The 60948-nt window shown below is 39.7% G+C and overlaps 2 protein-coding genes across 13 annotated transcripts; one reads left to right on the top strand and one right to left on the bottom strand.

The window, feature by feature from the left end:
* Window positions 1-6829: 6829 nt before the first annotated feature.
* On the bottom strand, window positions 6830-30401 carry LOC118250868 (uncharacterized). Of its 6 annotated transcripts, none has more exons than XR_004779604.2 (7): window positions 30296-30401; window positions 22936-23061; window positions 21166-21436; window positions 18121-18263; window positions 14605-14718; window positions 14226-14302; window positions 6830-10915 (listed from the first exon to the last, which is right to left on the bottom strand). XR_004779604.2 is itself a non-coding variant. In XM_035552398.2 (7 exons), exons 3-7 carry the CDS (start codon window positions 21416-21418, stop codon window positions 10881-10883), a joined length of 630 nt encoding a protein of 209 aa, XP_035408291.1. In that variant the 5' UTR covers window positions 21419-21436; window positions 22936-23061; window positions 30296-30401; the 3' UTR covers window positions 6830-10880. The 6 variants fall into 6 exon arrangements, 2 of the variants coding, with proteins under 2 accessions (XP_035408291.1, XP_050564636.1); XR_004779602.2 differs by having other exon boundaries at window positions 14226-14310; window positions 18125-18263; XR_004779603.2 differs by having other exon boundaries at window positions 18125-18263.
* Window positions 30402-34374: 3973 nt separating this feature from the next.
* On the top strand, window positions 34375-54687 carry HERPUD2 (HERPUD family member 2). 7 transcript variants are annotated; one of them, XM_035552401.2, is made up of 9 exons: window positions 34863-34877; window positions 36221-36274; window positions 40049-40126; window positions 43440-43553; window positions 45471-45628; window positions 51196-51321; window positions 51650-51973; window positions 53153-53267; window positions 53680-54687. In XM_035552401.2, exons 2-9 carry the CDS (start codon window positions 36242-36244, stop codon window positions 53839-53841), a joined length of 1110 nt encoding a protein of 369 aa, XP_035408294.1. In that variant the 5' UTR covers window positions 34863-34877; window positions 36221-36241; the 3' UTR covers window positions 53842-54687. The 7 variants fall into 7 exon arrangements, with proteins under 7 accessions (XP_035408292.1, XP_050564633.1, XP_035408295.1 ...); XM_050708675.1 differs by lacking the exon at window positions 34863-34877 and adding an exon at window positions 35937-35956; XM_035552399.1 differs by lacking the exons at window positions 34863-34877; window positions 36221-36274 and adding an exon at window positions 34375-34758.
* Window positions 54688-60948: the final 6261 nt, after the last annotated feature.

The following is a 60948-nucleotide window of genomic DNA, read 5'->3' as shown; positions in this document are numbered from 1 at the left end:
AAATAAGTACTTTTCACAGCAACAGTGAAAAATGCATCATTTTTTCAGAAAGATATGCAGCCCTGCACAATGTGGTTCAGCGCCGTTTAAGAACTGGAAGTGTTACAATATACTGTGGTTCTTGGATGCCCAAGGGAAAGAGATTTTTATTATCATTGGTCACAGAACTGCCAAATGTTATCTCATAAATCTGTGTCTTTCACAATGGATGAGGTAAGAAATAACCTTTTTTTTATTCTGGTTGGTTTAGGTGGTAATGTCCATGGCAATGAGATACAGCTGCATTGCTTTCGTGGTTATCTGAATACCAAAAAGAGACATTTTACATCACAGAAGTTGTTCACTGAATACAGAATATGGTCCCCACAGCTCTCCCATAAAAATACATTGTGGGAAAACAAACAATATGAATAATACTTGTTTTCTTCTTGTAGTAAGGGCTTCAAATTCCTCAAAAAATGTATTTTGGTCTTTAGATATGCTGAGAAAATGGCCAAGGTATGTAACTGTTGGGGATCTCCTTAAAAAGTGAACAGTACTTTTTAAGTAATTTTCTTTTACTTCATGGATTGATCATTGGAAAAGAAAAAACAACAACAGCGAGCTTGCACCTTTGAAATCTACTGCAAAACTGGCACAGACTTAATAAGGAAGCAAGATGCAAGCCAGTGGGTTTTATGTGAGGTTAATGTCCCATTTTTCTGTGTTGTGAATAGTGGGGGGGGTCTCTTTTCATACGGTAATTTACCGGGGTTAGGAAGCTTCTGCAAAATTGTGTGCATTTTGAGAAGAAATAAAACAAATGCAAATGGGTCCCTGAGGTTTAAAGAATACTGTGTTCAGTGTAAGATATAACAAATTCAACCTTTTACATTCCTGCGGTGATCTGCTGTTCTGCCTTCAAAAAGAACAGGCTTCCCTAAATCATCACCAAACTTTATAAAAATGAACTCAGCAAGTAAATTTCAAGACTCTTCAGATTCTACATAAGTTGATTTTTGAAAGAAGATACAATTTTAGGACTTTTTTTTGGTGAAATTAGTAAAACACTTTGCAAAGTTAAATACAGAGCGCTACCTGCCATAATGCAGAACCAGTTTGTGTCCTTCTTGTCCTCAGATACAGAAACAAAACCCACTCACCTTATTTACAAAATGTACTAACTAGGGTTGCCGCCAGGTTGGTTCCCAGCCAGCCTAGCCAGTTTTCATGTCTTCTTGCCAATGAGACATATGAAGACTATTTGTTATGTTTTGTTTTGTTTTTTAATGCAAGCAGATGTGGCTCATTAGGTGAACTAGATCCAGCATGGGATGTATTGGAATTATGGCGCATGTACCCTGCTGACTTGCTCCTGCATGGCAACTGCAGTGCCTCCTGGGTTTGTACGGTACAAACAGTGCATCTCCAGACTGAATCGTGCTTGCTCAGTTGGTGTAATGTGTGCAGCACCCTTCTGAGCTCCTGTGCAACTCTAGCAGGCCTTTGCACACCAAGCTATCGTTTGCCAAAACAACCAGTATCGTTATACAAAGTGGGTGAAGTCCTAAACTCCCATTCCCAAAAACAATCTAGCTCTTTCAAGACATGAGGCTGAGGATGCTCAACAGTAAATAATAAGCACAGTATCCTTCCTCAAACTCATCCTTAAATCTCAGCTTCGTGGTGATGCCTATCAAAATCTCGGTTGCTCTTTGACCACTGCTTGTCACACTGACCAGTAATGTCTTCTGTCTTTACACTCTGTTCCCTCTTAGACATCTGTTCCCCTTTACATTGGATGATTTCTGTGTAAATACTCTCATTCTGCTTTGTTCCCTAGCACAAGAAACAGACCAATACAATGGTAATACAAAGAGTAACAATAGTATGAGGCATCTGGTGTCACATCTGATTGGGCCCTGATGTCTCATCTATCAGCCCTTTCCTATTTTGAGATGTGCAAACTCTGTAGGACCACTTGTGTGAGTAAACGTTTCCAGAATCAGGCCCACAGCTGCTCTGTGTTCAGAGAAGGGCTCTCATCAAACAGAAACTCCTTGCTAACTCTCAAGCCACACAATAACCTGCTATCCCAACTATTCCCGTTGCTGCCACCATAGCTGTTGTCTTCGGCTGCTACCTATAACATTATTTTAGGAACATGCAAATGAAACAACGTCAAACGTGCATCTCTTGGCCCCCTCCTTAAGTCCCACCGTTTGCTGTTTAAAAAATGCTCTGCAGCACTAAGAAAGAGCTACGTTCATCAGCAAGTGCTTATACAATGCTGTAGAAGTTACACACACAGGCTTCTATTAAACAATTGCTATGGGAAAAATAACAGCATCTCTTGTTTTGTAGTGTGTTTACTGTATCGTCCTGGTATACATCCATTACTTCAATTATCTAAAGAAAGAGGCTTTGATAGATTATGACCCAGTGATGTGATCCTTGTGAGAGGCACACACATGCACTGATTGTTGAAGGTATAAAATGGTTGCTTTGTGCAGTGATGGTTGTGTAGCGGAGAATATAGATCAGTAGAAGCACGAAGGCAGCCTAGTCAGTAGTCATGTATTCATACCAATTAGGATTGCTTCATTAAGTGAGGTGAGAGCCAACCTTCGTGGAAGTTTGTCCAGTGCTCTACACCATTTTGATCCTTGAGAAGGACTCATGGCTTGGGAAATACAGAAGACTTCCAGTAATGTTAAACTATTTGAAAAATGCACCGTCTACTATGTTTGCACAACATTCACAGAAGGCAAGTCAGTGAACTGGCAGATCATGAGATAGATTTCCTACTCCAGAGAGTCGGAGCCCGAAGCAAACACCCCTCTCTCCTTTCCATCCCTCCACTGGCAGGCAGGACCGACTGCTCGGGAGGACAAGAAGCAAAGCGTGCAGCATGTGGCTGGTAATTCCAGTTCTCTGTTTGTTTATTTGTTAATAAGTAAGCCCCACTCAGGTTGGGCAGGTCTTGGTAAATCCTTAAGAGACTTTCTGCATACCCAGATGTGTAATCATTAATACCCAGTGCTGCAGCCGAACACACACACCAGCGAACTGTTGTGCCTGAGCAGAGTCCTGAGGGCATAGAGGGTCTGCACACACCGACACTGCTGCAAGAGCGAGAGCGGGAGTGGGACCTTGGGAAAGCCCCGGCTGCCTGCCTGTTTACATTAGCAAATGCTCTCTACTTTGGTAGAAGGTACTGCTGTCATACTTTGCGTATTAGATTAGGGAAAAAATACTTAAGACACTTAATGCAATGTGGCACTTAATTATATTTTTCTTTTTCAAGGAAAGAAGTTATGCTCTTCAAAAGAAAATTTTTTTTTAGCTTAGAATGGATGTCCTGTGCAAATGCTAGACAGATTTATTTCCCCCCCCCCACATTCTGGAAGTAAAATAGAAGAAAAACAAATTAATTTTCTGTATACAGTAGTCATCTCTTTATTTTATTCTCCTTACTTACATCTGAACGTTGATTCTACAAAAGTAAATGACTGGTGCTGATAAGCAAGTAGTACTGCGTACTTTGTGCGGCCGCTGTGCTTTGTATTTCCCAGTTGTACCCTTTTGATTAAAGGACATCACACTAGGAATATTGAATCAGGCTTTGTCCTTGCAAACAGCAGAGCCGTTTGCAGTATGTCAGTACTATGTCAGTACTGACATAACAGTATGTCCAGTACTTGAAATTGGACTTGAGGTAGCAGTATGCCAAAGCAAGGCCTTAGGTGCAAACGTTGCAAAGTTGCAGCAAAGTGTTACCAATTGTACCATTTTCTGGCATTTTAATCACTTTGTCACTTTGTTCCTTTTCATTTACCTGGAAAAATGCAGCTCTGGCTTCTGGGGTCCTCTCTGACCCCACTCCCAAGGTGATGGGCCTCTTCCTTCGCACCCGCAGGCTGGAGCCTCGAGCAGGAGCAGCCTGGCCCCTGCACCCCGGAGCTCAGGGACGCCCAGCCCCCTCCGTGCAGGCAGGCTTGGGCTCCATGGCTACGCTCGCTCTTCTGACCTGCATGTGACTTGGCTCCCAGATCTGCCATGTGGGGCTGCACCTGGTACTTCAGTGAATGGAATAAGCAGAAGGAATTGCTTATCAGGACCATCAGGAGCGTGCCACTCTGCAGAGAGGAGGACTTGAACCTCTGCAGTTCTCTGATCTACTTTACATGCACATGTAGTTCACCCCATGTGGTCAGACCATCCTTCCTGTTTTTCTGTCCAACTGCTTTGTATGAACAAAATAAGTGGTGCCATGATACCCAGACATCCACCCTGCACTCCCTGAAAGCCATTTTCAGATATTCAATTGTACTGTTCAATTGCAGATATTCAAGGTGCTTTTGATACTTTGGTATCAAAAAAAAAAAACTTTGGTACTTTTAGGTTCCATCCTAAAAACAGGTGTTGGATCCTTTGGTTACAGTCAATGAATACAACCTTTACAGTTTACTGCTTGTCTTTGTCTCCTGCTTTACTCAGAGGATGGCTTATTTGTACCTGTCTTTTGGGCTTTGCTGATAGTTTATCTAGAATTCAGCCATTAAGCTGAACATGCCTATGCATGTCGCTCCAGTTAATCTAATATAGCTAATCTGTCCCTTGCAACAAAAGATGATGATGTCACTTATCAATAAGTAAAAACAAAAACTTTTTTTTTTGAGGCTATCTGTAAAGATTGGTGTCTGTTTACACATGGGACTGACTGAAGCCTACAGTGACTAGTGACAGTAGAAATTTTGCAATTCGTTTTAATGGTTATACCATCTATCATAGTCAAATCTGTTATCAGAGAGCATTTCTCAAATCTGTTTTCTGTGAAAACAGAAAACAGCTGAAATATGTCTGTAAAAATGTAGAAATTCAAAACATTATAGTTCAATCTAGTTAATTAAATTATGAGCACACAATAGGGAAAAATTAAAAACTGAAATGTAGATCAAGGAAAATGCTGAAACTTAATTCAGATTGCTTTTTCTTATTTATATTCTGAATTGCATTATGCTGAACTGCTCTTTTACAGAAGGAGACTAGTACTTAGTGATTTTGCTCTGATGACTGAGCAATACTAGAAATAGAAAATAGTTCTAAAAGAATCAGTTATATGGACATTTGGGATTCATAATGGAAGATAATGGTCTTTTTGATGATGAATCCACTATATAAGCCAAGAGTATTTCAAGAGCTTGTTTCAAAGTAGATCCATTAGCATAACCTGGGACATATCCTTCATCTTCCAGATAAGAAAAGTTCTTGTACTGTTGTAATAACAAAGTTAGAGTGTTGGACAATTTTTGAAGTAATTATGTGCTTTTCCCAGAGCCAGACTTCAGACTTGGTTCCTTTAGTGTATATATTTTCAAGCAAATTACATAATCTGTGTTAGTGTAGAAAAATTGGGGTTGGGGTTATTTGCATAACATCGTAGACATGTTTTAAGAAACAAATGTTTTCTTCCACTTCTGGATCACAGGGTCATTAAATGCCTTTTTGGATTAACTGGCAGCATGGACTGTAGCTATCCAGAATGTTTCTAAACTCCTTGCCAACATTTCTTCTTCTTCTTCTTCTTCTTCTTCTTCTTCTTCTTCTTCTTCTTCTTCTTCTTCTTCTTCTTCTTCTTCTTCTTCTTCTTCTTCTTCTTTTCTTCTTTTCTTCTTTTCTTTTCTTTCTTTCTTTTTTCTTTCTTTCTTTCTTTCTTTCTTTCTTTCTTTCTTTCTTTCTTTTTCTTTCTTTCTTTCTCTTTCTTTTTTTCTTTTTTATTTTTTTTTCTGAAACTGTCTAATGCAATGCCCAGTGACCTGTAAAAACTGTGGCATATATGAAGCACGCACTATTTGGTTATAAACTGATAGCCCTTGGTGATAGTTAATCTTGTGCTCTTCAGAGCACATGGTAACAAATCTGTTACACAATATGCTAAACAAAACCACTTTTTTATATATACCTGCAATACCTCGTAGCAAGATATTATGGTTTATGTGTATACTAATACTTATGATGCCCATGCCCATTTTCAGGTATTGCTTATCTCCACCAAAGACACTGCAATAGAAATAGTCTATTGGATGTGACATTTCCTTACAGACTCATGGCAGTGTGCTTTTTATTTTCTTGAAATATCAATCTGCAGATTTGAATGTTACTGAAAGAGTGTTCAGCTGTGTAGGAAGAAAATCTTTCCCTAGGTTACGTGTCCCTTTCTTTAAAAAGTGTTTTGACTACTTTTCTTGCAAAAAGAATTGCAGTATTGTTCTACCTGCAGTATATTATTATGAAATTTAGGCAGTTACTGTTGTGTTGACTAGCTGGCCCCCAAAATTCGGTGTATGTAATTCAAGTTTACAAGCTGGTGATCTCCCATTTTATATCAGTTTATTTCTTGGTGGTTTTCTAGTTTATTTTATTTATCTCAACTATTTAAAATGTCTGCAAATATCCCCATGGTAATAGAATTCACTTGGCAGCAATATATAGCTATATGAATCATGACTAGAGAGTAAATAAAGGGTTTAAAGCATAACTAAATACCAAATGGAAGTTGATATGTTTGGTAACAGCAGAAGGTGTTTAGTGTGAATATACTTCCACACCATTAATATTCTTTCCTGGAAAACCAGAGTTCTAGAAAAAGTTGTTTCAGGCACATTTGAAAGTTTGGTCCCTGTTTGGGGGATGTCACACAAAACAAACCCTGAGGCTGAATTCTGAGAGCAAAGGTGGCTATTGTAATTCTGTAAGAAAGAATTTGGGATCATTGATTTTTTTGTGATTATAAATCTGTTTGTGCTGTGGGCTATCCACAGTGGATATATGGAGAGGTAATCTTTTAGAAGAGCTCTTAGCTGAAGGCCATGCTTTTGATACACTGCTGGCTAAAGCAGCATTTATGGACTTTCAAAAGATCTACTGTACATACATATATAACTTCCAACAAATAAACAAATCACTGTTTTTCATAATAGTATGTAATGGAATAAGATGGCTGAATATTTGCAGAGCATTTTTTTGCAAGGGAACAGTATTCGATTTTCTTTGGCTACAGTTGGCAAAGGAGCCTTTTTCAGAGTATTCGTAATTACCACAGCTATGAAAAATGTGTCCATTCAACTTAATGTCTTGGATGGACCCATTAGCTACTGATGTCTTTTTGCATAAATGCACAGAGTTGTAAAAGTGACACAGGTTTTTAATGTAGGGCATCTTAATCCATTGTGATAGCTATGGGGCTTCTCCTTCAAGACACAGAGGGGAGACTGTGCAGTCAAGGGTATCTTAATTCCATACCTAAAGTTCAGCAAATGGAAGAGAGAGCATTGAAGGACTTAAATAAACCACAATGTGATAAATCATAACAAAGTACAAAATGAAAACATTCGGTTTATTTAGGGAATGCTCACAAAGAATGGAATACATCAGCCTTGGACCAAGGCATACATTTATCCAGACTGCTGTTAATTCACAGTTTATTTATAAAATGATTCCATTTTTGATAACATCTGTGTATGGCAAGATGCCTAACCTCTGGGGCACAATGGGGAGAAGTTATTAAGCTAGCGTCCTCCTTTCTCTTTATCTACAGAGAAGGAAGTTGGAAGGAACCACAGTGTTACGCTGCTGACGCAACTCCGGCAGCAACACCAGGTGGGTCCGACTGCTTTACACCCATCAGAGGAAAGAGAGAGCTCCTCTAAAATGGAGAGAACAGGAAATCGTGATGGGAGGTTCTCAGAACAGCCAACCAAAGCAAGCTGGTAGACCTATTCTGATACGAGTCAACAATTCGATTTCTGTCATGGAGGAAATCAAACAAAAGTGATTGCATAAAGAGACTAAATCCAACCAGAAACTACCTTGTATGTTTTGTGTCAGTTTGCGATGAAAACTCCAGCTGTCTCCATGCAGTACAAAAATTTATGGTTATTACAATTCTGGTTTTCTGATTGCTGACTGGGAAAACACTAACACATAATTTCTATTTGTGCAAATTTTTGAAAGAGCAGTGTGCGCTAGTGACTAATGCACCTATAAGGCAAAGTACTGATCTGGATTGAAACAAAGTTCTTATAATGCATTTTTGTGTACAGAAATTCCTTTTGCTGTCTATCACCGCCAAATTTATTATGGCTGAAAAAATAAATCGGATTGGCCACAAAATGTTTTTCTCTAATAGTAATGACCTAAAATATATTTTTGATAATGGAAAAAATAACATATTGGTCATTTCATCTGACAGTTTTTACCACTTCCTGCCTGATTATTGAGGAATTCAGAATGCTTTTTGGCCAACAATAAGTATGTCTACACTAGGGAATTTCTTGTTCTTTTTTTCAGGAAACACAGCTACATTAGTGCTATTAATGCAGGCTTTCTCACCACCATTTATCTAATGCTGTCTGGGCTCCGTCACTTTTCTAGATCCCTTTTATCTGCGCCACAGCGGGCCCCTATCCTGCAATTAATTCCTCTTGGTACAGAGGTTGGCAGCACTTGCCGTGGGGCCCCGGCCATTACAGATATCTTTACGTAAATGGGAAGGAGATAGCAGCACCTGAGCTGGCAAACACAAGGCCGGCAGCTTGCATGCAGAGCAGATTGGGCTCGTTGAGATATGTGGCCACAAAGCGACCATTTACCCTTCTGTGCATGTGTTGCTGGGGCAGGAGCTGCATGCTGTGAGGTCCCTGCCCTCCCTGGGGCACTTGATGTCCAGTGCAATCAGTTAGAAAATGAGAATGAGACTGGGTCAATCTGCTTTCCGTTTTATCTCCTCCCAGTGTGAGCCAAGGAGCTATTTCGCTTTGGTATTTCACTTTTCTGGAATTTTCCTGCTCATCTCTTTCCTCCCCTCCTCTTTTTTTTATTAATTTATTTTTAATAAAACTTTAATTTTCTTCAACAGATCAGTTTTATTTAATAAGAACTAACACATCAGCAAACGGAAGGGTGTTTTTCAGACTTCAGCACACTAGCTTTCACTGAACACCACACATGTCCCTGGTAAATAAATTAGGAAATAAAGAGCACTAAACTGATAAAACAATGGCTGTATTTTGCTGACGGCTGGCATCCCTGCAGTACAGCTGCTTCTCCCAGCCCCCTGGGAGCTGAGAAGGGGACAACAACAGCGAGCTATGTGATGTGACTGACATCTCTTCTACTCCACCAACCTAAAGGCGCACACCTACGTGTACCCGCCCTCACCATCAGTCCAGAGGCATTTCTATAGGTTTTGTAGGGTCTTAAAAGATTTTTAAGACACTACGAAAGATTTTTAAGACACTACTTTTTTGGGGGAGTTAATGGCTTCTCTAGAGCATCCCTTTGTGAAAGTCCTGTAGGGATGGTCACGCAGGAGGTCACACGGGATGACATTAATGAACTCTTTTAAACATGCAGTCTGTCACTGAGGAGACCGTGTCCCTCAGAACATGCCTTTTTATTTCATTAAGCATCTAGCCTAACAGGTGCAGCTATGCCTGCAAGCATCCCAAAGCAGCCAGCTGTATTTGTAATGAAATATTAAAATCTGCAGTCATCAGGGGAGGGTAGTCCTCACCAAAGACTGTAAATAAGAGAAGAATGCAGCGGCTTTGGGCTTTCTGCCTGAGCAGATAAACCTTGACTTCTGTTGTGCCTTTGCTTTCTTGAGAAGCCCCGAGTGCTGTTTCTGGTTGGAGGGGAAAGAAGTCTTTTGCTGTGACTGTCGGCACTGGAGGTGGCCGTTCCAAGCTGGAGTTGATGCTGAAGGCCAGCAGTGCCAGGACTGCAGTGTGGCTCCCCACCGCGGGCAATACCCAGCGCTGTTGTCTACATGCGGCCCCTGATTGCTCCAGCCTAGTCCTACACATTTCCTCCTCCGCTGCTGATTTATGATGGCTTTTCCTCAGTCACGCCCTGTTTCCCAGTGTCTGAGTCTTGTGAGGAGCCCTCTGCTTTAAAGTGGGTGTTGAAAAGGTGAGAGGGAACAGGAAGGTAGTAAGTAACTGGGTGATGGTTAATTAAGTTAGCCTTCCAGGAGCTAAAAGACAAGAAATTTCACATGCTGTAAGGAGAAGTCACTCCTCAGGAAATCCTTGTTCCAATGGAGCAGGAAAACGAGCCTCTCACAATAGAAAATATCTTCCCATCAGCAGCATTAGAAAATGATAAAGCAACCAAACCATGGTAGAGTGAATCATCACTCAACAATTTGTCTTCAGTGCTTTCCCAGTGATTGCTTGCAAAGGTTATGGGTTGCTAAGCCAGACTTTGGAGGCTGTAAGATGGGGAAAGCCATCGGAAAGTCCTGATGTAGCAAAGATGCTGACTTCTAAATTTCAGATGAGCTCAGAAGCAGAGTATCAGCAGGAAGATCCATCTTCCTTGTTCTAAATTAAAGACGTGTGTTTTAGCAAATCTGAGGGAAGTGTTGTGGTTGCTATGGATAAAATATATGCAGGGTCCAAAACTCAGAATTCACTCTCTTAGTAGACAGAGAGCAAAGAAGGCAGAAGAAGTTAAAGGAGTCTGGTGCTGTCATATCCTCTGCAGAGATGCAGAGTTGGCTCCAGACTATGTCATGGAAAGTAGCTTTGACTGCAGTGTTCCACTGCCCGCTGTGGTACCTGGCCCTAGCATCCTTCTAGTCCACTGGAGTGACTGAAGTACGGAAGGTCTTCAAGCCATCATTCAGCTCCCTCTTCGTTACCCATTTGGATTGTCCAAGTAATTAATTTACCACTTGTAATTCTGTCATAGTAGGAGGACTTGAGCTTAAAAATGGAAAACCACTGGATCCTGCTGCATTTGTTTTAAAACTGACGTCCTACAGAGGTGTCACATTCTCTTCCTTCCTGCAGATGTAGGCTTGTCTAAAATATCCACCCTCCTTTGCCATTCAGTTATCTCCGGTGTAGCACCGTTGCCTGTAGCAGCACTGAGAACAATTAAGATAAGACATCAGTGTTTTATCACTGTGTGGTCTAACCTTACTTAGAGCAAGTCTGGCTGATGTAATAAATAAATAAAAAAAAATGACGCCTAACAGTACGTTTCCTGCCCTAAAGCTCATGTTATTGCTATCGACAACCCAGCCACAAGGGGTGTCTCAGTGATGGAAAATGTAATGGAGGAAAGGCTGGTGGAGAGCAAGGTTTTGGAGTTACACTGGGGCAGCAGGCATAAGGACAGGAAAAAAATGCAGCGACGTTTTACGTCCATTGTGCTCTTGTAAAGACAAGAGCAGTATTCTTGGGGAAAATGATAGAAAAATGCTTAGGCAGTGTTAATCAACCTAATTGTTAGTGACCTCCTGAGCTCAAGGGAATTTACAGCTTTCATGGAGCTCCCTTCAGTTCTGTTTTTTTCAAGATTGCAGAGATATTGTTTCATTTCTGTGTTTTGTGATGATTTGATTTGCTGTGACTCTCCCCCAAGAGCAATAAGCTTTGCTGTGCCTCTGTCCTGAGAATGTCCAGACATGCTCCATACCCTTAATGGGATTATTTTTACTCCGTCTTAAGGGTATTTCAGGTCTTCAGAGAAACTGGGTTTTAGCTGCATACCTTACAGGCATGTTAGATATATAAAGACTGATGTCAACTGCATACACTGCTGAATAAAGTATGTCAGAAATATGTAATGCATGATAAACAGAAAGATGTGCTTGGGGTTTCCATCATCTTTCTTCTTAGAGAGGTATTTCAGGACTTCAACTAAATGCACATGTGTTACATTAGAGAAGCTTAACAGGCTCAGAATATGTATATCCCCATTTCCCTTCAGCTTGTGAAGCTGCCTTACTACCAAAGCTGAGTAAAGTATCTTTATTGAGTCACTGTAAACAGCTCCTATTCAGCTCTCAACCCTGCAATCACACTACTGAGTTTTTTTTTTTTTTTTCCTGCAGCTTTTTTTCTTTTTCGGAAATAAGAACCTTCTCATGCCCATTGATTTCATCATTCAGGAATTTAATTCAGCAGTCACCTTAAAAGGCCATTCATTTCGAGTTTAGGGAGGAGTGCATTTGCTTCCTTTGCAAAATGTGATGTCAAGGTTTATAGATTTTTTCCCCCTCAATTCATCTTGAAATAGGAAACGCAGAAAGAGCAGGGCCTGTAGTAGAACACAGCACACATTTATATGGGGTCAGCTAAATGAACAAAGCTGAAGGGCTCAAAGGGGACACCTTGAGCACACTGGGTGCTCTTTCTGAGGGTTACAGATACAGAGAAAGGCATGGCCTGTTTCGGCAGGGTGCTGATTCAGGCTTCGTAATTAGCCAGCTAAAGAGATCAAAGAGAGAAAAAAAGTCAGATTAAAGCTAGGTGCTGGTGTGGCTGTAATTCCTCTCTGAAATATCTGGTTCCCAGATTACAGTGATGTCAGACTGTGTCTGTCACAATTCCCGTGGGGAGGAGGAAGATAAAACAAAGGCCTGCAGGCTTCACCAAAGTACTTTTTGTATAGATTTCTCCACATTGGATCAGTGACTGTAGATGAGGCTGGTGGCTCCATGTGTTATTAAAGTTGTCTACACATCTCATTATAAAGCCCTGTGTCCAGCTGGTTGTAACTTTTTTGGAGTTCAGCTTCTGGAGCTGGGCCGTTTTTGGCTGCTCTCACCACCTGAATGTACGCACGGGTATGTGACGGTACCGTGCAGATACAGGATAAAAGTGCAACAGATCTCACTCAGGTCAAAGGCTTCTGGAATGAGTATTTGGCATTTGGTATCAGGAGGTGTGGAGTGTGGAAGTGGGCTTTCTGAAAGGGCTCTGTCTTTTACGGTCCTTGAGCAAATTCATCCAGAGTTAGCTAAGACAGAAGCCTTTCAATGTCTGCAGCTCACACGTGTTCAACAGAAACCTTTAAAATTTTAGCAGCTAACCTCCCTGATGATTTTGCCTGCCTTGTGCACAGTCTGGTCCAAATTTAAGTTTTTTTTTTTCGGGGGGTGTAATAGTTACGAGGCTCTGTGGCAGGCCATGCTTATGTTTAGATCTGAACTCAGTGCTGGGCACTGCCTGATTTCCAGCCAGCATCCCCTGGGCTGGTAATCCTGGGCAATTCCCCTGGGCAAGCTGCTGGGGATAAGGAGCCTCAGAGCGGCACAAGCTGGACCCAGAGGGGGCAGGAGGGAGGGCAGGAGGTTTAAAATGGGAGCAGAAATGGGGCACAATGCTGATTCAAACTGCAAGCCAGAAGCCAGAGGGAACTGGGAAGGGAGCTGTGTGCGCACCAGAGCTGGGGGACCTGGGAAGTCCCCATGAGCAGAACCTGGGGCTGAACCCCATGAGGTGGCACAGGAAGAAGGCAGCATTATCTTGGATTTGCCAGGTCCAAGGATTTGCTAGGGCCGAGGATTTGCTGAGCAAGAAGATGAGGAATGTGTGGGAAGTTTAAGGAGCAGAGGCGAGGACTGGCTAAATCTGAAGTCCAGGACTGAAAGCTGAAGGCAAGAAAATGGGTCAGTGGTGCAGATAAATCACCACTGGTGTTTAAATGCTGCCTTGGATTTGGTCAGGATGCTCCAGAACTTGCACACTGGGCAAACTTTGGATAATGTTACCCAAATGCTCTTCACTTCCTTTGTGATCAATATGATGCCTAACATGAAAAAGTGCTGAGTGCTCAGAGATATAACTAAAGTCTATGAGGGCTAGGTTTTCTGTATATCCAAAAAAATATAATGTGAAGTGTTTGGAAAAATCGGGTTTTAATATTCCAAATTGGATATCAAAACTGAATGCATCTTTCTCCTCATTTTTCATCTGCTCACCTTAGTTTTACAAAGAAATCATCAATATTTGTGAAGTACTTGTGAAGTATTTGTGAAGTATTTTATAATACTGAGTGTCAGTAAAAAGCATACTTTTGGGAACAAATGATTCTTTCTTCAGAGTGAAGTAAAAGAATACAGCCCAGTAAAGTCTCAAGCCACAGTGAACAACCAGGAGAACACCAATCGTGCAATCATGCTCATTATATGGCCACCTCTTGTTCTGTATGCTGGCTGAAGCAGAGCTACTCTGAAAAAAGTTATGTAGCACGTCAATAGGAGCTGAGTCACAGTACATCCATGGAAGTGCTAATTGGAAAAACACCATCCTTTTCCTTTCATGTAATAGTAATTGTGTAAAAGCAGTGTTCTTCCAAACAGTCCCCACTTATATATCCCTATAAACTTTGCAGGAGGGATGCAGACCATTGGATAAGGACAAGATAATGGCTTCTTCCTTAGTTACCTCTTCTGCAGCCCTTGAAAGTCCTCTGTGGATCCCTAGAAGTCTGTAGGCCACATGTTGTAAACCACTGTCGCTGACTGTATAGCTCACAAAGGAAAAAAAAGGTAAATCAAAAGTCATTTTCTTGGTCTTTCTAGTAACATATGCTGCGTAATAAGTAAGTGCATGAAATATCCAACGCCCTTGCTGCTAGCAGCAATCTTGAAAGGAGGAAATGAGTTTGTTCTGACTCTTCCATATCAGATGGTCTGCCTAAAACTTTGTCTCCTTATTTACTTTATTTGTTTTCTCTCCCTCAGTTGCCACTGCCATATTTGCTCTGGTTGACCAACATTATTGCAGCCCCAGCCTGAGTTAGGGTTCCAGTATGCTGGCTTACCTCTGCCCATTTAGTCCAGCTCCTACCGTGCCCCAGCTTGTGCTGCGATCTGGTTGAAGTGCTCACGTACTTGAATGTTTCCATTCCTTTGCAAATTGGGAGCGTTATTTGATTCTGCAAAAACAAACATTATGAAAGTGTTTGGAGTTTGGGAACTTCTGACACCGATGCATAAAGACCTGTAATTACAGCAATGTTCCCCTCCATCCACCACAGCTGTCTCCAGCAATGTTCCCCCTCATTAGAAATCTACCCTATAATTTCAGATTAGAACTGGAACATAAAGCGGTAATTGCCCCTTTCTGTTCGAGTCTTTGAGGAATTTACATTGTCAAGCTGAGACGTTTGCTGTGCTTAAACCTTTCCACCCCTCGGCAATAGGTCTTTACTTGAACTTCACTTCACTTTGCTTCATTTGCATTGGCAGTTCCCCTGGTTCAAATGCTGTGAGACCTGGTTGCAGACAGCATTTGCTTCAGGAAGTGCAAGTCTCTGATTCTCCCTATAATATTACAATCACTGATTTACTTATTTTTTTCTTACCGCTTGACATTCAGCTTTTTGTGTGTGTGTGTGTGTGTGTATGTGTTGATGACCTGTGTCACTCTCCCATTAAGTTATTCTGGCTGTGAAAATCATAGAATTGAAAGTGATGCGAAGTGATAGGCTTATTCAGTCCCCTGTTCTGAATACCTTCTCCTTTATGGAATATAGAACAAGAAATATATATTTTTATTTGTTACCCTTTAAATGACAAATCTTTAAAATTTTTGGTTGTTTGGATGTGTAGGAGAGAAATATGAGAGACTTTCTCAAGCTCAGAATATGTCACTGCTGCCTCAACACTGGTGAGGCCGCACCTGGAGAACTGGGTCCAATTCTGGGACCACCAGTACAAGAGAGACCTGGACATACTGGGGAGAGTCCAATGGAGGCCGTCGAGATGCTCAGTGGACTGGAGCATCTCTCCTAAGAGGAAAGGCTGAGAGAGCTGGGACTGTTCAGTGTGGAGAAGAGAAAACTCAGGGAGATCTCATCAGTGTATGTAAACATCTGATGGGAAGGTGCAAAGAAGGTGGAGCAGGCTCTTTTCAGTGGTGTCCAGTGCCAGGACAAGAGACAATGTCAAAAACTGGAGCACAGGAGGTTCCCTCTGAACACCAGGAAGCTCTTCTGTGCTGTGCAGGTAACGGAGCACTGGCACAGGCTGCCCAGAGAGGTTGTGGAGTCTCCGCCTTGGAGATCTACAAAAGCCACGTGGTTGTGGTCCTGGGCAACCCACTCCAGGTGTCCCTGCTTGAGCAGGGAGCTCAGACTGCATGGCTTCCGGAGATTCCTTCCCACCTCAGCCATTCTGTGATTCTGTATGAAAGTGTTAGTAATTAGATGCTGAGCTGGAGGCATAGGCTGTAGCTCCCTGCTCTCTTATTTCTGCTGCTTTGTTCTTCTAAGCCCTGAGTCTTGGCTGCTCCCCTCTGAAAAACTCTGTGCTTGCTAGCAGAACTATAACAGCACATAGATAATGTAAATTTGCCAGTGAGTTCCTTTTAGCTATTTATTTATTTTGATTTCAATTTGCGAAATATAAAAAAAAATGTTTCTTTTCCCAGCCTCTGAGCACATTTAACAATGGATTAAAAAAGCAGACCAACCCCCTAAGAGCTTTAGCAAACCACTAGCTTTTTCCCATGTGCCAGGACGCATCGTCAGATTTTTCAAAAGTAGCAAAGTAGACAAAAAGGGCTTTGTGTGGGTGGGCTAAAAGAAGTCTAATGTGTGAACAGGGGGCCGGAGCACTTAGGATGCTCTCTTCTCTTGTCTTCCTGCCTTTTGCCTATGATTCTACATAGCAGAGGTACGCACATACATATGCATGTATGTACATATGTACGTGTTGCTCCAGATACATCTATAACATCCATGTATTGGGAATTATGCTTTGACTGGCTGCACACCACATGAGCTGTTCCTGACATTTCCTGTTCCAGCCTTCCCCTCTTGAACCACCAGCACTGAGTTTCTTCTGCTTTATTGCTGCCAGCACACAATACAATGCCAAAGATAAGTTTCTAAGTAAGTTCCACGGGTAATTTGTGATGCTTTCTTTCTTTCTAATTACCCCCAGTTAGTGGGAATAAATTTTTCCTCAGAAGACACAGCACTAAACCAACATTCCAGTATTCACCTTGACTTTCTGGAGAGGCTGACTTTTAAAAAGTGATCTTCTTCCTAGCAGGAAGCAGAAAATTCTGTCCTCAAAAGTGCTTCTGAAAATCAAGCCTTTCTTTCTGGAGAAAAGCATGCAGTTTGCATTTGCTGACTCTCTTCATGTGTTGCCAATGAGTGGGGATGGCCCTAGCCTGACTTCTCCTTCCTCATTATACTTGGTGCGTGTTTGCTTCCCTCATGGGCTGTGTTTTGAATGTGTTTGTTTAGTTTCTCGCTGTTTGCCATACTAACTTCTTTATTCTTTTCCTTAGGAGCTTGCTGCATATTTTATTTCTGTCCTGAATCTGCACACTGCTTTGCTTCGGTTGGCTGGGTTTAGTGTGCTGATTGTATGAGGATGTGCCTTTTTTGTCATTTTAACCTCTTGAGGGTTACTGCTCTGTTGAAGAGAGAGGAATTCCAAAAACTAAAACTCTAAAATAAAGCCCTACTGACAGCAAAAGGAAAATAAAGAGCCAAAAAAGTATATGCATAAGAAAAATTAATAAAACAGGCATGGGATAAAAAAAAACTGCATAATTTCTTCCCACAGACATAATCCAGATGTTACTCAATAAATGAATCACATTTAAATATAAAAGAATCATATTTATTGCATTGTATAATCACTTCATTTTTTTCAGTAAGAAAAAAATATGAAAAATCCAGTTTTAGTAATGCCCCCCCTTCACAAGAATCCAATTTTTTCTTAGCATGGTTTAAGGCCATTGTGGAATATGATCCTGTTATCTCTGGTAAAAGTCTATGAGGTTTATCAGCAGCTTTTGACACAAATGAACTTAGGATATTGCTGCTTTTCGATGGAAGCTCTCTGGGATCAGTGGGGTCATTCTGAAGATGAAAGCTATCTGCACTCCCTGCAGAAATGTCTGAGAGGGCCATAATGGTTATCTGCCTTGCTTCATGTCCCCTCATGGAAAACCAGTTGTCAATACTGGTGTTAGTGGGATGTCACTTGATGAGATACCTCAGACCTCAGAAGTGAACAGCTACATGCACCTCATAATTTGTACTGAACAGCACACTCACCAGACTATAGCCAAGCCTGGGAACAGCGAATGTCAGAAGGAGAGAAAAAGCTAACTCAAAATAAGTTTGAAGAAAAGATGAGTAGCGCTGACAGATGGTACAGCCCTTTTAGGAAATCACGACTTTCCCCTCCTTCCATCAGTTGCTAAGGAGAGATTATGTATGAGAGACTATCAAGGATATCAGCATTCAGGTTGTACTTCATGCTGACCGGTGCTCGGACACACTTAAAGCCATCTGACACAACTTCCATCTTACCAACCTCCTTCTTGGGACCGTGGCATCCATCCACGCAGTTCTTTTTTTCCAAGTGGAAGATAGGAATGCTCTACCTTTTAAACTGGCCAGAAAGCTGCTCAGAAGTGTTACCCAGTCCCCCATGCAGTCGTGCATCTCTGGAGCTGCAAAGGCAAATGGGAACATGTCAGAATATTTCCCCGCAGCTTAGTGACTCCACATGCAGTAGCTGCTCTCAGCCAGAACAATGATCTTTCTCTGTGCAGCCTTCCACGGGACAGGGTTCAGCCCCATTAACGACTGCATTTCCCTCCCTACCACTCCAAGGATACTTGCTGAGAGGGGATGATGTAATGGTCATGACTGAAATGAACCTCAGATGAGGGGAGGAGAATGCGTGTGAAGAACATGCATTTGCGACAGAAATTCATCTGGCAAAGAAATAAAAAGAAAAAAATAGCAGATTACTGCTTGATTAAAAAAAAAAAAATTGCAAAATGCATATTGTTTACTCGAGCCTTCCTTCAACAGAAGCAGTGACATATTGCCTGCTAAACTACCACCCTCATCCCCCACTTTAACTATATTATATCCGCTAATTCCTCTAAAGAGAAGAGCTATAGTAGGTGCATGCCAGCGATACAGTCCTCAGAGCTGTTGGAAGCCATGTTTACAGCAGGCTCCTCTCAAATAACGTATAGCATACTGCAAAGGGGTAACAGGGTGGCCCCAACCTCTCACCTCTCCTGTCTGGGATATAACTGGCCCATGTTTTAGTAAAGTGATGCAGAAAACTCCGTCTTTTATTCGGTGGCCATACACAACAATGACAGTTATGATAGGAAAGCATATGAATTAGCAATGAGCTTACTAAAGAAATCTCTACTTAAGAACTGAGTCCTGCCAACAGAGGTGTTTGCAGGTGCATAGAATGGAGCCCCTCACCATCTCAGAGAAGTTGGATGCAGTTACATGCTGCAAACTAGTATTTCATGAAAGGCCTTCAAGGAAGCTGAAAAAGACCAGGCTTCAAAATTTTTGCAGCAAAAAGCACAAAAGAGAACCCAATGCACCTTTAATGTTACTGAGAGAATCCCTTTGGCTGTGGTGGAGGTATGGTTTAGGTGACTGGCAGCAAAATGTGCTGTAGATTAAACGCATGTGGCTATAACACCCGAGATGGAAGGCACAGAAAAAACAGAAGGCTGGGAGAGCTGACAAGGAAGACAGGACCAGTAGTGGTAGCTAGGGAACATACATAGATGTTATGGCTGGAGAGGAAGATAATGCAAAGCAAAGGCTGTAAAAGTGACTAATACGGTTTTAAGGCCGCTTAAGGCTCCAGAGGGAGCAGACCTGAATGAATGCAGCTGTCACGGTAGGTATGCTTTTGGGTTAGAACACAGCAATAAGGGTGCGGACAAACATCACTCAGGCTTCTTTTCCAGAACTTCCTCAAGACACACTGCCTCCCCTATTCCCAATAACAAAGACTTTCCTTCCTAACATTCCTCTTTTTTTTGGCTTGACTCTGACTTGACTTTCAGTGACAGTCAGTGATCTGACTTTCAGGCTGGCACTATATGGTCTTGGTCTTTCCCTTGTATTTTGCTGCGTGGTCTGTAACTTCCTCAGCCAGGCTGCAAGCTCCATAGCGTGCTCGCTGCTCCATCTGAATTTTTATACCTAGCTCTCTGTACTGTGCTGTGCGGACCAACCATTATAACATGAAGTATAAAGCCCAGAGTATTACAGCACCTACACGGTATCAAAAGCACACCAAGGGTGTTGCATGTATATAACCTACCCAGCTGTAAAAAAGAGTTGCATACATCTATTACAAAAGGGTGTGATGTATAACTTGTATGTGAAGAACAACTCTTGCAACAGGGTTGAAATGCCAGCATAGCAGTCTTCTGGGAAAAAGTAGTGATAAAAGAAAATTTATTTTAATTTTCAGAGGATCTCCTGTGCAACAAGAACACCATGTTGTGAGCATGCAGAGGAGAGTGGTGCCACCAAAAGAATACAGTGACCCAGATGTACTCGAGGTCTGGTCAAATTCAGATGCAGTCAAGAATTTTAAACATCAAGCTACACTTTTTTTTTTTTCCTAAAACATTTGTTAGCACACAGAAAACCTCTTCACTTGGTGAGAAGCTGTGACGTATTTCTAAAGCAAGAAATATCACAGGCAGAGCTGTCACCAGTGAAAAATAATTTGGACTCAAGTGAAAGAAATGGTAAAAAAACTGTAATAGGAAGCCATTATAGGGCACTGGGGGAGGATGAGAAAGCAGAACAGGAAATGTTTATGCAGATAAAGGAAGCCTGCAAAACAACTACAACAGGGATCATAGGAATTTCAATCTGCCTGTCACTGAGTGGAATTGTAATTAGGAAATATCAAATAAGTGTGAAAAGCTGAAGATTTAACATAGCCCTGAATTGCCTTTAGACTGAATGTGCAGCTATAGCTAGAAAAGTAACTGCCCCATAAAGCTCACAGCCTGGAGGTCCCTTCTTTTCCCTCCGACTCCAAAACAGTGCAGGTCCGACAGCATCAGTTCATTGACCTTCTGGGTTATGCTACCGCCTCTGTTTTCTCAGGCCTTCTGCAGATGGCTGGGAGCTGGTATATTCACAGAGGATGTGGTTCATTTAACTTGTGGGGATTGACTCTTGTCATGTTTGTGGAGTGAATGAACTATAAATTGTTGGGAAGATGACTTGGTGAGGTATGAGACGGTTGAGTCTTTATCCTTCTGGAAGGAGAAGTGGGTATGGCTTTTTTACCTCCTGAGTTATTCTTAAACGAAGTTGGAATATATGATGGTGATAACGATCACTTTGGAAACTACAGCATACACTAAAAAAAGTTTAGTTCTATTTGCAGTTAAGAAAAATTAGTGACAAACAAAAAATATTCTGCACCATGTTGGCTTTTGTGAAGAGGAAATTCTCCACTGCAAAAGTGCATTAAAGGACACGAGGCTTTGGCAAAATTTTTATGTGATTCAGTCATAAGCAAGCATAGCTAAGAGAAAATTACTAGATGTTACTCACGTGATGTTAAAGCACCAGGTCTGGCACTATTGGTTTTCTGTCCATCCCTAGCTTTTGTTTCCCTTCTGCTCAGGCTGTGTGTATCCTCTGCACTGCTGCAGGCCTGCCTGTTTCCACCTGGTCCATCCCTTTGCCACTCAAAAGTCCTTGATGCTTGCCTCATCCAAAAAATACATGTTCTACCATTGGGCTGGCATAAATCAGGCAGAAGTCTCCTCTGATGCTGGACTTGAACAGACTCAAGGAACACCATCCCATACTTAAAGGTCTCCTGCCAGGAAATATGAAGAGTTGCAAGAGTAACCACCGAATATTTATGGGCAGTAGTTCAAAGTATGCTCTTCTGAGAAGCTGAAGCTGTAAAATTCACTGTGCTAGACTTCATTTTTGCAAAGATGCATCTGAACAAGCATCTGGTATGTTCCGACCCATAGCACACTTCTGCTAGCGCATCATTCTGCACAGCAGTAATGGCTTTAAGATTCATCCTGACTTTGTTCAATATTCCTACTATCATGCAGATTTTTCCTTGGCATCTGCTAAAATGGATAACACATTTTTATAGTCTTTTATCTTTTCTGGTCTCCATTTGTCCTGGTGAAAGATGATCTAGTCTGATATTTCTCAAGACATAATTGTTGTGTCTGAAGTCATGCTTGTTTGTGTAACAGGGATTGCACTCGAGAGCCTTGCAGTGAATTAGAATGAGCACTGATTTTACAAACAGGCTGGAATTCACTAAGGTTTTGATGAAACAGTGGGAGAAGAGTGCAGATAGTAAATTCCACTTCCCTCTGGTTGCGTGTATACACCGGTTTCCAAAAGCTCTGCAGAAAGGTTTTCAGGAACAAACTTTCTCCTAGGAAACTCTCATTAGCAGTCAGCAGAAATGCCCGCTTTATTTTAATGAGCCTTTTCAGCAGTATCACACAACAGTTTTCATAATCTCAAAGCTCATCTTTAAATAGCTGTGACAATCAAGTCAATTATGCTCCCATGGACCAATTTTAGTTATCTTTGGTTGGCTTCCACTAAAAACATATTTGTGTCCCTTTGCTGTCAGCTGAAACATTTTTTTGGAATTCAGTATTATTTATCTCACTAATTACCCTTTAACTTGTTTTTGCTTATTTTTACAAATTTCCTTTTTTCCTCCTACTAGATTATTTATTTTTTTAAGGCTTACTACTTATTGTTTTACTGACCTTTTGATCCCTGAGCCTATGAGGCTCTGGCATATTTTTCCTATTTAAAATCCAAAAGGAGGCATTTCAGTTTCCTTTTTTTTTTCCCCCACATATTTTCTGCCAGCAATTCTCTTTTGTATGATCACTTAGTTTGTTTTCCCCAACTCATAGAAATTTATGTTAAAATGGGAGTAGAAGAGATTCTTTTGGCAGCCTGCCTGCTGAACTCTAGAAATGCCACTTCACATAGTCCATGCTTTGGATGGTTGAATGACTTCCAGAGGATATTGCTGGGAAGACAAACCTGGTGACTGAAGCCTTTTAATCTGAGGAGAGGGGAAGCCATCACAAATTGCTTCATCCTAACCACCACATCTGCTTTATTCTGAGTGCTTCATCTTGGCAAAGCAATTCATTCCCTTTGCCACTTAATTTGTTGGTCACTGTGATAACTCAGCTAGAAGGTACTAATGGTGCCAGTGGATTTTGGGATACTGACATGCACACTAATAAACATAGTAAGATATGCCATACAGACAACTAGACAGTTATTAGACAGTAATAACTTTAGACCTGTGCTTACCTGGAACTCCTTTAAGATGGGAATCTGGCAGAGAAAGGATGACCCTGTTGTCACTTCGCGATCGTGTCCCAGACAAGATGATCCTAATTAGGCAGCTGAGAAGTCCTGAAAGCATTTTAGTCTTTCCTAGGGGAAAATAAGCTGCAGGTTTACACTCGATTTTTGTATGGAAAATGTTAAAATCCACAGCAGATTTCCAGGCGTCTGCTTCCCAACTGTTTTTAAAATCTAGGTCATTATATATAGGTGGCATCAGATAAGTCTCCATGGAAGTTTCAGAATGTTTTAAACAGCAAAATGGGTCAGCTTTCATTAAGGCTTGTAACTGTCTAACACACGTTTTTCATATGTGTCCAGTCCAAGGAAGGTTTAATAACTCTCTTGACCTCTCATTTAGTGTGAATTTTTAACTTCTCATGCTCTCATAGCTGTGTAAGGTGGCATTTTGTAGGTAAATTCCCATGCTATTTCAATCCGTTTGGCATTTTCTTACCACCCAGTGTGAAACCTACTGTAAACTAAATCCACCTATCTTGTTCCAGTCTTTGGCCATTCACATCCACATGCAGTGCAGTCATTCCTTGATTGTCCGTGAGCTGAAATGTTAGATGGTCCTCACATGCTACTGCTTCTTCGATTTTGTTACTATTATTCTCCTCTACATTGACCCAGCCTGGGTCTGAAAGAGCACTTCCAAAACGCGCTCTGCTCCCTGTGAGCTCTTTTATGCAAATAACTTATTGCACTCACATACCTGCCTGCAAACAATTTTCAGATTAGTGAGCAGGACACATTAATCTAAGCCATGGAAGAGCAGTGGTGCAGGACAGTGCAGTCCTGGAGGGGGTTCTGGCCAGGTGCTGAAGGGGGCTGATGGGGAGGTGTGCTTGTTGAGCCTGCCAGAACCAATGTTAGAGAAGCAGAGAGCCCCCAGACCCAAGTATGCAGGTGATTTCAGTGGCAAGAGAAACGTCTTCATGGGTAAGGCATTGCTGCATGGGGACAGCAGTGGATGCTCTCAATCTTGGACTTTCTACACGTAAAAGTTATTTTACCGGTGGAGGAAAATGTTGGAGGGGGTGCTGCCGTAACTGGCTGCAGACATCATCTTGGGAACCTTTATCCTGCTTCCTTTGGCCCGGATCAGGTCCACTGCTTCTGGGCATAGTGCAGTTACAGGCAGGACTTGATTACCTGCCTCAGGAGCAGAGCCACAGGGCTCTGCTTAGCAGCAGGCTAAGCTTAGCTAAGGCTAAGCTTAGCAGGGCTTAGCAGCCCCAAGACAGCACTACAAGCCCAAAGCCTACCACATTTTCCCACTGCCGAGTGCCTGAGGATCCAGCTCAGAGCCAGGCCAACGTGAGAAGTTCCCTGCTGGCTTCAGTAAAATGTGTGACATTTGGCAGCTCCGTCGCTCCACAGACTATTGAAACCCATAACAAAGTTCCCAGTGCCTTCAGAGGACTGCAGATCTGTCCTGCGGGCTGTTTTCCTTGTGCCATGACAGCACTCCAACAGCACAGATCATGTCACCACCTTCTGAACGTAAATCCACCTGCATCTGAAAATCTGAAACTTTTTCTGTCTTTTCCTGAGCTTTTTACATCTGAGGCTTGTTTGCAAGTACTTGCCCACGATTGCCAAAGAATAAATGTGTCTCTTTTTTCAGTTCTTTCCACTGTGGCCAATACAATCTCCTTGTGCCTGTCGCAAATTCCTCTACCACTGAGCTCTTCTGGCATCATGCTGCCTTGTGTTTTTAGGGCAGAGGGGAGAGTTTTTTGTGTGGCCATTTAATGCATGAGAAAACTCATGAATAGACTTTCTTGGTTACTGAAATGCTGTTTTTTATCTGCAGAATAGAGAGAGCCTAACACTGCAAGCTTCCTCCTGCTGCCCAGGCAGTCACCTACAATTCCAATTTGGCATGGCTGATTTTTTGGGAAGGAAAGAATAGCTACAGCTCTGTGCCTATTCACTCGTTGCTGGGGCTAATCAATGAAACAATTGTATTTTGGTGGTGTGAGCACTGGTGTGTGTTAAACCGTCAGGAAACCACACACACATATTATCGCTAGGCCAGCAGGTGAGAAGTGGAAGGAACCAGGACAGTGACTGTGAATATGGACCAGATCTAAGCTCACAACATTGCTGAAAAACCTCACAGCTCATTTTTAAGCAGTGGAAATACCCAGTTCCTTCACAATGGCATATTTGTGATTTTGCAACCTGTTGCTGTGAAATTAAGTTAGATGTCAAGAGCAGATGGTAATTCCTTCAGCTAAGGCATATAAAACAGCAACAGGTAGACTGCTCAACCAGAGCATTAAAAAGATTTTGTGCAACTAACAAATAACTAGATAAAAATAAATAGAGGAATGATATTGTGTGCAAGTTGAACCATTTTAAAACAACTAAGTGCAGAGGTCTGCAGGCACTGTCGATGGCTCCTTAAATCTCTGGGAAACAGCTCTCTCTTTCCTGGCCGTGGAAGTGGAATTTTCTTCCCTGAAGATGACTAGAAGCAATACAGCCATCTACTGACTGACAAGGTTAACCACAGCATGTTTATGTGCTTGTCATTTAACTCCGTCTCTTATTTCCATCCTAAAATTATGGCCTGTGGAAAACTGGTTTTTGGCAGAAGCTAATTACTGCAGCACACAGTTATTAGCTGATTAGTAACTTGCTGGCTCTCCTTATTACTCATTGCTTTGACATTTGGTTAGGTAGCTGTGTGCATAAACACCTCTATACAAGCTAAGATGGCTTCACATCATGCAGTTGACGTGACACTCCCACTGTCTCTGCTGCTGTGTAGGGACAAGAGAGAATCCTAATCACAACACACATTTCCATGGAAGAATGAGACAAGACTCCCTGATGTCTGTGGCTTTCCTGTTCCACTTTTGACACCGCAGCGTGGTGTTTGATGAACCGTGATCCCATTGTAGGTGTCAGTGTCACTCCGGACACTGGTGACTGAGAAAGGTCAACACAATGCTGATGGAGCAACCTGGCAAAATAAGTGTTTGACTCAGGTATTATGCAGGATATTTAAACTGCACTTATCTGAGAGCTGGTCATAGGTTGGGTGATTGATTCAGTTGCTTGAAAATGGAGGCTGACGTGATACCCTGTATGTTACTTGACTTGGAGCCTTGCAGATCCTAAGACCCTGCAATCTTGCAGGAAGTCCATGTCTTGCCACAGACTATTAAAACAAACAACTAATGAAGAACATTTTGAGTTCATACGACTATAACGAAAGACATGAAAATGGAAATTGAATGTAAGTGAATGAAATAACACTCTCAAAGACAGTTTATATTGCACATAGATCCTGGATGGATGTCAGGACATTCCCCTTCACCAAAAGATTTTTCTAGTCCTTAAGGAAAAACTAAAGTTTTGGTTTATAATCTTGTAAGGCTCAGCAGGAACAGCGTCTGTGTCAGCAATCTGAAAAAAAATACCTGGCATACTTGGGGCACGAGTAGCTGGTTGAGCAGCCCGAAAGGCATTCAAAAAAAACAGGGTGAGACAGCACACTGTGTAAATATAAAAACAGTCTTACATTGCTATGAAATGACTGCAGGGATCAAGACTGACCAGAGTAATCAACTCTGCACAATGAGCCTCACAACAGTTCACAGAACGTAGTTTTCACAAAAGGTGAATAAAGTCCTATAATCCTCCCTACGTTTAGGAGGAGCCGAGCAGCCCGCAGCACGTCTGAGAAAGCTCTAAGCGCTCTCCAGGCAGAAGGCTGGTCACAACTGTTGGAGTTCGCTGACCTACATAGGCACATATGGCTCCTACCCTTGCTGGAACTGGAGCATCCAGATTTATACAACTAACGCTTCTCTTTGATGTGTCACTATGAGGAAATTTTAACTATGTTTAATCCCTATCGCTTACACAACATATAAGCTGAAATCCCCTTTCACAATTTGTAGAACAACCAAAAGCCAAGGCATCAGGAATTACAGCTAAAAGATCACTTCTAGGTTATTTTATTGTGTCTTGCTATTGCATATGATGTGTTACTATAGAATTTCAGAACACAGTATGAAGCTCTATACATATAAGCAACAAGTATTTGAGACTTTAAACTGAGACTTGAGACTCTCCTTATGATACTCATGAACTTGTAAAACTTTCTTTAAATAAGGGCATGATATTTAATGGACAGAGATAAATATCATGCTATTCTAAAACTTTATATAACTACAAGAATAGCATTTCAGGCTGAGAAGGCTGTATTTTCCAGGGGACAGATGTCAGGGTGACACCTAAAAAGACAAACAAGCATAGAGAAGCATTTGGAAACAAAATATTTGGAAGCATTTGGAAGCAAAACCTAAAACAGCTTGTTTCCACTCAAATGAGTGTCATCACAACAGACGAGACAATGGCTCAGAACAAATTATAAATATTCAAAATATATGGATTTCCAGAACAATGGGATCTTGATTCTGTAGATACTTATACACGAGTGGATGCACTGAGTTTCCTGCGATTGTTCATGCATGAAGTTATTTGTTCGAGTCTGTGAGTCCCCAGTCGTGCAGTGACATTTGCACGGACTTGATTTGTAGGACTGGAACTTCAAAAATCATGAATTCTTCTGAAGAGCCATGGTTCCTTTTCTATGGTCTAGATGGCACTTAGCATGCATTTGGTCATTTCTGCTATAAATAATGAGCCATATATGTAAAGCTATAAAGCATAAGCTAAGACATTTCATAATCATGAGAACTGGCAGTTCTCAAAAGTTTTTCCTCTTCACCCTCACTAAGGCACATTCTCCAATTTGCATGCTCTCTCAACAATTAGTGAATTATTTACGGGGCTATTTTCAACCTGTGGAACATTGACGCACGGTGTACAGTAGCACAGGAGACAGAAATGTGAAGGGCAGAGCTAGGAGGGATACTGCCACGAAGCAATGGCTACACCAGAGCTGTGAGCAGTTGCCTTGCTAATTCCAAGCATTTTCACCACTCTATTTCCCCTACCCCATCCCCACCTGGACACTTCTGTAATCCCACACCTAACTCCATCTCCTGTCCTTCATATGCTAGAAGAAGGCTCTCGTGCTGGGCCACACTGAGCATGGATCATGGCAAAGAAAGCTTGGTAGTAGCAATGCTGTTCTGCTCTGCCCTGACCCTTTCCTTCACGCCATGTCTCAGGAGATGGGAAAGCTCCTGAGGACAAATGGTGCTCTGGCAGTTAGTGGAAGAGCTGTTCTGTAATAAAAAGCTGGGTATTTACTTACACATCTTAATTCTTTCCATCCATCCATGTCCTTTCCTGCTCTTACCCCCTAATTTTTGTACAAACTGTAAAATGGGAATTTGGCCTCATGTCTGGGATTTCTGGATAGCTAGCAACCTGACTGGATCGGCAATGGTGCAGATCAAATGATGCCTGTCCTCATAAATGGCAAGCACGCATCTACTGATCATCTACACTTTAAATGAATATAAATCTAAGGTGTCTGGAGCATGTCATGCTTACTGCACAGGTGCTAGCTATCTGACTTTGTGCCACCACATGCCTGTATTTGTGTTTTGGCCTGTGTTGTCCTGAGCTGAAATTAGAGATGCTGGCACAAACTTTATGCAAGATAAGATAAAACAGTTTTAAAATATGTGACAGAGGCCTTGTAATGTACAGCAGCAACCTATCAGGTTGCAGAACTTTTCCTTGGAGCACGGAAAGCTCTGGCCACCAGCAAGCTGCTCGCTTTCCTTCCTAAGTTTTTAAGCCTGAACACAGTCAAAGTTTAGACTATGGAGGGGAGTTGTCTCTCCAATGACAGTAAATGGTATGTTGCTGCTGGTCCAAGTGAGTCCATCACTTCTTCCTGGAGGTGGAAGGGATGATACCCTCATAGGCAATGCCTCAGCTTAGTTTGTTGTATATCATGGAGAATAAAACTGGCATCTTTTCTGCTGGGTACTTCTTAGACAAGGGAGAAGTTGTTTCATTCCCCTGTAAGCCGTGCCCTTCCCTAACCAATTTCTTCCTTTCACTGCCCCCACGATGGGACTTGGCAGTATCTTGAGGTAACAAGCTTCATGGACTAACTACAAGCTATTGTAAAAAGAGCTAAGAAAAAGGGCCCCATTGGTTTTAACTTTATTTCTTTGTTCTCAGTTTATGAGATATCCCTCGGGATTTATTATTTCTGTGGTTATAGGACCCAGAACTCCGGGGCAGCACATGCCATGCCAGGATGTAATGCACAAATGAACGATGAGTCTGCAGGCTGTTCTGCAACTACCTCATTTCATACTTGTCTGTGGAGCACAACGGGCTAGTTACCTGGTCTACAGCTAGGCACTGTGGAGCAGAGTCTCTGCCCCAAAGGGCTTGTAACCTCAAAAGAAAGCCAAGCAAATAACAGAAAACAAGGAAACATTTAGAGAGTAGTATTTGGGAGTAGTATTTCAGGTCTCAGTGTCACTTTATCATAGATTACCCTATCAGTGTCTGTGTAGCAACTGACTGCAATTTCTTTCATGTGGGCAGCCTGCTGGGTCCCTTAATGTTACAGGGACATCACATGAATAAAGAATGCTGTGGATGAAAGGAGCAGTTGGATCAGAGCACTTATCTCCTTAGCAGCCTCTGGTGGGCAGTAAGGTCAAAGGCTTTTTTAAATTTAAAAATCAATTATGTTACTAGATTTTCTTTTATTCACTGCCCTGCAGAAGAGATCACCTTTTGTACCAAGGCTGACTTGTCTCCAGTTTTCTTGGTAGTGACTTAGAATTATTTGAAAATTAAAAAGACATACAATTTGTAAATGGAAGTGGTATTTTTTACAAAGGCAAATGTTCTTTAAAAAAAATGTGACAGTACCTCATTCTGCTACATTTCCTGTGGCCATTGAAGCAAGTTGTTTTAAATTAAATGCTTGAAATGTTTGAAACAATGAAACAATTTATAGACAACTTAATAATGGTTTTGATAATTCTCATGATGTTTAGAATGGATGAGAAATTATTGAAAAGCAGGTTTAATTTGAACCTGTGCAGTAGGAAGAAATAATAGCAAAAAAAAAAAAAATCCAAATAAAACTCCATACTAGATTTGTAAGCAAAAAATCACAACACAACAACACTCCATGTCTGAGATCAAATCAGAGATCTGATCTGAGACGCTGTTACACAATGGTCTAGCTCTTTCATTCTGCAATACTGAGGACACAGAAGGGTCCACTCAAGCTCTGTCTCAGAAAGCTACTGCTCACTTCAATCTTTCCTATCCCTGCAGCTGTTTAAGTAGCATCCTTTTTTTTTTTTGATTTTCCTTGAAACAACAAAATATCAAGACATTTTCTTACCTTGTGTCTTTTGAAGCACCTCACATGCAAGAGCAAGTGAAAATTTACAGATAGCTGCTGTTCCTCTTCAAATCTTGAAGCTATGACCAGGACAAAAATATCCACAGATGAATCACATTTTCATTTAACCGTTTCAAGAAGTTATTCCTTATATGTTTGTCACCAACTGGACCGCCTGTGCTAGTAACATTGCACCCAGTAAGACGTGTTTTCAGGATTAGTCAATGAAAACATCTTCATGTCCCTGCTGGAAACCAGGTACCTGGTCTTGCAGCATTTTCTTCCCTAAGTTAACTGCTGAAACTGTACAGCCCAGCTGAACTCATTGGAAATGCACATCCATGTTGCAGTCCATTGCCAGCCACCTTTTGCAGACTGGTGTCATTGTCTTTGCAGGTGATTTGCAAGTGAAAGTGAGAGTAGCTCCCTATTTCCCCCTCAGCATGCTCCATTTGAATTCTCTGATGGCTAGAATGAAGAAAGCTCATTAGCTTTCTCATCAGCACAGAGCCTGTAAGGTCTCTCTCTCTCTCTCTCTCACTCACTACCCACTGAGTCCTTGAAGCCCTAGTCCTTGAAGTCCTAGTATTTTAATATCTACCACTGCTACCCCTTCTGAAATTTGACAGAAATTGGCCACTGTGCTCAAAGGTTAGTGGGAGGATTGACTGGTCCAAATAGAAAGCATCGCTGTGTAAGTCCTGACAAACAACTGAGAAGCCCATTATCATATTTAAATACATATGCTTTTTGGCTTGTTTATTTACAGAAATATCAGGACTGACAAATTGTATACCACTTGGTGAAAGACTCAAGCATGTAGTCAAACCTGTCTGTCAGTGTTGCTAATATGGCAACGAAAAGAATTCCAGAGACACTTTTGCTCATGGAAATCCATTATGGAAATTCCTACTGTACTGTTGGGAATTAGCAAAATTTCTAGTTCAGAGGGACTGAACACTTACACTTCCAGCGTAAGAAAACCCATGTGAATATGACCTTTCCCTTAGTTTTCTTAAGGAATAAACCTCTCTGGCTTCATGTATACAACTGAAAGGAGTAAACCAGCACAAACACACTTTTTCCTCCTTGTACATCGGGTTTTCCAGATCATTAAACAAAATGTAAATCCTGAGATTTAGAACAGAAAAACCTGGCAGGGTCTGAAATGCTGATTTCCTCAAAGCTGTTTGTTCTGAAGAAAGAATGTGGGAATCCTTGTCATCTTTTCATGGTAAGGCAGACTTTTAAAAAAGTCTTCTTGGAGGAAACTAATGTTTCTGAGCATACAGATTCTCAAGTTCCTTCTGGTTGCGATCCCACTTACAGGTCAGTAATTTCACATGACCCCAACTATTAGTATAAATAGTATAAGAAGCTGAATTTGTTAGTTACAATGCAGCTTGTAACTGCTATGGTTTTGCTTCATGTTACAGCTCCTAGGCTGAACCCTACTGGTTTGTTTAGGGTAGTGAAGGAAAAATGTGGTCCAAAGTTTTTAGATTGCGCACTCATTGCTCTATCAGAAAAAAAAATCAAAAAATGGAGAAGATATTTTACTGGCAATAACCAGAGGTTTTGGTCTATTCCAACTTCATAAATGGATATCAACATAGATTAATGATACAGTCTATCTTCTGTACCTAACTTAGTTTAAGAGCCTACAGATGTAGGATTGTAGATAACTCTGAACTGCTCTTTGGATAGTCTAAAGGCTGCATGAGAAACCTAAACTCTCAAATCAGGTACCTGTTTAAGGCACTTAAAGTCAGAAGATGATCCCTCAGTCTCTCATAACATGTTAATGTATGAATTCATTTAGTTAAAAAAAAAAAAAAAAATGAAGTTTTGGCATTCAGTTTCTGGAAGATGATTTGCTGTAATTTTTTCTCTGAACTACAGAGATTGCAAAGACAACATAAATGCAAAAAGCTTTTTGTGGTTTTGTCATGGTGTGTCAAGTCAGACAAGTAGTAAGAATAATGACATATCTTGTATGTTAAAATACCAAATGCTTTCTTGGTGGGATTCTTTATAACGCCACACAATGTATATTCAAAAAATGTTTTCTGGAATGTAAATTAATGTCAGACTCTTTTTACTTGCTTTAAAGTTTTAGTCCTACAATGAGATCACCACAACTGCATTTCTGACCCCGAGAGCCTGTGCACAGTACAGGGACATGCTCCTAGAACTAGCATATCATGCAGTTTCGAAAATGACACCATGTAAGAGAGCTTATTGTTCTTAGGTTGTGGCTCAGGAGATTTCTTGGTCATCCCAAGACTGGAGTGTTTCACAGTAGGCGATGTGCTATAGAAACACTATCTGTATGTAGAGAAGTGAATTGTCAAGCAATACAATTGCAACCATCCTAAATGCAAAACTTATAATTTGCCTTGATTTTTGTGTATTAATCCTTGCAAGTGCTCACCTAGACGATACATTTTGGTACATCATATGTACAAATATTTGACTAGTGCTTGGAAATTCTATTCTATTTTCGGAAATTCTTGGGAATTCAAGTTGCATGCCCTGGTAATGACAGTATGTTCAGAATTTCAAATGCAAATAATTGTTCTTCTATAACAAGGGAGGGTACTGGGAAACTGATAAGAGTATGTTAAATATTATATCTGAAGGTGTTGTCAAGTACCAGTTGTCCACATTTATGATTTGATAAGCCATCTCAGGAATAACAGCTGCTATAGAAACACAGAGGTCCCATGCTCCATCTCGAACATGATGTTTGCGAAGGAGGGCTTGTAGAGGCAATTAATTACAAGTCAATAAACACAAAGATCAAGACTATTTTCTCTTTCACAAATTCTCTCATTAGCTGTTGTCTGCATCCTGTTTTTATTTAAAATAAAGAATTAGGTCCTGTGTGCTAATGATACTCTTTCAGGCTCTTCTTTTCATCTTTCCCTCCAGACACTGGAGTTCCTTGGGGCCCTCTCTTTATCAGCAACCTTTTCTGTGCCTGTTGTTCATACTGCTGAGATTAAAAAAATGCTTTGATTCCTTGGCATTAAAGGGACACAGTCGACTTGGATTGTTCAGCCTGGAGAAGAGGAGACAGGGGAGACCTCATCCTTGTCTACAGCTTCCTCGTGAGGGGAGTGGAGAGACAGGCTCTGAGCTCTGCTCTCTGGGGACCAGTGATAGGAACCAAAAGAACAGCTTGAAGCTGTGACAGGGGAGGGTCAGGCTGGATATCTGGAAAAGTTTTTTCAGCAAGAGGGTGGTCAGGAAATGGAACAGGCTGTCCAGGGCAGTGGTAACAGCACCGAGCCTGCCAGAATTCAAGAATCATTTGGACAACACTCTCAGACATATGATTTTTTTTTTTTTTCCTTTTTGGGTGGTCCTTTGGGGGGACCAAGGAGTGGGACTCGATGATCCTTGTGGATCCCTACCAATTTGGATATTCTGTGATTCTGTGATTCTTCTTGAAAAATTAAACCTGACAGAAAGTCTTGTGCCTTCAGTAATTACATCTGAAGATTGATAGAAATAGCACAGCTTTGTTTCTTGGTTTAATAGATATTTGAAAGTATTTTTATAAGCAAGTTGTTGTTTAGATCTAGTTAATGAGAACAGCCTTTACTGCAGGGATCACCTGCAGAAATATTAACTTTCCCTTCCTTGTCATTTTGTCTGTCAGATTTGAAGGTTACTCTTTAAAAGATTTTCTTCTCAGAAACTGAAAATCATGTGGGTGATTACAAGTTTACAAAGCTAAACCGGTACTCCAGAAACATGCTTTATGATTTTACACAGGCCTCTTGTGTGACATAAGGCACGCACCCCCTTCCCGTGCCATTCAGGTTTGTAACACGGTTATTTAGCGACCCCGCGAGGATAAACAGGCCGAGGCGTTCCCAGACGGTGGTGACGGAGGCAGGACACACAGATAACAAAGTTTTAATTCCGCTGACAGGGGGCTCGCTGACGACATCACCTCAACCCCCTCCCATTTTCCCCCCCTCCCTCCCTCCAGCCCCCTCGGCCGCCATTTTGTGTCCCCCCCCTTCCGCTGCCCGGCGGCCCCGCGCCTGCGCATTGCGCCCCCCAGCGGCGTGCGGGGGAGCGGCGGCAGCAGGAGGAGGAGGAAGAAGAGGAGGAGGAGGAGGAAGGCCGCGCTTCCGGTCTCCATTTTACGAGAGGGAGGGAGCGCGGCCATGGGCGTCCCCGGCCGTCTTAGGGAGCTGGGCTCCGGCCGCTGAGCCCGCCCTGAGCTCCTGCAGCTTCCAGCGGCTTCGTGTGGCCCCGGGGGGGGGGGGGGGGGGGGGAGAGAGAGGGGCAGGGGCGGCATGGAGCAGGGCGTCGTGGGTCCCCCGGTGACCCTCATCATCAAGGCCCCCAACCAGAAGTACGCCGACCAGACCGTCAGCTGCTTCCTGGACTGGACCGTGGGCAAGCTGAAGTCGCACCTCTCTAAGGTGTACCCCAGCAAGCCGGTGAGCTGTCGGGACAGCTTGTGCGGGGGTGCCGTGGGGCCTGGGCTGTAGGCAAGGGTTTAGGCTGGGCGCTCTGCAGCGTAAACAAGCAAGGGACCTGCTTCCCCAGAGCTGTGTCTGTAAGTACAGTGGCTGGCTCTCTGCTTTCAGCACATGCAAGCTAGCTTCTCTTCTGCGCCGTTAAAAAAAGCAGTATTCTGAAAGGTGGTAGTGCTGAAGTATTTATTAGCTCTCTGCTTGTATAGGAACTGGGATGTAGCTATCTTCTATACCCATTTCTGTAAATATAAGAGCTCTCTCTAAAATGATTCCAGTGGTGTAGCTAAAGTTACCCCCAAGTTCACTAGATGGTGGTGGAACAGGTAGGTGATTATTCATAATATTATTTGAAACATCCAATTGGGCAACCTTTCCAGAATTGTTTCCTTTTTCCTTTGGGATGATGTTTTTTGAGTCAGGGCTGAAAACTGTCTTCTCATTTGTTTACAAACTTGTATGACAGTTGTAACTATTTTGAAACTTTGTGTAAAAATCTATAGCTCTTTAGTCCCCAAGAAAAATGCATTTTATTTTGAAGTTCTGTAAGTTCTAAATCTAGCAGTTATGAAAAACTGTAGTGTTACTAAACGGCAGTTATACAAAACAGTGCATTTGACTTTTATGAAGATTTGTTCCAGAAAACCATATAAAGGCAGTGCTGACTCTCCCTCTACCTTGCAGCAGCATGTAGGGCCTAGACCTTGCTGTACAAAACATCAGACAAAGCTTCCATTTATATTGTAAATGATTCTTTTATTGAATGAGGTGAATACTAACTAGTGGCATTGTTAGTTTCTTTTTTGGGGGTGGGGAGGAGGGTGGAAGTGGAAGTAAACAATATCTTTGTGTCTGAGAAGGATTTCTTCCTTCTGGAGAAAGCAGGAGAACAGCAGTCAACAATTTTTAGGCAGTATCACTGGTAGATTGAGTTCTGTTAAGTGATATTTAAGAATTTGTGGATTTAGTTGTTATTGCTCATTAATTCTCCTCTAAGAGAGCAGATCCACTGTAAAAGAAACAAATACGTGACTTCAGTTGACTGCTGCTTCCTTGCCAGAATGTCCTTCTGTGACGTATTTGTGTTTAAACACTACTTTTCTGACTCATCCAGTGATCTTGCTGAATTGGGCTTCTAGGAAGAATCCTTAACGAACAAATGGTTTTTATGTTGCATTGTTTTAACCAGTGTTACAATGTTAAATTTTGGTTGCTTGAAATGTCTTTTTTTCTGTTGGCAATGGATTCCTCAACGTGCCTCTCTTTATTAAAATTCACAAGAGTAGTTCATAATACTCCCCAAACTATTATGGATTAAAGAACGGAAGAGTTTCTTTAATGAAAGCTATCTCTAATTCAATTTAATTTGGATTTATTGTGCTTACTAGCTTTACTTGTAACTAAACACAATATTATTATTTCATAGATCCGTTCAAATTAATCTAATATGGGAGGTGAAGAAAGTTGTCTTCTCCGTATGGTAAAATTGAAAAATTTATCTTTGTCTTGATATGTTTTTTGACATAATCTTACTACTTTTTCAGATTTATTTAAAACTGCTTTTAGGAGTGTTTTTCTTTCCTTTTTTTTTTTTTTTTTTTAAGCAGAGCAGTGTCAGAAGCTTGTCAGTCAGATTTCTATGTTCCATGAATGTGGTAGATACTGGAAACAACTTACATTACTGCGCTATTTTAAAGTGTTAGAGTACATCAGAACACAGATGCTTCATACAAGTATTGCAGTGTTCTTGAAATTAAGGGTGCAAAATAGAAATCAGCTGTTACTGCTGGTGTACAGTCTCATGTGTGGCTTGTACCTTATTCTCCTATACACATAGGTAAAATAGTGTCTTTTCTAATTGGAAAACTAATGGCAACTGGTAAATACTTTTACTGAATTTAGTATCTATTAAGAGTATATTATTATCAAATGAGATGGTTGACATAGGCAAGTGAGAAGTTAGGCTTTGGGGCAGTGTTGTTTGAGATTTTATTAGATTAATTTGTGTGGATGACTTAAGTACATACAAATGCCAAGTATAGGCAGATTTAAATTGGGTTAGTCATTGTTAAAGTTGGCATACTTAACTTAGTAAGTCACTGAATAGGCTAGATGGGTTTAAATCAGTGTTAAATTAGCCTGCAGGCCTATACTAAAGTTGATATTTGTAAATAACTTGTTATAACTTCCCTAAAAGAAATCTTTATTTAAGAAAACTTGGAAAGCCAACCTGTATGTCTCAGATCTGGCAGATCTTGCATTCAGCACATTAACAACTGTATTGATTATGCCCAGAAACATTGATTTAAGCCTGCTGTTTCTTGTCCCCTGTACCTGTCAGCTAGCATGTATTTTGCCCACAGTTCTAACCAGATGTGGTTCTTTGTATTTTTATTCCCTGTGGCAGAGGGGCTGGGTGACCAAGTAGCAGATGTTTTGTAACTGAAAGTGGAGATAGATTAGAGACTATGCTAAAGGAAGTTGTTGCATCATTTTAGGCTTGGTTGTTTTGATAATGTTCTTGGCATATTTAACTTGGACCAAACACTGCAGAAGGAATCCTGCTTGAAAAATGGAAGGGGAAAAAAAAAAACACTGAGTTGTTGATTTTAAATTCATAACTTTGGGATTGTGATCAGGAAACCATCTTTTTCCATCCATCTCAGGTATGAGCCTTTAGCCTTTAGGTTCTAGAATCGTTTCATCTGATGTTCTGAATTTGCTTCTGAAAATGGGGCCACTATTATTATTATTTTTGAAGTCTTTTTCTGTCATGGTTCATCATTTGGTCTAGCAGTGAGCATGTTTTTCTTCGAAGCAGGAGCTGTGTTAGCGAATCTCCTCTGGCAGAGGATGAGTTGAATGCCTATTCCATTTGCTTTGGCATATATGTGAACTGCTGTGTTTTCTTGTTTATCACAAGAATTATTTATTCTATTACTAAACAATTATTGTTTATTTTTCTTCCATCTGCATTAAAAACAAACAAACCCACGCTTCAGAATTCCAGGATGGCTTTAACCATGAGAATTGCAAGTGGTAATTCCTGTGATGCATGGTTAGGTATTTAAGTTAAGTGGGGAGGAGCATGGGGTTTAAGACCTCTTCTTCCTGCGTTAGTGTCCCTGGCTTAATGTGTTTATCAGTATTCAACATAAGTAAGCTTTTTTGTTTTTAAGGGAGATGAAATGAATTGCTCAGGATTATGTAGTAGATATGCAGGGTCATTCTAACCTGGTTAGGAAGCTGCATTATCAGTGGGACAGGCAAAAATAGTGTGGCCCCATCCTTATTGGATGATGATACAGAGTATTTGGGTTAGGCCTTCTTATTTGTTTTAACTGCTTACTTGTTCTAATTAATCTCCAGAGTACCTCTCTCAGGATCCAGAAATGGGGTTTCTGAGACTTTTCTTCTGGTTCTACTGATCAAAGCAGCAAGCTTCTAACTTAGGAAATCAAAGTTTTCTGTGTTCTTGATACATGCAGCAAATTCTAGTTTATCTAAGAAGGCCTTTCCCCGATACAAAATGCAAGTAAACTTGTATCCTGTTAGCAGCCTGTTCTTGCTTGAAAGGAGCAGCCAACAAGATGGTGTAGTTCAAAAGAACTTAGTTTGGTATGAGAGAGTGGCTTCTTTGTTGATTTTTTTTTTTAAATATAAATAGTGCAGTGATGACTTTCAATTTGTTGCGCTATTTATCCATTGGAGCTGCAAATTAAGTTCTGTGTTGTGAGACTTATAAAAATGGTTTATTATGTCACTAATTAGAGAGAAATACAGAATGAAGAAAATGATTCTTCAGTATAAGTGATGGCAGCTAACTTGCCACATATAGTATTGAACCATTTCTGCCTATTTAAAGGCATGTATTTAGTCATGGACATCTAATGTGAATTTGGATTTTTTTAAAAGCAAAAACTTCTCATCCAATGTATCCTTACAGTTTTTGCTTAGAGCATCTATAAATCTTGTGATATGACTAGAATATTTAGGGGGGAAATCACGTTCTGTAACTCTTCTGTTTTCTGCTGGACTAGGTTACAGCAAGAAAAAATATCAGGACTTCTTGGAAAGCTTTTCTTTTATTTTATAGGTCTGATTTTCAGCAATTTGGGTCGTAGTATTAGCACGCCTATGACTGCAGAATCGGTAACAGAAGGATGCAGGAGAAAGGGGAGAGGTGTTGAAAGACTAGCTGTATGTGTGGTGGGGAAATTCTTCAAATATTTCATGCTGATAACGCATATCTGTTCCACTGATGGTAGGCCAGATTTCTTCATCTAGCATTTGGTTAGGTTAGTACTTCTTCAAGTGATAAAAAGCTGTTGGATTGATTCTTAATGCAAGAAAGTAGTTGAAATGAACTTATGTTGGTAATAGTTGGATTTTCTTTAAAGTTCTTTTAATTTTTTTTTAAACTAACTGTTCATTCACAAAGTTACAGTGTGTTACTTAGATGCTTGACTGTACTGGACACCTTTCTGTAGATAGGTACCCCACATGCAGTTTCAATGTAACAAGAATTTTGTTATGATCTCCTCAGCTGAGAGTAATTAAATGTTACTGCCTTACAAATAGCATACCATTTAAAAAAAAAAAACTTTTTACTGAGCAATATTGAAGTGTGGAAGTGTAAGACCAGGCAAAAAAAGCTTACCAAAACTTGAAGACTCCCTTTAAAAAAACAAGTCCTTTTGCTTCTTAGGGATTTTTAATGCCTTGCTGCTTGTTTCTTCTTGTTTTTTCCTTTTTTTTGGTGGGTGGGGTAGGTGTGGGAGAAGGGGTTTGGGAATGGACAGAAATTCCATACAGAAAGAGATTGAAACTTATGCTCTTCTCCTGCACGTTTTAATTATCATTCTGTCATTCTACTAACTATTTTTGTTTTTATTTTCCTTGCCTGAGCAATATTTCCATCTACTTTCCCAAGAAGTGTATGGGAATGAGAGCAGGGTGAAGAGCAAATCTTACTGAAAAGAAAGGAATTTTCAAATATACTTAATAGTTTTCTTGAGGAGCATTTGCCAGTTAAGTGATGTTAAGTGTTACAGCACTCTTGCTGAGTGCATAATAGGAGAGCTTTTTCAGATGTAATTTGTTAGTTGGAGTTGCAAGGCCTCTGAAGTGTTTTAAAGGCTGTCCATTGGTGGTTGGAATTATAAGGAATTTTACTCATTTGCAAATATTATCTCCAGCTGTATATCTGTACAGCTGGAAAAAGCTAAATTCCTTTCTTTGTCCCATCTCCTAGTCTACAAAGGATCAGAGACTGGTGTATTCTGGCAGACTGCTTCCTGATCACCTGCAGCTGAAAGATGTTCTCAGAAAAGTAAGCTTTATATCAACACCATATGATTTTTTTGAGCAAAAACACTTTTTGGGAAATAGTTTAGATTTGTATTGTTTGACTTCAATTTTTTATTGGTAAGATAGAATGTGATGAAACATATAATGCTGATATGTTCTGGAAAATGTATTTTCAAGTATCCCTTGTTTGTAGGATTGTGATACTTGTGGATTGAGGGATGTTTCCAAATGGTGAGAGTGATTAGCCTATCCAAGTACCAAACAGGTAATATGCAATGTAGAATGACTCTTTTTGGACAGTTACTGCTTTGACCCAAGTGGGATCATTTAACAGAATTCTGTTAGGTTGGGGCATTGTTTCATTTCCTGTACATTCTTAAATCCAAGAACTTGCATTTAAAACACAAAAAACAAACAGGACTTGTGTAAGCAAAATAAGGATAAAGCATCTATATGCAAGAAAAGACTTCTAAATTGAATGGTTTTGTTGGGAAATCTGTTTATTGTCCTGGCTTTATTTGTCAGGTATTAGCTGTTCCTGCTAACGTTTACAAACTTGTAGGTTCTTGCTTTTTTTTCTTTTTGTAACTTTTCCTTTATTCTGCTGGCTTATCATGGAAACCAATAGTTTTAGTAGTCTGACTTTGGATTCTTTAGGTAACATGCTAATTAAATCCAAGTCCTGAGTACACGTGGAATCTTACATAGGAAATGTTGAAATACATGCACTTGGCTCTCTGATTGGGTTAAATAGCTTGGTTGGATGCTACAAAATAATAGGGACATTAAGTTAAAGTTCTTAATGTATAAAATGATATTTAAGTCAATATGATATTTAAGATTATCAAGAACTTTGTGTGTTTTGATTTTGATGGTAACAGAAAACATAGTGCAATGTTGACTATTCTTTAAATTTCCTGTAAACAGACCAGGATCAATAGCTCTATTTAGAGAATATATTAATTCATTAAACTGTTATTACAATTTTTAATATTAAATATATAAGCTTTGTAGTACAGTACCTGAGTGTTGGTAATAATACTTCTTTTGGCAAACTTCTAAAGTTAAAATCAGTGTGCAAACTGCAGAGTTAGTTACATTTTTATGTTAATACGGAGGAAGGTCTCCAAAAGAGAGTAAAGCTTTAGTAAAAGTGGGGAACTGAATTTCTATGTTATATGTAAAGAAAAAGATGCAGAGGAATATTGAGTGTTGCTTGAACAGGCTAAAGCTGTTGTTCCTTCACAGTCTGGATTGTGAAAGAAACTTTACATAGTTTGTGTTTACCCCAAAAGATTAAAATTTACTCTCTGTAGTTTTATTACAGAACTGCACCTGAAATATTGCCATCCAGTATATATCCAGTAATGCTTAAACATTCATGAAAATGGTTATCTAACATAGCTCACAGCATAGCTATGCTTACGAAGGGCAAAATGCAGTCAGTCTGAATCCCTTAAATTCACTTGGCCTGCCTACAGCAGACTGATTTTAGAAAACACAAACAACTTCGAGCCTTGTTTTATGTGCTAGAGAAGAGATTTCTGACTAACTAATGTCTGTGTTTAATATTCAGGGGATGTGTTTGATTTTAAAGGCACTTGAGTAGGTACAGGCCTTGGGTTTAGTTACAGAAACTTACTAATTAGTCATAAGTACAAAGTTAAAAACTTTTGTTGGAAGAAATGTTCTTTCTGCTTGAGTTTTTGTAAAAAAAAAAAAAAAAAAAGTATGATTGCTCTGAATTTAAACTTAATTCTCTGCTGTATTCTTCCTAATTGTCTAGATCTAAGTTCCTGATATTATCAGAGGATTTACTAAGTCTCTCAAATTAGTTTTATGATACTTGCTTTTAGATACTGAGTGGTGTCATTTTGCTGATATAAAACACGTGGAGGCTGGATGTTGTGGGACTCCTTAAGCATAGTGATATCAGACATGTTGTATATGGAATAAAAACATATTACAATAAATTGTCCCATTTAATAAAGCTGTACACTGTAAGCTTGTCAGTATTTCTGCCTTCCATTACTTCTCCAAGTGGCATAAGGCCTTCTGTAGAAAGAAGGTAAGTAGTTAGGTGAAAGGCTTTTGGCTTGGTCACAATGCTGATGGCTGGTGTTCAGTGCTCTCTGATCACTGTGTGCTGTCACCGGCTTGTAGGAAGTGGCTGTGTGAAAGCAAGGCCATGCTTGCCACTAGGAACTGCTATGTGCAGAGGGGTTGAAAAGTCTGGGTATGGATAGGCTGTGCTAGCTGGGCTGCACTATGGTGTACAAAAGCAGTTATCTAGTTTTTTGTTCCTAAAGATTAAAACTTTAAAAATGTGGAAAGCACACTTATTTTTTTTTAGTTGAAAACAAGCAGTATTTCTAAATGCCATCACATTAAATACTGCAGCTTGACTGCACCATGCTGATTTCAGAAGGGAATATTTTTTCTAGTATTTTTGTACATAAAATTTGGTTACTAGGAAGCTATAGCGTGCAACTTAAATACAGTCATAGCTGTTCTTGTTGCTATGGCCATATGAGCTTCAGGCATGCTGATATAATGGGCTGTTTTCATTTGACATAGTAGAATAGCCTCAGATTGAAGCTGTTATAGCATCCATATTTGATGGGGGAGCATATTCATGAAGAATTGGTGTAGGCTGATAACTTGCATTGCTGGCGTGGCTTTGAGTGGTGCCACTTGTTCCCTTCCTTGCTGTCAAGCATTTAGAAATACTGAAGCCCTGTTTAGCACTTTGAATAGTGTTCCCTGGGCGTGGAATATCTGCAGGGACTTTTTGAATGGGTGGTGCCTGAAGGATAGGCTTGGGTTGAGCTTAGACTGCAGTGAGGTGCAGGCAATAGCTGGTATTTTTTTCTTATCTTGGACTAATCATAGAATTCCAGCTCCTACATTTTTCATTTACCATGATTTTTATTGAATAATGCTTCTCATTAAATCTCAACGCAAATGTAGGCATTCTTAACTTTGAGCACTGCAAAGAGTGAGGTTTTCCCAAAATAAAAGTCAAAGCATCATCTGTGCTTTCTCACGTTTCTCCTTGTGGTTTTCTGTTGGTTCTGCTATACTGCAATTTTAGGGGAAACTAGGGGTAAGTGAATGCTTAGTATGTGATTGTGGACAGCTACTATGAAAACTTTTAGTTGAGAAACAGGAGGCTTCTCTTGTTCTAGGCTCAACTTTTGCTTTGTGGTGTCCATTTTGTTTAATGTATGTATACTGAATACGAGGGAAACTTTGAAGGGGGATATTTAAACACAGTTTTTGCTTGTTTTTTGCAAATATTGTTACTTTAGCTCTTCAATCTCTTTGATTTTTAGCAAGATGAATATCATATGGTTCATCTGGTATGTACTTCCCGGACACCCCCAAGTTCTCCAAAACCCAGCACCAGTAGAGGTGGTCACGGAGCTTCAACCTCCAGCAGTAGCTCAGTGAGTTTTTTCATACACAGGACATGAATTTCTTCTACAGCAAGGAAGCTTTCCAGCAAGTTCTTTTCATTCCTAAAATCTGACTGTAAAAACGTGTGGTGAAAGTAGAGTATGTCATATGAATTTCTAGAATTAGACTTGATTATTTAAGGATGTCATTTTAAATAAATGTGAACTTTCAAATAGTAACGCCATCATGTTTATTAGATGATAAAGCACTACTTTTTCTAAGCTATTCTTTCTTTTCCACGTTTCCTTTATGGAACAGGAACACGGAGAGAGAGAAAAATGTGCTGTATCTTTGCCAGAAACTGACTAGTGTATTTAGACTTTAAACTGAGTTCTGATTAGTTCTGCAAATATCTCCTCTACTGAAGAGAGACCAGTCAATTTAGTGCCCTTGTTTTGAGAGAGGTGGTACTTGGCCAGTGTTCATTCTGCTTGACAAGAATTGGACAGTACTTACTCAGTTTCAAGGTAGTCATAGTGTTGATAGTCTGTAAGGTGATGAGGAGTAGAAAGTTGTCATTTAATTTTTTTTAGTTAATTGTTCAAAGAACCCTTTTTTGGTGTGCTTGCAGTTCTTCCATTCACCCTTCACATCGTTCTGTTCGGAACTGGGAAATGGTGGTGTTCTTTAGTTGTACTCATTTTTAATAGAAGTGAAGGTAATATTTCTGTTGATGACTTGCTCGTCATCACTGTAATTCTCCTGGCTTTCTTCAGAGCTGGTAGTATCAGTAAGTGATTTGTGAAGGTTAGTCAGAAAGGAGAGCGTACAAAATTGTTAGTCTTCATCAGTGGTGGGTAGATTACCCTTTCAATAATAAGCTTGGTTCTTCTATTGATAGGGTACTGTTTCTGATTGCTGTTCAACAGACAGATAAAGTAGCACTTTAAACAGTTGAAGAGAGTGGATAGTATTTACGTTGTTCATGCTTGCAAACAGCAATAGAAATACAGAGAGGGCTTCCCTTATTTTATTGCTACATTGCTGTAAATAATGAATTTAAATACCTATTAATGACTGCTTAAAGCAGTCAGTGTGCACGGCGTCAAATTTGTAATACTTTGAAAGTCAACCTAATCCCAAAGCTTGAATGGCCTTTATTCTTGCATTTGCTTTTTTCCCCCTGTCTAGTGGTAAATTTTTCTTGTTTTCCTTTGTAGGGCAAATGTGATACGGATGTCTTTACATAATTGCAGCTCCTCACTTCCTGAGTTGTCAAAGTTGAAGAGGATTTTTTACTGAGTAAACATTAAAATAATGCTTAGCAGTAGGGTTTGGGGATATAATAAAACTAAAATAATGCATCTCTATGGCCAAATTACAGTCTTATTCTGGTGACATGTAACCTAGGAGAGCCAGCTGTTTGTTCTTCTAGGATTAAGTATTTATCTTGGAAAACATTGAAGTCCTGACAGTCTATTTAGATGGGTTTCTTGGAGCCTAAGTAGTTCCCAGCTACTTTTCTGTTATTCGCTTTTCCAGCCCAAGCAGTTGGCACGGTAATTTGGATTGTGCAGCTGGTACAGTGAAGAGGTTAATTAGAAAAATAGAAGAGGAAACTGAAAACAAGGACAGAGGGAGGGGTATTTTATTTTACAGCAGGAACTTGTCTCTGATATTCATAACCTGAGCTTGTAGTTACTTTTGTTAACAATAGCCTCTAGAATTTGTTGCTGCTAAGTACTTTTTTCTGAATTAAGCTTTAGTTCAGTGCAGCTTTTTGAAACTTCACTTTTTTATATGTGCACCTGAGTGCATTTTTTTTACTAAAAGCTTGCCAGATTCAATAAAACCCCAGTGGACTTGTCTGTTTATATACACAATAAAACCGTTTTCTTAAGACACGGTTGTAAACTCTTGTTACTGTAGTGAAAATATCCCCAATGTCAATTTTATTTATTTTAAAGAATATGAACTATTCTGGATCAACTGCTGCCTCATCCACAAACCAAGAAGATTCATCTACATCTTTGAACACTAGTGCAGATGGAGTGAGGCATCGTAATCTTCCACAAGCACAAAGCAATCCCATACCAAGCCACCAGTTCCCTTATTTAATGCAAGGGTAAGTGAAATTAAAACAATCCTCATCTTTTCCATACTCTTTTTAAATGTTCTGTTACAATTGATTCTTGCACACTCTGCAAAATGATTTGGCTACTTCATCTTGAAGCATAAGTCACGTTTAGAAATTTCTATGAACATTAATGTTTTAAGACAGGAGTCATTCAAAGAGTAAGTGTTCTTGGTGCTCCCCTTCAAACTGTTCTCTTTCACTTTATGCTTTCTGCTTTTAACTTTCTGTTGATGAGGGCAGTTTCAATGTTTATCTAGTGGATGTAGTTAGCAGTGTAAGTGATCAAATGATTGTCTGGTTGCTCTTTCTAGTCCTCTATTGTAATAATCAAGACTAAAATGTTACCAAATGTGATGGTTCTTAATTTTTGACTTTTTAATGGGATGCAACTCTTCACTTGTCCATATTGGATTCAGTTATAGAAATAATGAGGTATTCTGAGTACCCGTAAGTGCTTGTGAATGTACAAAGTTAAAATATTTTCATATATAACCAGTGTGTTTACTTCTTGATTACATCTGGTATTTAACTTTCAAAATTGTCTTTTTTCCCCCACTTAAAAAGCATCTTTAAGAATTTTTTTAGCCTGCATGACCCATGACCTTTACAACTTTATAAACCCCTTTAAAAATTTCTTCCAAGGGAGGATAGTGCATTCTGATATGATAATTGTCATTTCCTCAGGGAACACTTTTCAAGACTTCTTTCTCACAAGGTGTTCTAGTATAGTGCTGTTTATTTTCCAGGGATTTTGAAGAATGTGGTGGGGGACACCCACAAAAACAATCTATGAATCTACTAACAGTAGCAATTGTTTCTGTCACTGGGAAGAATGTGTTAAGAACTGTTAAATTAACCAAAGTTAAATGCATTTTCAGTTACTCTCCTGTTAGAATTTGTGTAGACTTTACTAGTCTTACTAGTTTTCATGTATTCTGCTGGGAAGAGAGTTCTTTTGCAATGGGTGGAGTACTCTGTTATTCTGACCACATTAATCTTTGCGGAAGTGGTTATGCTCGCCTTTGTGACAAACCTAGGTGATGCTAAGTTGACTGCAGTTCAGTGTACTGTAAGTTAATTCTGGAAGCAATTTTTTTGCATGTTGCATTATTCATCTCTAAGGTGGTTTATTTTTTTTAATTAGCTTTTCACAAGTATGTACCCTGAGCATGAGTTTTTTTCTATCAGTATGCGTGACGAGCTGGATAGCCTTTGGACTTGAGAAAGACAACAGAACTGTTGTTCAGCCTTTTAGCTGAAGAAATTCAGTTAAAAAAAAATACAGGAGGAATCAGTTTAGAAGACATGACTGTTTAAAAGAGCATATTTTTTTATTAAGTTATTCTAAGGCTGTCTGTCTATTGGCAAGTGATGTGGACTGAGAGGTGTGGTTCTGTAGACTGAAGGAGGTGCTGAGAACCTGACATCAGCACTGCATGTATTTCAGGACTTTGTCTTATTTGGACTAGGTCTAATTTGATCAGCTGGCACAGTTGCATATTTGTTGCTGAAGTGCATTAGCAATGTGTCTGAATCATATCTTTCAACTTAGTGTAATTCAAAAGGAATCCAGGTGGTGATCCAAGAGCATTCTGTGGTGCAACCAAAAAAAACTAGTGAGAGGAAATGACTGGAGACTAGTTTCAAGAGCACAGACCTGATCTGAACAGAAATCACAAATGCTAGAATAGATGCACCCTAAATAATCTTAGTGTGTGTGGTGGTTGTTTCTTTTTTGTAAAAGCAATTTAGTTGTATAGTATCAGAGCCTTAGGTATATCCTTGCTTTGGACTACTAGGCACTGGCTCTACCCTAAATAGTAAGTCTGGGCTAGCACCTGTTGTAGTCCACTGTCTTCTTGAAATGCCCTTTTTAGTGCTGTCAGTAGCCTTCTCAGATAGATGCATCTGTTTTTGCTTCAGCACTCTGCTACCTGTATTCTAGCAAAAAGAAATGCCTTCTATTTTTTCAGCTACTCTTAAACATCATCTGGGGCAATGAAATTCAGTATTAATGTAATTTATACATGGACTGAGGCTTGTTAAGAACAATGAAGATCTGTAGCTGAAACTTCCATTGTCTTATGGATTTTTCTTGGTTTCATGACCAAACGCAGTTTTATTCTAGCTGTATGATGAACTATAGACTCTACTGATGGGGAATTGTCTCTAGACACTTGAAAATACATGAGTCCAATTCCTTGGGCGTCTTGCAACATTTTCATTAGTAAAGTAGTTAGTACAAATAAGAAATATGAATTTTGGGCAGTTAAGTGATGGTTTTGATGTTTCTTAGTTTCTGGTGCAAGACTTCAGTGTCCAGGTTGAATACCCTATGAGAAAACAGCTAAATCAGATTTTTAAAATGTTTTCTGTAATATTTCAGTACTCTGTTGCTTTAGGATTTTTGTAAATGGTATTTTCTAAACATCCACATTTGAGATGGGACTGAACAAGTAGTCTGTGCTTCTACCAAGTCAGTTCTGTGCTGTGGAGAGTAAGCATGGTGTTTGCTCCTATTGGCTTAGTTCAAGGCCCTACTGTTCTGTGCAGGTACAAACTGAACTCAATCCTACAATGGCTTGCATTTCAGATTAGGGAGTACATGGAAGCAATAAACAGATAAGAAACACGAAGACAGGGAGATTGTTTGTCAAGTTGGGCAGCCCACCTAATAAAATGTTTTCTTATTGTTTACATAATAATGTTTGAAAGTAGACAACAAAATGACATACTGACAGCATACAGAATGTTCCAGCACACAAATGCTAACTTTGCTTCATCAGTAGCACTTGTTCAGTCTGTGTTTTCTGAAAGTAGCAAATATACAGTGGAGGATGTTGAAATAGCACTTGAAGTTGATATCTCAGCCTCATGTGAGGCTAATAGTAAATGAGGCATCTTTGTGGGTTAAAGGATGTTAAACAAATGCAGTTATTGTCAGTGGTGCAAGATGATAAAGACTGAGCTTCTAAGTTTGAAGTTAAAACTTCATTATAATTTTTTTCCACTGGTGGTGAGCAATGGCTTCATGATGACACCAGCTAAGTAACTGCAGAATGTTAATGTGTTCTGATACATTACCTTTAAATAAAGCCCACTTAGATCATTTTAGTTTTCTTCCATATACCGAAAGTAGTAATTCTGGGCTTTATAGTCACTGAAAGAGCAATGTGCCTCTTCAGAATATTCTGAAGCTACCTCTGCATTTGAACCTAAAACCTGTTTTTTTGACATACCTAACTATTCTTCTGCAGTCTGCTGTTATATTTTTGAAACATCTGTGCCTATGCAATTTTGCTTCCCTGCTCTTGTGCTGTTGTTGCCATTCTCTTGAAATACTCCATTTTTCTCCTTCTCCTAGAAAAAAGATAAGGAGAAAGCACGTGCTACTTCCCTTTTCCTTCTAACAGCTAGCCAGCTTGCTTGGCTGGGAAGAGCATCTTCCTTTGGAGACGTTCTTCTCACTGGAATACTCTGTGCTGTGTTTAGAGTTTTCCTGAATTTCTTAAATTAACTTAATAGTCTGCCAGTTGTAATAGGTCACTGACAAAATCTGCTTAACTTTGATTTTTTTGACGCAGAAACCAGTTTTTGAATATTGATGTCTACTTCTCATTAATGACATCAGAACTTGAAAAGTTGGCGTGCTTCTCAAAAAGCCACATCTAGAAAAGCAGTTTAAAACAAAACAGAAAAAAAAAACAAACAAAAACAAAACAAAATGCGAAAATACATTAATGAGAGAGGAAAGAACATTACTGGAGTCTTCTGTGGTTTGTCTTGGCTAGCTTCTTTTTCTGCAACCTCCTCTTAAGCTTTAGATACTGAGAAAGCAATTTCAGAAAGAGTTGGAAGAAAATTGAGGCTCAGATCCTATATTCCTAAAATACATGTTTTGTTTGGAGCTATTAATTTAAGACCTCACAACTTCTGTTGAGCTCTGTTCAGTACGTTTAAAGAGAAGTGAGCCTAAACTCCCGGGGGGAGGGAGGGAAGGTGAATTCCTGCAGAATTCACTGCCGAGTTCTGAGGTAGCACTGTTTTTCAGTGACTGAGCTAGGGAAATAAGTGTGGTCAAACAGTGGTTCTTCCTGTTTTCATCCCCATACGGAATTCTTCCTACTTGTAGTTGAGATATTGCTCTGTGATTTGTCATGACACAGAACTTAGGATACCCATGTAGAAGACTGTCTTTACATTTTGAGGGTCATTATTTCCTGAATTTTGGAGGAATTTTAGTTATCAAAGTGCTTGCCAATTCAAGGGTTAGAAAAACATTCTTAAAGTTTGCAACCATAAAGACAAAAGTATGATTGTTTTTTGTATAGGAGCTTGAAAGCTCTGCTGTTGTATTACATGAATTTTTCAGAAACTGCTTATTAACAGGGCTACCAGTTCACCCTTTCAGTTTATGAAAGAAACAGAGTACTGTATATGAATATCTCTGTGGTATCAGGAGTGTAGCTTTTGCTTTATCACTACTTTTTTTTCCAAACTATTGTCAAAACAAGCAATGACTGAATTCAAAAATAACAAACTGAGTTTTAGCAGAGGTCATGCATGGAGTTGTGTAGCAGGCTCTTGTCCAGAATTAGTGAGGTGCTCTTTCATGTATAAGATGGAAAAAGATTTTAATGTCTTCCCCTCACCTTTCTTTCTGGGCATGTCTTGTATATCTGAACGCCTGGGAGACTAATGAAATCTCTTGGTAATATCTTTGCAGGGAGTGCCTTACTTAGGGAACAGGTGTAGTCCGTAGTACAATTACAGCAGTCTCAGCTTTTGCTACCTGCAGTCTGAATAAACTTTTCTTCATGCTTTGTACTCTCATGCTGTCCTGAAAGATGTCCTTGTTTACTACATCAAAATCTTTGGGGAAAGAGTTGGAAATCTTGCCAAAACATGCTATATGCTCTAGGAGGTAAGAGAGGCTAATGAGTTTAAAAGCAGACAAAACCAAAACTAAAATTGATGTATAGGAGCTTTGTATCTCTTGCATGTGAAACAGAATTAAAAGCCTGTAGGAGAATCCCTTTTAATTAAAGTATTAAGGGGTAAGAGTTGTATTTGTGGTGTTCTCTTAGTTGTGGTCTTCAGATGCTGTATCTGAAAAGTTAGTTTTGCTGTCTTTGCTTATATGTAGTTCTTCGTGTCTGTGATTAGTGATATTTCAGGTTTCATTTGTAAAAGAAAGCTATAGAGCTAGTAAGTTTTGTATTCACAGCTCCTGTAAGGCTGACCTCTGAACTTAAAAGGAATTAAATGAATACATTTCTGCAGTTAACAAGCTGTTAACGTGTTGTTTATCCCAGAGACACAGCTAGTGACAGACATCTAAGTACAAAATCATAAATCTTCTTCCTATAGAAATAACTTCACTTATTAATTTACTCTGTGCTCTTTTGGAATGGGTTGGATGATCTTGCTACATGTTTGTGTTACTTCAGTGCGTCATTTTAGGGGGACAAATGAAGAATGCTTCTTCTAGAATTCAGTGCATTTTAGAACATGGCAATGTTGAACTGAATATTTTTCTTTTACTCCTTTTACAGCAATATAGGCAACCAATTTCCAGGCCACGGTGTATCTGCTGGAGGATTTCCTATGTATCCTGCATTCAGTCCCTTACAGATGATATGGTGGCAACAAATGTATGCACGTCAGTACTACATGCAATAGTAAGTTTGCATTATATTAGGTAGTGCTGAGTTACACTATGGAAAGGAAAGTCTTAAATATTGTTTACAGCATCAAAGTATTTGTGCTTATTTTGTCTGGCTGTGCTGTTTTTATAGTGATAAATTTTGTGCAACTAAATACAAAATCCAATTTTGTATTGGAATTAGATAATTGTATTAATAAGTAAAGATTTAAGGAAAAAGTGCTTTTTTGTTTTGATTTGTACTGTCTGAAACTTTGTTTTCAGTAGTGTAGGAAAGAAGGCAAGAATAGGTTTAGACATTTTGGTGCATGTTTTTTGACAAAAGTTTTATTTGACTTTTTTAGCCAAGCTGCTGTTTCAGCCCAAGTGACTTCCAGCACTGAATCAGCGAGATCTGCAGTTGCTCAGGCTGTAAATTCACAACATGCTCCTGCAAATGAGCCTGCAGCAGTGCCAAATGTAGCTGTCCAAGAGAACAGGCCTGTAAACCCGAATGTTCAGATGAATGCACAGGGAGGCCCAGTAGTTAATGAGGAGGACTTCAACCGGGACTGGCTGGACTGGATGTACACTTTCTCTAGAGCAGCTATTCTTCTGAGCATTGTATACTTCTATTCTTCCTTCAGTCGGTTTGTCATGGTAATGGGAGCCATGCTACTGGTTTATTTGTGAGTACAACAGTTAAGTACAGCTGCAGAGCAGATACATGGGTTATACAGCTAGTGTATAATCTTTTAAACTTTGAGAAATGTTTCAAATGTGAAAGTTTAGGCTCTGCTTCTCTTGTATGGTGTGTACAAATTTGAATTTCAAATGAGCAGAGAAGCCGTTTTTTTAAAAAGCATTTCTGGAACCTTTTACAGTAACTTGGTTACCACTTAAAACAGTGTGCTTAAATACTGGTGATATTTACAGGTCAGTATTGTAGAAATGTAGAATTTAAGGATGGAAATTAAGGATGTTGGGATGAGGAGGGAAGTTCATGTAGTAACTGAAGTGTATGCTTGTGTAAACTTAAACTTTACTGCTTGAATGTGAAGGGAAAACTCCAGAGCTGTACTCATTTATACATCAAATGTATAGAATTTTGCAGTAAATTGTGTTAGGCAGAGATAAGGGAGCTACTTTAACAGCGGATGTCATATCTGGCAGAATTGCAAGGACATCTTAAAAAAAATATGTTAATGATGTATCATGAAGACCATTTTATTAAGATGTATCAATACTGTAGTCATCAGTTCCTTTAGTGAAACAAAATATCTTAATGATGTAAAAAGTGAAAACTGACAGTAATGTGATGTTTTGGACTGATGTCATTCATTGACAGTTTACTTACGTGTAGTCTGATCTTTGTGACTTTATGAGCATACTTGCATGGATTGTTCTGTTTCTGATGCAGGTGTGGTAGTTGAAACTTAAATATAGACATCTGAAAATGTAGGAGAGGCTTACTTAATTTAAAATGGTAATGTGGTTCAAGCCTTAGCTCAAGTTTAAATTGAAAGTCAACTTTGAACTATGAAAATTAAAGCTACCTTTAAAAATAATAAAATGTAAATACTTAAAAATGGGGAAGAGGAGCCCCCCAGTATCCTAAACATTTCATCAGCTAATTATGGAAAACTATGCATCTTCTGGCACAGGGTGCTACAAACAGTGCTGCTGAAACCTAGCAAGACCTTTCTTAACCCAGATATCAAAGAATACCCATTCTATCTAGAAGTTAAACTTCTGGAAAAATGCAAGGAGCTTCATCCATTTGCAAGCACTTGAAGAACTTAATACAGTAGGTAGGAGAAAATTCTTCCTTTCACAAGGTTTTTCAGCTGTTCCATTTTCTTATGTAGACACCAGGCTGGATGGTTCCCCTTTAGGCAAGAGGGAGGCCAGCAACAGGCAGCCAATAATGTGGAAGGGAACCGTGATGGGCAAAATGCAAATAATCCTGATCTTGAGGAGATGGTAAGAGCAGACATATCTTTAAGATTTCTGTGTGTTATATTGTAAAGTATGTGTAACTACCTGTAGCACAAATCTCGAAGTGGTAGTGATTAAGCAGGAAAATGTTATTTCATTTTTTTCCCTCTTAATAGTTGAGTATTGATGTCTGGACAGAAGGACTGACTGCTTTGTGAAATATGGCTGGTTCAACCAGAAAGCTTTCAGTGTTATCCTCTCTGTTATGCAGGCTGGTTAAATTTGGTATCTTTCCAGTCTGAAGTAGAGATGATCACTGTCAATCACAGACTTTCTTTGTGCTAGTTATTCTTCAGGAGACTATTCTGAGAAAACTTAATGTAGGAAAATGCTGCTCTTAACTTTTGTCAGAGCTCTGAAAGGAAGCAGTTGAATTGTTCAATTTCTGTTTTTAAAGGAACGACTTATGGATGATGGGATTGATGAAGACAGTGGAGAAGATGCAGGTGAAGATGCCAATATAGAGCAGCAGCCTGGATTCATGGCTTCTGCTTGGTCCTTTATTACAACTTTCTTCACGTCACTCATCCCTGAAGGGCCTCCGCAGGTTGGCAATTAAAATGGAAAAGGAACTGTCAGGCAGTCTCAGTAGCCATACATAGAAGTGGAGCAGATTGTAGATGGTTTTAAATACAGTGCAATTTCAGAAAATTTATATTGTTATCTTTTTGATCATGGTGTACAAAAATGTGTATTTTTTTCTTTTGGCTTTCTCATACATCGCATGTTTTAAGCACAAGTGGACTACTAAATGCTTTCTTTAAGATTCTTCTTTTTCTGAAGAATGAAATGTAAAGATATTGGTCTTCCATGTTTTGTTTTTAATTTCAGATGTGTATTATACTGAGGCAAAAACCTTGTACTTAGTCTGCACCATTGCCTCTTTAAAGAGCTGTTAAAAATATGAATATTGGCAGACTTCAAATGCTGTCTATTCATCTGAATAACTTCAATGTATCTTGTGTTAGTTTTATGCAGGGTATGACTTATCATTTGGGATTTGGAGTTTATATCATTCCCAAAAGAATGCTGTAAACACCAGGATTACTTGCTAATGGCATGTTGTCTTCATGCCACAAAATACTAAGCCTCTTCTCATATCTTTAGAAAGCTAAAAGCTTTGTCTTGAGGCTATACTGAAGTTCATTAAACTTTGAGATGGTTGACAGCTCTTCAAAGAGAATCAGCAGTGATGGGATAAACCTTAAATGTTTGATACATACAGTACTTTTTAAAAAAAAAAAACATGGATGTACTGGGGAAAAACATGTAAATTAGTTTTTTAATAAAAACTGTTATGGTAACTTTTGGATGTTTATATGCATATCTGAATGCAAACGGTGCATTGTGAAGGATGAGGATATGATTGAGAGTGGAATAAAGTTAATCATGGTGGCATTACTGATATTGACTACAGTGTTATGTTTGTAGCAGTGCATATGCAATTACAGGTAGGAAGAATCTCATCATCAGGATATGTTTTCTTATTTTTCTGTTCCTTCTAAAATAAGACAAAAAAAAAGAAAATTGTACGTGAGAATAGTATAGTGCTTCTGTCAGTTTTCAATTGTTATATTTAAATTTTAATCAGTCAAGAAGTTTCACTTATTTTTTTTGTCCCTAGTTCTGAAGCGACTGTGTCCTACCGAACTTCAAAATATCTGCAAAGATCCAGTTAAACTTTAACCAACAGAAAACTTAAGCAGATTTTTAATTTTCAGGTACAAGGCAAGGCTCTTAAATAGGTCTGAACGGCTGAGAAATAAGGTTTTGTTTTCTGCTCTCAAGACAAACTGCTGAAGCTGTGCAATGAAGATTTAAACTTTAACTCTTAGTTTTATACTCTGAAACATCTGTTAGGATTTTTAGGCTTCATTGAGAGTTGAATTTAAGCTGGAAAAACCAAACTTGAACAATGATTTTAGACAGCTTAAAGAGAATATATTGTACCTCAGAAAACAACTCTGCTTAAATCTTTCAGAAGGAGAAATAGATGTTTTTAAAGCATTATTTTATTTGTTGAATAGGCAGAAATGATGAATAAATCATGTTTAATACGTTTTATTCCCCTATGACTGTGGGGATCTGCTCTCAATTTAGGTTCTTTCACCCTTTTAACTTGGATGGATCTAACTTGACCAGTATTTTAAAACTATTATAGAAACTTAAGTTTTTAAAGGGATGGCACGCAGTGACACTCCAGGATGTCATAAGACTTGCTATTTCTGGAATGCATTGACAAGCTTTTGGCTATTTGGTGTGTGTATTCTTCCTAGTACTTTTCCCAAAAGCTTGGTTTTTGTCTTGTCTTGCAGTTAGTGTCTGTATAACCTGTGCAGTTATGACCTACTGGTGTCCAGCTACTAACAGGTGTTAACTGCTTCTTGCTGTCATTGTAATAGTTCAGGTATCTGTTCGCTTTCCGTGCTCTGGCAGTAAGCTTCTATTATTAGCAGACTAGATTAAGAAAGTGGCTCTTACTCTGCCAACCCCAACTTGGTTAAAAAGGGCAAAATAGTTATTTTGCTTCCTTGTATTGAGGCAAGGAGAAATTTGATTATAGGTTACACAAAGTTGAGACAGTGAAATGGCAAATCCTGATAGTTGGTTAGGTATTGAGGGAGGTTGGTCTGAGTGTTTTAACCAGATCATGGTGCTGGAGTGATGACTTAAAGAAGCCTGATTTCAGTGAGAACATCTTAACGTCATTGAACTTCTGTACTTCCAGAATCTTACTGAGATCTAAGCAAGGAAAAATGAGAAGACTGAGAGAAACAAGTAAGAAATAAGAAAAAGAGATGAAGCATTAGCAAAAAGCAGCGAAAGTTGAAAGCAGAGGGGAGAGGATGTGATTGTGAATAATTATTCACAAGTATTAAAGAGCAGGCTGAGGTAAGAGGTACTTTCTTTCTTCTCAGAAAACGAGCTTGATGAAAATTGGTTGGTTCAGGTCTTTTGTTTATGGGTTTTTGAGTGATTTTGACATAGAGTTGAACAGCATGGAATATGTAACAAGTCATGATAGAGAAGAAAACCCTAGGAAAACAGTTATATCTGTATATCTTTCTTGTAGAAAGTCTTATAGTGTAAAACAAAACTCAATTATATAGCGTATGGCATAGGCAAAGCTAGATGTTGAATGATTTCCAATCTGTAGCATGGGATGAAATAAGGCACGAGTATTTGGGCAGCGCAGGATGTGACTTAGTATTAATGGCTCTGTAACATGCCTGTGCATCACCCACCATCTTTGAATACAGAAAATGATTGAAATTCATTCTTTCCTTCACCTTACAGAAAGATATGAAATGTCAGATACTCAACATTCAGAAGAGGTCTGTGCATCTACTAGCATGTCTATGCTAGCGTATTCAACATCTTCACAATGTGTTAAGGTAGCGAGAGAAGCACTAGATCAAAGCATATTCCATCCATAACACTTGTTAATGCTGTGAAGAGGCAGATAAGATCGTAGTACTAATTCAGGAGGTGTGTGAAAAGAGCATACGTTAACAGCTGCTCTTCTGCATGATTTCTTGGTATCTTGGAATTGTGCTTACTCTAAAAATACTTTGCAACTGATGTGTGTCTCTATGTTCTTGCAATGACTTCTTGATCACAATTTACATTGTATTTAGCAATGCCACTGTATAACAAACAATTATAGCATAAACTAGGGTAAGATTGGGTGTAAAATAATGGTTAAAGAGATCCTTTTTCTCCTGTTAACTTAATTATGAGCTTGTAAGCTCCTCTCATGCTACTCATACATTGTTTTGGAGACCTTTATGGGCAGCCTTGACATTCCAGTGCTCCTTGTTGCTCTTATGTTCATGTAACGCACAGAGCAGCTCTTTAAGAAGAGGTGGCTCCTGTTTCAGATGTATTGCACAGCTGCCTTACCGTTTCTGCAGAAGAAGGAAAATATAATTGCATGTGAGGTTGGTAATGGTAGCAGGTGATGTGAAATCACTTAATTCTCTTGTATGGTATGAATAATCATGTTTCTGCTGTTTGTTTTCTGTACAATCTAAAAGCTTTCTAGCATAAGCCTTTTCTTTATCAGCCTTTGATACTGCAAAGAACTTCGAAATTTACCCCAGCATAGTGATTGTGAACTCACGGGACTTTTTTGGATATGTTCGGATGGGCAATCAGAGGTACAATTGCAGCCAAACTAGATGTGCCCTTGTTAATTAAGTTGCAGGACTGTATTTATTCTGGTGTAAGCTAGATGCCAAAGTATCCAGGCTGGTGCTCTATTACTTTTGCTGGGTAAGTTTTTGATGCTTTAATTATTGAGAGTTAACTAAATTAATGTCTGTATAGCTTTACATACGGATGATTTCTTTCAGATTGCAGCATAAGTATAGGCAGGATGATGCAAACTGGGACACAAATTACTTTATCACAACCCTTGTTTGTTTCAAAGCTGCTGCTCATTTGAGTAACAAGTTAACATGAGGTAATAAAAACATCTTGTGCCTCCCATTCCAAAACCAGGATTCAGCTGTTCTGTGTGGCAGTGGTCTCGCATGAGTGTGGGCCTCTAAAGTGCCTGTCCAGCTGGTTGGAGAGGAGGGAAGCAAATACTGGATCTGGAAGAAATATACTGTAAAAAGGCTAGAACTGGTTAACTTTTTTCCCCTTAAAGAGGCAAGTAGTGTCCTGTGGGAGAATGTCCCAACTACATAATATTTTCACTTTGTTTACCAAGACACTAATTTGTGCTTGTTTTGAAGCTTTATGGTTTGTTTAAACAACATAGGGAAGTGTTGCTGTATAACAGTTTGTTTTTTCTTTTTTGGTAAAGAAACTGTATCCATGATACTGATGTAACTTCACTGCTAGGATTATTGTTAGGGTCTGGGATAGGGAAGCTGAAGACTGTGGTCATTCTGCTGATCTTTGTGTAACCTTTCACTTGATGTTTTGGTCTGCAGGCCTTACTGTAATAAAATTTCTCGGAGCTGTGGCAGGGAAGGAGGGATTATAATCCTATGATTTTTTTGTTTTTTTCATAAAATACTGATAATTGTTTTTTGTCCTTATACAGTTTAGCTGCCCTAGGGGAAAAAAAATAATGCAAAACTAGCAGTCATTTTTGGAGTAGGGAGCTTACACCAGGGCAGCTGCAATATGTAGTTTAAATCTCATAGTGGTTAGGTATAAGTGTGTAAGTAGGACAAAATATCCAGAAAGACCAATGGTGATTTTTTCTTAGCCTCATAGAAATCCTTTGAGAGAGAATATACATTGAGGGGTTTGAGACAGAAGTAAACAGAGTTGTGGGTATGTTTGTTTATAAAATGTGGGGTTTGTGTGTGTGTTTTCTTTTTCTTCAGAAAGATTGTACCTGACCTTCACTGCTGGTTAGAAAGGAAAGCCAGAACCTGGTATTTGTGTTAAAGTTAGCATGTTTGGGTGGCTTTTTTGAAGTGTTTTGGTTAGTAACCTGATGCAAGGTTAAATTGTAGTGATAAAATAACCACAGTGATGTGAAAATACACTGCTGTAAAAATAAATGAGCAATTTGTCTAGCCAGTGAGAACTTGATACTCTAATTTGTTAACCAGAGATAATTAAGGAAATGAGTAATAGACAAAATAAGAAAACCTGTAACGTATGATAGGATAATTCTCAGGAGCCTTTCTTGAGGGAGGTGTTAAGGTCACTCCATTCTTTAAGGGTATGTTGGATGCAACCAGAACAGAAACCTGGCTGGGATGGTAAAGTGCACTGACTGACAGGACGGCCAGACAGCAGCGTTTCTCAAATACCCCACTAGATGGTGGCACAATACAGCCCCTGCTGCTGCAGCTGCCTGAGTTCAGGCTCTGTGGTATCAGATAAGCATGGACCTTAGAAAGCATTATTTTTATCACGATTTCTTGACTCTTGGGAAAAAAAAAAAAACACAACCAAACAAAAAAAAAAAACAACTTAGCCTGTGCAAGCACTGTTCTTGACAGCAGGAAGGTATGGCATGGCAGCTGAATCTGGCCTTGGATGGCAGACAGCAAGAGTGGTTCTAATGTGTGTAGAGTGTGTGGTGTTTTGGAGCAAACTGATACAGGGTCCTACTGGCCTAATGTATTGCAGAAGATGGAACTTGCCCAGGGAGAAGTTTGTCTTTTGATATCAAAGACTTTGGTAGTTTGTGCCAGGAGCACGCATCCTTCATACAAATCCATGTCCCAGGTTCAGTGTAACAACATCCTTTTATAGAAGGAAAGCCTGGTAAGGGTTTGTCCTCGTGCATCGGTGAGTTGCTGATGTTAGTAAACACACTGAGTGGACATTGTGCATTTCAAAATACTTTTTGTCACTTCTACCAAGTATTTTAGCTAGCAGTGGGCATGGCACTCATCTTCATGAGATAGCCGGTACTTAATGGAAGGCTGTGTGGCTTTCCTTTCCTTCAAAACAAAAAACAACAACAAAAAAGAACAACTGCCAACCAAACCCTTCTGGGGTTCTGTCAGCAGAAGTGAATTATTTTAAGTGACACGAAGGTTGACCATTCACAGTCAAAAGATGCAAGTCCTGCTTGAAATAAGTGGATAAAGTATTGTGAGGGAACTGTGAAGTCGCTCCCATTGTTGTATCTCTTTTCTGGCTTAAGGGCTTCGTATTCAAGACTGTTTCTGAACAGTTGTGTTTCTAGTTTGTCTGTTCCTGAGTAGTTGGATTCTCACATTCAGATGCATGTTGTAATGCTCCTGCTTGGTGAAGTATTGCTGTAGCAAGTTAGACACCCTGCTGTCTTCATGTGGCTGAAAAAAAACATCCTCCTGATTATGTGACATAGAGCTATCTCTGGGAAATGTGGAAACATCAGTTTATTGGGCTGTATGCTAGTTTTTTAACAATGATTTTTATTTTTTCATGTCATGCAGAGGTAAGATGTAACACAAGTTATAGTAACAAGTTATAGAATGAACATTAATTAGCTTGATTGTTTGACTTGATCTTGATGTGCCTTAAGTTAGTCTTCCTACATATTAATTATAATGTCAAAGATGGCACAAGTTTTCCTAGCAAACTGCGATGACGATGCACTGCTCTTGAGAACAACTATTTTTAATTGCTGAAGTAAACATTCATCTTAAGTCATCCAGATAAGTTTCCCACTAAAAATGGTGGCGGATGGATGACAACTGATACCTTTTTAATGTTATTTTGCTAACTGCATTACTTTGAGAGCTGGAATTCAAATCAAGCGCTTGAGGTCCATTGCAGAGTGATGTGACAGTATCTCCAGAGCTCTGGTGCTGTGCTATATAATACTGGTGACATTATTCAGCGCTACAACATGGCACCAGCCAGGGACTGAGATCTGTAGAGGCTGTCGTTTTTATGATGTTTACAAAGGCTGTAACAGTTACTTGGTCTGATTCACAGAATCATCTAGGTTGGAAGAGACCTCCAAGATCACCTAGTCCAACCTCTGACCTAACACTAACAAGTCCTCCACTAAACCATATCACTAAGGACTACATCTAAACGTCTCTTACAGACCTCCAGGGATGGTGTCTCAACCACTTCCCTGGGCAGCCCATTCCAATGCCTAACAAGCCTTTCAGTAAAGAAGTTTTTTCTAATATCCAACCTAAACCTCCCCTGGCGCAACTTTAGCCCATTCCCCCTTGTCCTGTCACCAGGC

This window comes from Cygnus atratus, chromosome 2 (assembly GCF_013377495.2).
Source record: "Cygnus atratus isolate AKBS03 ecotype Queensland, Australia chromosome 2, CAtr_DNAZoo_HiC_assembly, whole genome shotgun sequence".
In the NCBI taxonomy this organism is placed as follows: Eukaryota; Metazoa; Chordata; class Aves; order Anseriformes; family Anatidae; genus Cygnus; species Cygnus atratus.
This window is presented reverse-complemented; position numbering and strand designations above follow the sequence as displayed.

Coding starts and splice junctions, on each gene's coding strand:
- HERPUD2 (XM_035552399.1), top strand. CDS start 34,612: ATGGAGCAGGGCGTCGTGGGTCCCCCGGTGACCCTCATCATCAAGGCC. Junction 40,127..43,439: donor TGAAAGATGTTCTCAGAAAA/GTAAGCTTTATA, acceptor TTTGATTTTTAG/CAAGATGAATATCATATGGT. Junction 43,554..45,470: donor CAACCTCCAGCAGTAGCTCA/GTGAGTTTTTTC, acceptor TTTATTTTAAAG/AATATGAACTATTCTGGATC.
- LOC118250868 (XM_035552398.2), bottom strand. CDS start 21,418: ATGGTGTTCCTTGAGTCTGTTCAAGTCCAGCATCAGAGGAGACTTCTG. Junction 14,719..18,120: donor CGGTCCCAAGAAGGAGGTTG/GTAAGATGGAAG, acceptor TTGTTTTTGCAG/AATCAAATAACGCTCCCAAT. Junction 10,916..14,225: donor TTTCAAGGGCTGCAGAAGAG/GTAACTAAGGAA, acceptor AATTGTTCTCAG/TGCTGCTACAGGCAACGGTG.